Consider the following 60,398-nt stretch of genomic DNA (forward strand, 5'->3'; position numbering starts at 1 on the left):
GCGAGCGGACACTAAGGGCAAGAAAAAGCAAGAATCAGCGGCTATCGCCACAAAAGGGGCTGATGACACGTTCGCTCAACACTCAGGACCGCCCGTCGGGACCATCAACACCATCGCCGGGGGATTTGGCGGCGGTGGCGACACTCATGCGGCGCGTAAGCGCCATGTTCGTGCCGTTAATTCCGTTCATGAGGTCGCTTTTGGATTCGTACACCCTGACATAACAATCTCGATGGCGGACTTTGAGGGGATAAAGCCTCATAAGGACGACCCGATTGTGGTGCAGTTAAGGATGAACAGTTTCAACGTTAGAAGGGTACTCCTGGATCAGGGTAGTTCGGCTGATATTATCTATGGTGATGCATTTGACAAGTTGGGACTAACTGACAATGATCTAACTCCATACGCGGGAACCTTGGTAGGTTTCGCGGGGGAGCAAGTAATGGTGCGGGGATACATTGATCTAGACACAATATTTGGGGAAGACGAGTGTGCTAGGGTTTTGAAGGTAAGGTATCTGGTTCTCCAGGTGGTAGCATCCTACAATGTCATCATTGGGCGAAATACATTGAATCGCCTTTGTGCTGTAATTTCGACAGCCCACTTAGCGGTCAAGTATCCGCTAAGCAGTGGAAAGGTGGGAAAGCTGAAGGTGGACCAGAAGATGGTGAGGGAGTGTTACAATAATTGCCTTAACTTGTACGGCAAGAAGAGTGCGTTGGTTGGTCATAGATGTTATGAAATCGAAGCTTCGGATGAAAATCTTGATCCCCGGGGCGAGGGGCGAGTAAATAGGCCCACGCCAATTGAGGAAACGAAGGCGCTAAAGTTTGGCGATCGCACTTTGAAGATTGGGACCAGACTGACGGAAGAGCAGGAGACGCGCCTGACAAAACTGCTTGGGGAGAACTTAGACTTGTTTGCTTGGAGCTGCAAAGACATGCCTGGAATTGATCCAAACTTCATATGCCATCGATTAGCATTGAATCCAAGTGTCAAGCCAGTTTCACAACTTAGGAGGCGCTTGGGTGGCGACAAAGGGAAGGCGGTGCAACAGAAGGTCGACAAGTTGCTGGCGGCAGAGTTCATCAGGGAAGTGAAGTATCCGACGTGGTTGGCGAACGTCGTAATGGTGAAGAAGGCGAACGGGAAATGGCGAATGTGTGTAGATTACACAGACTTAAACAAAGCATGTCCAAAAGATTCGTATCCCCTTCCCAGCATCGATAGCCTTGTTGATGGTGCCTCGGGCAACGAACTGCTTAGCTTGATGGATGCTTACTCTGGCTATCATCAAATCCGCATGCACCCGGCAGACGAGGACAAAACGGCTTTTATGACTGCCAGAGTCAATTATTGCTATCGCACCATGCCGTTTGGACTAAAGAACGCTGGGGCTACCTACCAAAGATTGATGGATAGGGTTTTTGCTGGGCAGGTGGGAAGAAACATGGAGGTTTACGTTGATGACATGATTGTTAAATCAGTACGAGGTTTAGACCATCATCAAGATCTGGAGGAAGCATTTGGCGAAATAAGGAAGCACAGTATGCGCCTCAATCCGGAGAAGTGCTCTTTTGGTGTTCAGGGGGGCAAGTTTTTGGGATTCATGATCACATCCAGAGGAATCGAGATAAACCCAGAAAAATGCAAGGCGATTCAGCAGATGAAAAGCCCTTCCAATGTGAAAGAGGTCCAACGTTTGACGGGGCGAATAGCAGCTTTATCTCGGTTTCTTCCCAAGTCCGGTGACAGATCTTTTCCTTTTTTCAAGTGTCTTCGTAAGAATGTCGCATTCGAGTGGACGGCGGAGTGTGAGGAAGCTTTTGTTCGCCTCAAGGAACTCCTATCGTCACCACCAATCTTGTCGAAACCAATGCAGGGACACCCGCTGCATTTGTATTTTGCTGTGAGCGATAGTGCTCTGAGTTCTGTGATGTTGCAGGAGATAGATGGCGAGCATCGAATTGTTTATTTTGTTAGTCACACACTCCAGGGCGCGGAGGTCAGATATCAGAAAATTAAGAAGGCGGCGCTGGCGGTCCTCGTCACCGCCCGGCGGTTGAGACCTTATTTTCAGAGTTTTCCCGTAAAGGTGCGGACGGATTTGCCCTTGAGACAAGTATTACAAAAACCGGATTTATCAGGTAGATTGGTCGCCTGGTCGGTTGAATTGTCAGAGTATGGTTTGCAATACGATAAGCGGGGCACGGTTGGTGCGCAGTCACTAGCTGACTTTGTAGTCGAGTTGACTCCAGATCGGTTTGAAAGAGTGGACACTCAGTGGACTCTCTTCATGGATGGATCCTCCAATAGTAGTGGCAGCGGCGCGGGAGTAACGTTAGAAGGGCCGGGGGAACTAGTGTTGGAGCAATCTCTGAAGTTCGAGTTCAAAGCAACGAACAACCAAGCAGAATATGAAGCTCTCATCGCCGGATTGAAGTTGGCGCGGGAAGTGAAGATCAGGAGTTTGTTGATAAGAACGGACTCACAATTGGTGGAGAATCAAGTGAAGGGAACTTTCCAGGTCAAAGATCCTAATCTGATCAAGTACCTTGAGCGGGTACGGTATTTGATGACACTCTTTCAAGAGGTCGTGGTGGAGTACGTTCCTCGGGCAGAAAATCAGCGGGCGGACGCGCTAGCCAAACTGCTAAGCACGCGGAAGCCCGGCAATAACAAAAGTGTGATTCAGGAAACGCTGGCGTACCCAAGCATCGAAGGCGAGCTCATGGCCTGCGTGAACAGAGGGAGAACATGGATGGATCCCATAATATCTATCTTGGCGGGGGACTCGGCAGAAGTGGAGCAATGCACGAAGGAGCAGCAGCGGGAGGCGAGTCACTATACTCTCATTGACGGACACTTGTATCGCCGTGGTTTCTCGACGCCATTGTTGAAATGTGTACCGCCAGAGAAGTACGAAGCGATAATGTCTGAAGTACATGAAGGAGTGTGCGCGAGCCACATCGGGGGAAGGTCTTTGGCTTGCAAAGTGTTGAGGGCGGGTTTTTACTGGCCCACCCTCAGGAAAGATTGTATGGACTTCGTGAAGCAGTGCAAGGAGTGTCAAGTGTTCGCGGATTTGTCTAAGGCACCGCCAAAAGAGTTGGTAACGATGAGCGCACCGTGGCCTTTCGCCATGTGGGGTGTGGACTTAGTAGGACCTTTCCCGACCGCCAGGGCACAAATGAAGTTTATATTGGTGGCGGTGGACTACTTCACTAAATGGATTGAGGCGGAACCCTTGGCCAAGATTACTTCTGCAAAGATAGTCAATTTCTACTGGAAGCGTATTGTTTGCAGGTTCGGGATCCCAAGGGCGATCGTATCTGACAATGGGACCCAGTTTTCAAGCTGTCAAACAAGGGAGTTCTGCAAGGAAATGGGCATACAGATGAGGTTCGCCTCTGTTGAGCATCCGCAGACGAACGGGCAGGTGGAATCTGCAAACAGGGTAATCCTACGAGGACTAAGACGACGACTCGCGGAGGCTAAGGGAGCTTGGTTGGATGAACTTCCGGCGGTGCTGTGGTCGTACAACACCACCGAGCAATCTACTACAAGGGAAACCCCCTTTAGAATGACCTACGGGGTAGATGCAATGTTGCCGGTGGAGATTGACAACTTTACATGGCGGACTCGACCAGGTTTTGAAGAGGAAAATCAGGCCAACATGGCGGTGGAGCTGGACCTTTTGTCGGAAACGCGCGACGAGGCGCACATTCGGGAAACAGCGATGAAGCAGCGCGTGGCGGCAAAGTTCAACAGCAGGGTTCGTGTCCGAGATATGCAGGTTGGCGACCTGGTCCTCAAGTGGCGATCGGGAGCCCCGGGGAACAAGCTTACTCCCAACTGGGAAGGGCCCTACCGCATTATTAAAGTTCTTGGTAATGGGGCCTATCACTTAGAGGAGCTTGATGGGAGGCGGTTACCTCGATCGTTCAATGGTTTGAGCTTGCGCTACTTTTATAGTTGATCGCAGGCGAGAAAGTGAACAAGGCGGAATCGCCGGAGCCAGATATCTTTAAGATTTTCCGAAGTGTTCTCAAATTCTCCAATGTACTGCAACGACAAATCAATAAAATAAAACGAAAATTCACGAAATTCGTGTCCAAAAAATTCCAGGGATTCCCTGACGATCGGAATTGCCGATCGACATAAAGAATTACGGCGATCACTAAGTGGGACAAGCTTGATCCCCAAAGGGGCTTGCTGGAACCCTGAAGGTTGTGGCGATTCCACAAATGGCCTTTGACGCCTGGGAATCACCCTCCGGAAAGTCTGACGTGATCGCCGGTCCCGTAAACGATGTGCTGGGTAAGTCTCGCCAGAATACGACGAGCGCCGTTAACTAGGCAAAAGTCTTGGGACCCCCAAATGGCCATTGGGATCCAAGCATTGTAAGCCCCGAGCGGGCAAAGCCCCGGGCGAAGTCCTCGAGAATGGAGGCCGTTTCTTCCTATTAGGGAAAAAACGTCTAAAGTCTTGGTGGTGGAATACCAAGCAACAAGTCCTAGTTAAAATTAAGGCACGAAATCGTTAGGCGTAATTCAATCATATGACGCGTGAAAAATAGCGCAAGATATAAGGTCGGCGAATGAATAGGAGGGAAGGCGAGTAGTGTACGGCGAAAGCATTCCAATATGACTTACAAAATATCCAACGGCGATATAAAAAGCTATGGCGAAGGGTTCCTTAAACATAGACGAATGGCGGAAAAGTACACTACAAGGTGACAGTAAAAGATAAAAGTAATGTTAAAAATTACATTATTCATTGTTTTCTTTCTCCTGTTCTTCTTCTTCCTCTTCTTCTTCAGTCGCTGTCCAGAGGTTTTGGTCAATCAGGGGAGGATCGTCGGGACCAACCAGTCCTGCGGCGGTTATCTCTTTCATTACTCCCATGGCGCTAAAGTCAAAGTTCGGGTACAAATGTTGGGCCTGATCTTTGGCGAGGTAGAAACCGCGCTCGCGGTTGTCAAGGGCGATGTCAGCGGCTTGTTCCCTCGCCTCAATGGCTTTGGCCTTCTCCGTCGCCAGCTCGTCCTGTAGACTTTTGATCTTTGCTAGTTGGGAAGCAATCTCAGCATCTTTCGTGGCGAGGGCCTCGGCATGAGTTTCGGTCGCTTTCTTGATCTCCTCGGACGTAGCCTGCATCACCGCCTCCATGTCAGATTTCGCCAAGGCCAAGGACTCCGCAGACTTTTTCTCTTGCTCCGCCAACGCCTTTTTCACTAACTCCAGCTCAGCGCACAGTATGGCAAGCTCTGACTCCTTAGCAATCAGCGCCTCGCCTCGGGCGATCAAGTCCTTCTCAGCTTGCTCTTTTTCCTTCTTGCAAGCTTGAAGGCTTGCATCAAGCTCATCTACTTCTTCCTTCATCAGCGCCAGCTGATCCTCCAGCTCGCCGATTTTAATCCCCGCCGTGCCAATCATCTTGTCGGCATAGACTTTGTCTTTTCCTGCCTGCGTCGCCAGTTTGTCGAAACGCTTTTCCCAAGCAGCGGCGGCTTCTTGATGCTTAGCACTTTCGGCATTCAACCGCTCAGCTTCAACGTTGGCGGCATTGAACTTCTCAAACGTGTGAGCAAAGATGCACCCAGCGCGTAGGAGGCAAGCAAGAGTCTCCTCCTTGGTGTCATTCAGGCCCCGACTCAAAACTTCTTTTTCTATAACGTCACGGTTGAGACCAGCAAGAAAGAATTCTGAGGGTTCAATGGCGTTGGGGAGCATATTATAATAGCTTGAAGAACCGACCTCGGGAGCAGGGGCTTGTTCAATTTGAGCTGCTTCAGAGGTAGTGGCAGCGCCAGGACAGGATTTTTCCCCTTGATGAGGCGGGGAAGGCATGGAGCCTGCATCATGTGTTGAGGGCGGGCTAGGAGGCGCATCTTGGCGAGAGGGAGACTTTGGGGTTTCATTTTCTTTTTCCTTATCTCCAATAGGAGTGTCGGAAGACGCAGCAGCTTTTGTGGCGTTAACGCCGGCGGAGGCGGCTGTGGCACCAATAGAGGACTCAGCGGCAACAGCAGCGGTCGCACCGGCGGAGGCAGGAGAAGAAGCTGGTACGGCGGTTGGCTCGGTTGCTGCGGCGACAGAGGCTTCAGCGACATTTTTGCCTTTAGGCGCAGCAGCAGTGGTGGGCTGAGCGCCAGGGTTGGATGTGCCGGCGTCGGAGAAGGCTTTGGTCAATCTTCTCCTCTTGGGAGCTTTGGTGCTCTCGGCTTGGTTCTCAGCACCGCCCCGTTTTTTCGCGTCGCCCTCAGTGTTGAATTTTGGGGAAAAGCGAGCCATTCTCCTCTCGCGGGCCTTCAGGAGCTCGGCGTTCGTGAAATTCATATCTTCTGTAACAATAAAAAAAAACGATCAGTGATAACATAGGAGTCGAGAAAGGAAATGTCAATAATAAAAGTGAGCTATGGGCAACCTAAGTATTTGGGAGTTCTTGAGAGGTCAGCGCCCTCAAGGACTGTTGTGCAGTCAAGGATGGGAAGTGGGGCAAGGAGATTAAGAAAGGCTTTATCGTTGGCGGACAAGGAATCCTCTGAAGGATCGGTGATCCCGTTGGGCTTCTCTGTCCAGTAAAGAGGAAAGAGGGCGGTCCCGTCTCTGAGGGTGAATGCCTCTGGGTAGGCGGGATGAACCGCCACACGGAAGTACTTTCGTGCGAAGGAGGACTTCGCGTTACTTTTGTGGGGATGCAAACACTTCCGGCCGTCTCGGGCCTTCAAAGAAATCCATCCTTTGTTTTTGATGGACTTGGGGTCGACGTCGTAAAGGTAGAAGAAACTGGTGGGGGATGGGGCGATGCCGACAGCGGCGCTTAGAATTTCAAAACATCGAATGAAGGCCCAGGCGTTAGGGTGGAGTTGACAGGGAGCCGCGTTGATGTCGCGGAGGACGGTTTGGACAAAGGGCGAGAAAGGAAGCCTGATTCCAAGCTCGCTAAACATGTATTCGTACGCAAAGAAAAAATGGGATCTCTTTACATCGCCGTCTGGCTTGTGAAGCCAGGGGCGATCCCCGGGACTGCAAACCCAGATCCTGAGTTTGGCGTTAAACTCATCGTCATTGGACAAGCCACCCAGGGAGTTCACGAATTGCACAATGGGATCGCTATCTTGGAAGATGGAAGGTTGATCTATAGCCTCGTGTTTGGGGGCTACTTGGACTGGAAGGGGCAGAGTGGCGTAGGTTTTTAGTCGGTGAGCTGGGATCTCCGGAACCTCTAAACGGAGGCCGCCGGCAGCGGTGGAGTCAGGGTCGCTTTCGGAGGAGGAAGAAGAGTGATTAGGGGAGGTAGGGTTTGAAGCCATTTTTAGAAGACAGTGAAGTGAAAGAAAGGAAAAGATCAGTATGTGTGCGATGTAAAGATAAGGACAGTGGGACTCACCGGAGTAGGATGTGAAGAGTGGGTAGCGGAAAGGGTGATAAGCAACGGCTCCGGAGCGGAAGTGGGCAGAAGGAGTTTGGTAAGCGATTAGGGAAGTGAAGAGGGGTCTCGGAAAGGGATGACAGTGGGGAAGAAGGGTTTTTATAGGAGAAGGGGAGAAGCTGGAAGGGTGACGCGTGTTGGACGCGTGTGGAAGGTTGGAAGTCATGATGGTTTTGGGGAGGTGGGTCGCGTGCAAAGGGGAGTTACTGCGCACGATGGGACGGTTATGAAAGGTGAAGTGACGGTTCCGGAGAAAGAGGGAAATTGATGTAACCAACACATCACGTGGGGCAGCCACGTGAGGCATATAGAAATTTGAAAGGGTTTTAAAATAAGGGAAAGCGCGAAAAGCCTCGCCACTATAAGGATCAAACGCCATCGCCTGACGATTGACACCAACAACGAAGTTCAGTCGCTCGCCGGGGTCACCGCCAGTCAATGATTGAATGATGGGCACATGACCCATGCCTGCCACCTTTCCCGCCGGCGAGCGATCATACACCTGCTCCAACTTATCACCAATACAAAGTAGTCGTTCTCGCCGCTTGCGGACTTGTGGACTTGCCAGCTTGGTTTGCTCGTCAAGTCGGTGGACTGGGTAACTGAAAATGCTAGTTTCCTTTTGCTCACGCCATGTTGGCGATATAGTTAACTTCTCTTTTCTCAAGCCATGTTGGCAGTGTAGATTCCGGTGTACAATAAGACATGTAACAGCATTTAAAAGACACCCTTAGCTCTCGTACCTCGAGCTCGGTGTCTTGTGGACTAGTGGACTGGGCAAGCCCCTAGAGGGGCAACGCCCAGCATGTATCCCGCCCTGAGGCGGGGCCCTGGCCTTCAGATGGGCCTTGATCTCGGAGGCCCAATTGGCCCAATAGGTAGTACCCAAGCTCTATAAATAGGAGGTAGTTATCAATTGTAAGGGACTTTTGGCTCATTTGATGAAGTAACACATAAAATTCAGCATTCTCTCTCTTACTCTCTCTCTCTCTAGCACAATCTCTCTACCCTTAAGTACTATACCTTTCCTCAATGTTCATTCCCAGAACAATGAGAAAACAAGGTGAGGTGAATATGATAGATTCACAATTTGCATGATCTTAATTTGCAATTAGTTTGTCTGGATAAAATGTTGGCATACACGGATACACCCACCTAAGCACATTTTTTTAATCATCTCTTGTCAGTCAGATCCATGGCGCTCTGCAGGAGTTCTCGCATGTTGTCTGGGGTCAAGTTTTTCGTGAGGTCAATTCAGCTACGGATGCTTTGGCCAAGCATGGTTCGGGTTTGAGTCTTGAACTTAGGGAGGGTCTTTGAGTCGCTCCCCAGTTTATGTTATGTCGCCTTTGCATCTGACAGAGCCTCTACTATCTACTATAGGGGCCTGTAGTTATTGGTTTTGTCATTTGGGCTGCTAAGCCCGCCTCCTTCAACCAAAAAAAACTAGTAAGATGGAGTTTAAAAGATTTTCTGTTTGAATTTTTAAAAGATCATACACGGCTTCAATTTAATGAAAAGTTATGTGCAATTTGGTGTCCGTTGTTGATTTAGTTTCTCCTTCTTTGTTGGTCTTTTAGTTAGTGGTTTGAGTCCACTTTGTGTGGCAGTTGTGATGTAAGGCTATTTTACAGCCATATGTTTTCAATTCAATCAAGAGATTATAATCCCAAAATTTCTGTTTTCTCATGCAACAAGAGAACATGTGGAGTAATAACCCATGTCATTCGTCCGTCATTTGGTCCATAACGTTGGATCAAATTCTAGCACCATCACGCTGTTAGTGTGTCACTCCTGTTATTGTCAATAGAGGGATCGCGGGGAGCAAGAGGCGCACCATCAACAGCTAGGGCCATGGGTACACAGCGTCATAGGACCCTCACGCCAAGGAGGAGATGAAAAGGCTGGGCTCACCTATGATGATATCTCAAGAGGTGGGAGTAGAATGTTCTGCTTCAGATAACAAGTGTTGTTCTTGGGAAGGTGGTGCATGACTGAGCTGAGGCTTCACTCCTCATTCTGTGCCTCAATGACAATGTCGAACTAGAACACCCAGCCAACATCGTCTACAGTTTTTATAACACCGGTTCTCTCACTCACCCCAAAGCTGCAGCTTCTTTTTCTCTTCCCTTTCTCTATATAATAACTTGATCAAGTGTGGAAGAAGAATTATATGGAACTTTTCTTGTCCAAAAATCAAATTGCATGCGTATGTTGTAAATTCAGTCTATGTGTTGTGTAATTGTGTCTGAAAATTCTAAGGAGTTCTTTTCAAACAAATAAAAATAAGGAATCCCATGAATATGCCCACAAAGCAAACAGAGAAAATGAATATCCAGTGTGCAGTTTTTACACACAGAGAAAATGAGCTACTAATATCAAACTTCTTAGTCAGTGGCCAATTATGTTATAAGGTACACTTACCCAAGCATCAATTCCATGGTTAACACTTAACAAGCTGCTATGACTATAGTGAATGAACTGCGTAGTAGACATTGACGTCAAAATCCTTTCTAGTTGAAAATATTTTTTTTTAACGTTTATGTTTGGTCAAATTAAGTGGACACATACATTTAAGAGCAAAAATAAACTTTTGGAAGAGAGATAGAGAGACAGAGCACAATACTTCACCAAATAAGAAATAGTACTATCCATTTATAAACCCAAGTTTGGTACCAGAACTGAATTTACCAAACAATAATCAGATAGATATGGGCACTGGACAAGAAAATTACACAAAATCCATCCATGTTCTTCAAACATTAGATTAATTAATAACATATGTAATAATCTAAGAACAATTTGCAGCCACTAATAAACCTACCAGTTATCATATGAATGAAAGTTCACACAAGGCAGATCTCCTTGGACATAAAGCTAATTGTTTAAGCATTTCATGTTTTGCTTCTGTACTCAAGGAACTCCTACTACAAATTTTCATGGTCCTTAAAGATGTTGAATGCTGCATAATGTCTTGTGCAAATAGCCGCTCACATCTTGTGCCTTTGTAATTTTTAAGAGTGCAGTTTCTAAATTGTGAAGTAAGACATTCAGGAATAAATTGAGGGTAAGGCAAAAGAGTCATACTGTCAGGATCTCGACTAAATATAAGTTCAAAATCCTGGAGCTTGGGGCAATTTTTTAGTATCTCAAACACGAAATGCCAGCTCAAAGAGCCCAAAGAGGTGAATACCACATGAACTAAATTAGGGAATTCAAGAACCACCCTATTAAACACCCTAGTGACCCTACCGAAGGTGCGCTGCAAAAGTTATAAAGACAAACTATGATGAGAAATATAGGTGTGAATATGATTTTCTACAAAAATGAAATCAAATACATAATCTTCAGGATATATACAAACCTCTTCAATGCTTAGAAATTCTGCATTACTGATTATTTTCAGGGGAAACCTGAAATTATAATCATTTATAACCACACTGACCAACTTGGGCAAGCTTCTAAATCTAAACTCTTGATCAAAACTTGTATCCAAATAACTAACAGTACCTGCTTCCAAATCCTCAAGTAATGGACACCCACAAATAAGCTTCAAAAAAGATTGAAAATCTACGAAATGAACCTTTTCCAAATGTAGGGATTTGAGTGAGGGAAGCTCAACATGAGAAGAAACGTACACACCTAATGGATACCCTTTCAACTTGAGAACAACAAGGGTTCTGCAGCTGTAAATTTTCAAACCAATACCACGAGAAAGTGGGGGGATGCAGATTTCAAGGTTCTCAATCCGGCGTGGCATTACAGTGTTTAACCAATCATGGACAAGATCAGAACCTTCCAAGCTAACAGTCGACTCATATAAGAGTCAGAATCTTGTGATGGGTTGTCGCTCGTCTCTGGCGAGAATGGTTGCGTTTACGAAGTTCTCAAAGGAAGGGATATCCAGAGATTCCTCCACCCACCCTTTGCGGGTTGCGCGACGGAATTCGAAGTGGTCCAAGTCGAGAGCGGGAACGGAGATCTTTGAAACAAGAGGTGTGGCAACTGCTTCGTGGGTTCGGAGAAAAGAGAGAATGTGACAGAGGATTTCATCGGGTAACCTACTAATCATGTCCATCGTAAATCAACAGAGAAATCTCGTAGAGGTGAATTAGGGTTCACTGGAATGGATGGCGGTGGCTGTGGCGGAAGGTGGCTGTGGCGGAGCCCCGTTCGAGCTTAGGGTTTTGGGTCTGGGTGCGATGTGAGCCACGGTTATATAGTTTATGGTTGAGACTAGTGACTTGCTTCTATGGGCTGAAAAGCCCAAGGAACACTGATATCCGAAGAGGCCCAAAATAATTTGAAAACATAATATTATGGCCCGATCCAAAATGGGCTGAATGTTGCACGCTTTATTCAACTGACATGTATAGCTGTTTATTATGTGGGCAAGGCACCATCAAGGTTAACCTGTCAAGGAAGACATAATCAAGGAAAACCACACACAACAAGCTTCAAGAGCTGCAGACTGGGTTCCCCCTCGCGGGGACATCCTCAAAATAAATGTGGATGCAAGCTAGGTGATCAACCTACCTCGAGCCTCAGTTGGAGCAGTAATCCGAGACAAATTTGCCACCCTCCTTGCCGGTTCAAGTTCTAAGGTGTTTGCCTCTTCCCCTTTGACAACAGAGGCTCAAGCAATCAGGGAGGGACTAATATTGGCCCTTAATCTCAATTTTCAAGATGTGATGCTGGAATCAGATAATAAACAATTAGTGGAGGCATGCAGATCAGAGATTTTAATAGGTGAAGCTAGTGCAATTTTACGAGATATCATATACCTGAAAGGCCAATTTCATGACTGTGAGTTCGCATGGACCAATAGAGAGAGGAACAATTCTGCCCACCAAGTTGCAAAACTTTGCAGGGAAAACAAGTTATTGGATAACTGGTTGTTTAGCCCCCCTCAGGAGCTTCGTTGGGCCTTAGTGGAGGATGCCAAAGCAGCAGCTCTCAGAAATGGCTTCCCAAGTGCCCACAACTCTTGATGGAGTTTAAACAAGGCTCTCTCTGTTCTTGGCTCTGACTTGCATGCCCATGCCTTGCAACCTGCTCTTTTGTCTTCAGGGATGCCTCACTCTCCTCTAGTTACTCCTCCCTGGTCTCATCCTTTGCTCCTATTGCCATCAGAGTGACTGGTTGGGAGCTTCGGAGAGCCTTGTTGAAGATGCTTCAAATAATGGCTTACTGAGTTGGAGATCTTGCTGTTGGATTCTGAACACATGTTCCTTCTCACTGCCTTTAGACCTTCCTTGTCATCCCTGGTTGAAGTCTATCTTGGTAGCAAGCTTTGTCTCTGCCGGTCTTGAAGAAATTGCAGATTTTGCTTGATTGTCCATGGCCTCTTGGAAGAGATAAGACCATTGCACAAGTACTTTCCCATCAGCATTATTGCCGCTTGTTTCTTTGGAAAAGTGGTTGGAGTAATTCAAGCCTCTGTTGCTTCCCATGTGCATTTAGCTTTTCTAAGTCTAGAGGGACCACTTGCTTCCTTTGTTTTTACCAAGTGGAGAATATCTTTCTTGCTGGCTAACGTGTTCCAGCCTCTTGTTTCTTCCCTTTGTGGGCTCGGCCTTGGGCCTTTGCTTAATATAACTATCATTGACAAAAAAAAAAAGGTTAACGTCGATGCCACGGTTCAAGAGGGAGGAGGAGGTGCATATTTTCCTTTGGTTGCACGTAACTACAGAGGTGAAGTTCTTGCTGCAGCCACATCAAATTTGGTGCAATGCTTATCACCAAAATTAGCAGAGACACAAGGATTACGGTGGGCTATGATCATGGCAAGCGAACTTGGTTTTCAGACAGTTTGCTTGGAGACAGATTGTCTTCAGCTTTATAATGGATGGAAGAACTTTGTGGATGTTGCTTCTTATTTTTCTACTGTTTTAGCGGATTGTCACATTTTAGTTTCTCATATTAACTATGTTTCTGTTATCTTTGTCCTTTGTACCGGTAATAAGGTTGCAGACCTCCTGGCTAGGCATGCATCTTCTTTACCAGGGCCTGTCTGGATTGAGGAGGTCTCGCCAGTGTTGGTTCCGCTTGTGTCAGCTAATGTATTGGCGTCTATGCCACCTTCTATTTAGTCAATATGTTTGATTTCTTTAAAAAAAAAAACCCCTCATGTAGTTGTTGTGTCTCACAAGACAAGGCGTTGGACATGAAGAGCCTCCTTTTCTCCCTCTGACACACACACCTTGTATGAGGTGCCTCTATTTTGCAAGGGAGTCTTCAGATTGGAAGTGGTCAAAATTTGTTTTTGTATAGCATGTTCTATCAATATATTTTGCTTGAAATTATCATAATGTGCGATTAAAGATGTGAACTATTTGCCCTCAATTTGTCAAAAAAATAAAATAAATTGGCTCAGAGCTAGCCCACTTGCACATCGACCTCAAGATATTAATCATGTGCAAGTAATAGAAAGATCACTAGGCTTAACCTCAATAATATTTGTAATCTTAATATTCAAGGATGGGTTTGGATAAGGCTTGCACGTAGTTGTAGCTCATTGCTTCAACTGCAAACATCTATCATTGTCTCGTTTTCCACTAAGAAATAATGTCCGTACAAATGTTGTGTGTGCAATTGTGCATTGTATTATGTTTAGCAAATGGCTTATCTATGAATATGATTGCGTTATCTCTCATTTGTGTTCCCGTTCAAGCAACGATTTGTGGTCAAGGTGAAAACAAATTGGAATGTGGTGTTTGGATTTGTGTGGTGGCAATATCTTTTTTTTTATAGGCAAATGTTAGTGGTTAATTGTTAGTAAGTTATAAATTTTTTTAAATTTTTCTTCCAAGATTCGAACCCTAGACCTTCTGTAATTAACAACAGAACTAAATATTAAGCTCAAGACAAAGAACTGCTGATCTGCAAATAAGCCTCTGTTTTGGTGGTATGAAAGGAAGTTTATGTGGGCTTCCTTCTCTTCATGTATAAGGTAATAGGATTAATGTCCTTGTATAGTTAGGTCTGAGTCAAGTAGTCAATCAATTTCATATGTCATGAAAGAAATTACCAAACCCCGAGTCATATTCACTTAGCTTCATTAATAATTTTCTTGGATGGAAATTCATTTATGAACAAGAAAAGGTTCCTTTCTCCCAAGAAAGTACTCCTTCTAAATTATTTACTATGACTTGTAAATTAGTACAAACTTTGCATAGGTAGCTTAATTATATAAGTAATAGTGCAATACCTACCTACCCCATTAACCCTATGTAATAAAGCATTATTATATTGAATGAAACTCTACCTCATTATTTGTACATCTGTCTCTGCTCTGGATTTGGCTACAATAAACTCCCTTCTTTGCCAACATTTAATATTTATATAATTTTATTATCTAATCTGTATTAGTATAAACTATAAAGTATATACCCATATTGTTCATTGTATCGTATCTCTATTATTCTGTCAAAAAAATCTCTATTATCTATTAATTAGGTGACAGGTCACCTGATTTTTTTTTATAGGCAAATGTTAGTTGTTAGAAATGTTGTATTATAATATGCTTTTGATTTTAGGTCTAAAGGCTAGCCACATCACTGTTGGGTAGCTAGTATAGAGTGTAGAGATATTCTTGCTTCCTATCTTGGAGGAATATTTCATAAATTAAAAGATCATAATCTTTGAATTTGTTTGTGTTATATTAATTATTCATTTATTCAGTCCGGATGCAGAGAAGATAGAAGAATTTCACATTTCTGGATACATTTCTAATTTTCTACTACATCCAAAAACTATTCACATTTTATTAGTTACGTTTATGTGGGGAAACGATTTAATTTATTCCTTTATCCTGGACTTTGAAGAAAATGACAGCATTTTAGTACATGGCATTCTTGATTCTTGGTCTTGCTCTGATTTTGAGTATAGTTGGCTATGTGTGTGAATTTGACAGCAAATTTTCACGTTTGAATAGTGTGACAAACTCAGCATTGAGGACCCGTGTTGTGTGTCTATTATTATTTTTAATACTTTTGGTTCACGTGATTTTATTGCCTTTCCTTTGAATAAATCCAAACATTATCAATAGTAGTTATTGATGCCTTTGTGGCTATGGGTAAGGTAGAGGGCCTTAGCGATTTATTAAATATTTAATCAATCAAGTTATAAATGTCACCTACATACTGTATATTGTGTTAATAAAATGAGTAGTTCACTTAATTGGGATTTCCCCATAGTATATCTGATCAATCTAATGAGTGTCGGTTACATTAATGTTACATTAATTGAAAGTGGTTGTTTAAATTTTATGGTTGAAAGTTTGATCATTAGGAGACGCGCTCTTGAGAAGCTCTATAACTTTTAATTGTCACGCCTTAATCATACAAAATTGTCTCAGTAGAAGAGGATGCTTATGGTTAAAAAACAAAAGTATATCAAATCACATGAAAATTTAATGCTATCCAAACAAACAAATTATTGAATGAAAGTGAGAAAACTTAAAAATTAATACTGACAAATTACCTTGTATTCTTAGGGCTCATCATGGTGAAGAACAAAGAATAAAATTTTGGGTGGGGTAAAAAAAAAGAAATGGATGAAGGTGAAAAAAGGAGGAGAAATCAGTGAAAGAGAAGAAAGACGAAGAAATAGGTGAAGTTAAGAAAAGAAGATGACCAAATAATGGTGCTCGGTCGAGACTTATGAACAATAATACTTAAGAAACTAAAAATAGAAGTATTTTAACATTAATAAAAATGAGCTGCTCCGTTGCTCTTTCAAAAATTGAAGAATTTGAAATTCTTCAGTTCATTATTTAGAATATGAAAGAGAAAATTGCAAATTAGAAAAATTTACTAAAGAAGAAAACATGACAAATTAAGCCAGAAAGATATGAAACATCTTCATTTTAAATGACCACTAGAAAAATTGGCTCACAAAAATTGCCACAAGTTTTTGAAAAATGATATATAGACCCCGAAGGGACCTGTTGAAATGAATTATCCCGAAATCTCATACTTGAACAAGAACCCAACGCTAACGAGGTTGGGAAAACAAACCTTGTCCCCGTCAGGTTTCAGGTTTCCCCAACCCGGCTCATTACCCATATACTCATGTACTAAAATAATGTATAAAGTGGTTATCACATCCTCATCAACCTCAACATTTTATCCTCATCAACCTCAACATTTTAGAGGGAGGATCATAAAATCATAGAACTAGATTAAGATGAGAGACATATTCGGAGTAGCAAATCCGAACCCAAACCCAAATTTGAAAATAGGGTTAAACACCGACCTAGACCCAAACGTAGTCATAGCGAGATTCGTTCGTCGAATCGGGTCGGGTTCGGGCATATGCCTAAGAGTACAAGTTAAATTGCCTTATCTAGTCTCACCCATTTGTTAAAGGATAATGGTAGATTTCACTTTGTCTCTTTCCAATTTCCATATCTCTTCCTTCCTGAATTCCAACTTCCAAGTTAAGTTAACAGCTTTACTCTTTGTCTGTTACTCTCCCGCGCTGGAATTTAGGAAGGTGTTATATCTGTGATTACTTGCTTTTCAAATCCAAAACTCCAAAACATTTCTGTCACGAGACCACCTTAAACATGTCTCTGTTTTCTAGTGCCTATATATTCAACACAACACCCATTCACATGCTCATGTTATCATCTTCACTATTCCCCATTCTCCTCTCTCTGTCTCTTTCACGGGCTTCAATTGGAAAAATCCAAAGGAACCCATTTTCTCTTTTCTATTCCTTTGTTTTCTATCCAACTTAGGTTATAGATTTCTGTTGGGTTCCAATTCCAATTCGTTTAGCTTCTACTTAATTTAAGGGTGTTTGTTGCGTCATGGTTGGTGCTTAGTTTAATGGTTTGATTCTGAATTTCTCACCAAAGATGGAGACTTTTGTGTTTTTGCTTGTGACCCTTTTGCTGTGTGGTTGTGCTGCTGGGAAAGAATGCACAAACATTCCTACTCAATCTCACACGTTTCGGTATGAGCTATTGACATCCAAGAACGAGACATGGAAATCAGAGGTGATGTCTCACTTCCATTTGACTCCCACTGATGACTCTGCTTGGGCTGATTTGCTGCCAAGGAGGTTCTTGAGTGAGAAGAACAAGCATGATTGGGGTGTGATGTATAGGAAAGTCAAGAACATGGGAACCTTCAATTCACCTGAAGGGTTTCTAAAAGAAGTGCCTCTTCAGGATGTGAGGTTGCTTGAGGGTTCCATCCATTGGAGGGCACAGCAGACAAATTTGGAGTATCTTTTGATGTTGGATGTGGACAGGTTGCTTTGGAGCTTCAGGAAGAATGCTGGTCTACCAACTCCTGGGACGCCTTATGGAGGATGGGAAGGTGCAGATATTGAGCTCAGGGGTCATTTTGTTGGTTAGTTTATTTCATGAGTTAACCATCTTAAATGTATTTACCTAATCTAACTTGTGTCCCTGTTTGGTGTTCTTCATTTATACTCAGCTCTTTAGCTTTCTCCCTAATGAATCCTTAACTCTATGGGGATAAAGGATAAAGGGTTTGAAATGCAAAAAGTTTAAATGCAAGGTGTGGTTGTAATAGAGGTGAAACTGTATTTGAACTATTAGGCTGAGAGATAGATTTGGGGGGGGGGGATAATTCAGGGTGGGATTTGATGTAGAACATTGAAATGAGAGTGATATGTTGGGAAGAGTGGTGGTGTGTTGGGAATTATGAGGTCTGTATGAAGGGAATATATACTCATAGAAAGGATTCTATGAAGGCAAGAGTCTATTGTAACACTTTTTCCACTTTTTTGTTGGTATTTCATGGTCAGAGCTAAGAGAATGTTAAAAGATTGCAGCTATGTTCAGAGAATATTTCTAGTTTATATTTTGTTACCTACCCACCTAAACAGCAACAACTGTTCTCAAGCTTTAGAAAAGCTTGGCTTTCTATTTATAAGGTTATCTGTGAAGGATTCATTGGACTCCATATATTTCAAGTACGAAATTGAATTTTTTTGGTTTGAGGTTTGTTCATAACTTATGAAATATCTCTCAAACAGATGTGTAGAAACCAAATGCATAGCAAATTCATTCCCCTGGGTTAAACTTTCTGTTTCTGCAATTCACTTTTCAAGGATAATTTATAATTGCTTTTTCTTTTACACTCTGTGAAGGACATTACTTGAGCGCATCAGCACTAATGTGGGCCAGCACAAACAATGATACCCTGAAGCAGAAAATGGACACTCTTGTTGCCGGCCTATCTGCCTGTCAGGAGAAAATTGGATCCGGATATCTCTCTGCATTTCCATCTGAGTTTTTTGATCGAGTCGAAGCTATTCAATCTGTGTGGGCTCCCTATTACACCATTCACAAGGTACAATCAAAAGTGGCTTTTGCTTATGCAAATGTTTTCTTGGCCTTAACATTGTGGGATTTCAAATATTTAACTTTGACAGATCTTAGCTGGCCTGTTGGATCAATATACTGTTGCTGGAACCCCTCAAGCTCTAAAAATGGGGACATGGATGGTTGATTACTTTTACAACCGCGTGCTGAATGTCATAACGATGTACACTATAGAAAGACACTATCAATCACAGAATGAAGAAACTGGAGGAATGAATGATGTCCTTTACAAATTATATAGCTTAACGGTGGGTTTACTAGTTCACATAGTTTCCTTTACTATTGTTGCTTTGTGTGCTTGTATAATGTTCTTGACTTGTAGACTTTGTTGATTTTAGTATTGGAATTAGAAGTTAGGGATTCTAATTCGTACTTGAGATATTATTTTATAAGCAATGGCTTACTTAACGTTCATGATAATTGCCCACGATACCTACTTTTTACGGTAACTTTCAATTGTGAAATAACACTGTCATGTTATTCTCTGCAGGGGGAATCGAAGCATCTATTGTTGGCTCACCTTTTTGACAAACCATGCTTTTTAGGGTTGCTTGCAGTGCAGGTAACTAATAACATTATTTGTTTTGACATATATCTATTTAATCCACATTCTATCATATACTTGGCGATAAATTTCATGAGGTCGCTGTGGTCTTTCAAATTATTTTCAGGATCAGTTGTATTGTAATTATAACTAATGCTAGCTTTCAGATCATAAGATGAGTAAATAAATCGGGAAAAACACATGCCATACAATATATACCAGAAAGCTTAAATGTGAAATTAAATTAATGCTTTATTCAACTTCAATGTTTTGAAAAACAGATCAGGTAAAGAGTAAAATATAGACTATCAAGTTACTCTTTTCTGTACATGGAAAAAACTTCCTGCACTTGAATATTATTCATAATATTATGCTCGTCCCCAAATGAAGCAATTATAAATTGGTTATTGAGTTTGGGCATTATTCTATCTTTTTAACTATATCTAATTTTATAACATGCCAAAGAATTGTTTTAAAACTTCTCTGCTTTCATGTAGGCTGATGACATAGCTGGTTTTCACACTAATACACATATCCCAATTGTTATCGGAGCTCAAATGCGGTATGAAGTCATGGGTGATCCACTTTATAAGGTGAATTATTTCGACACATTGTAGATAACTGATATATATTTCACTTTTAATAAATAATGTTTATTTTCTATTTATTAGTGTAATACTGTTCACTTAGTTTTTCAATTCACACACTGATATTTTTTCAAAAATCGCTCATAACCTTTTTAATCAATGGCTTGTTCAAGTAACCTATTCACTTGATACTTGGTGGTTCAACCTGAATATAACTGTCACTGAAACACCCCTATTTGTACCTATATAGGTCTTCAGTTCATCTGTCATTGTTTGTGAAGTACACTTTCACTCTGAATGATAGAAACAAAATACATATATTGGTATTGATGTCCACCTGATATTTTAATTTTGTATCTATATGGTTCATACTTCAAATGTTTCATGTCTATTTGTATCCTTTGTGACTTTTCATTTGTTACCTATGGTTCTTTTTCATTTAAAAATGTTTCCCCTGTTACATGTTTTATATTGGTGCAGTACATTTGTAGTTGAAATTTCAAATTATATTTCTATTTGTAGAATTTTCTTTTCCCCCTTTAATAACGAGTGTTTACTGTAATATTAGAAGTAACCATTAACCCAATTAAAACTTAACATCTACCATGCCTTTCAACTTTCTAAGACTCTTTCTTGTTTTTTGGTGTGTCAGGAAATTGCAACATTCTTTATGGACACTATAAACTCTTCTCATAGCTATGCAACTGGAGGGACATCAGTGAGCGAGTTCTGGTATTAAGACATCAGCATTTTGTTTCAGTTTTTTCATATGCATATAGAATTACCCATGGAATTTGTTTTCTGGAAGGGCATAAATGATAAATTGTTTTATTTCTTTAGTTATTGATAATTGGTTCTAGATTTCTTTCTTAACTCCTTTACTTCAATTTTTGTATAGGAGTAATCCAAAGAGAATAGCAGACAACCTAAAATCGACAGAGAATGAAGAATCGTGCACTACTTATAATATGTTGAAGGTATATCCAGCCATTCATCATTTTATTAGCTCATATAATGCTTGAGAAGTTAAAATTGAGTATATGAAAAAGGTTCTTTTTTTTTAACTATCAGAAGGGGAAAGACTTATTTTCACATGGTAATTCAGTGGTATTATGTTTATTATTTATGATTGTATATGTGCGTGTGAAAAGACACAATGTTATGAGATAATTGTTAGTTTATTTATATTGTAACTTTGTAAGTATCTCTATTGCCAGACAATGTTTCCATTACCTTGGCACCTAAAAATAAAATGATTTCAGGTTTCACGCCACCTGTTTAGATGGACCAAAGAAGTCTCTTACGCAGATTATTATGAGCGTGCTTTAACAAATGGTGTACTCAGCATTCAAAGAGGAACAGATCCTGGAGTGATGGTTTATATGCTTCCACTCGGTGTTGGGGTTTCCAAAGCTAAAACTGGACATAGTTGGGGAACGCCATTTGGTGCTTTCTGGTGCTGCTATGGAACAGGTTCTCATTTATTTTATTCACGTTTCAAATTACATCAAACTGCACCATATTCTTTGTCAATTCTTTTATACTCCTATCAGTCTCATATTCTCTTTTCCTGTTCATTAGGAATTGAATCATTCTCAAAGCTCGGAGATTCTATCTATTTCGAACAGGAAGGGAAGGATCCTGCTCTTTACATCATTCAGTACATATCAAGCTCATTTAATTGGAAATCTGGGGGCATCTTGCTCAATCAGACAGTGGTTCCAGCTTCTTCATGGGATCCTTATCTTTATGTGACATTTACGTTTTCTCCTCATGAGGTACCTATTACATTGTCTTATGGCATCTCATTAAACATCCTAATAAAGCCTAATCTGGCATTATGTCTCTTTTGTCCGTGAACCCCTTCTTTACTAAGGCTTTCATTTTCAAAATATTAGGTCCTTTTCCTACTTCTTTTGCTGAAATTACTTTAAAGTTTATATAATCTATCATTGTCATCTGAGACATGACAGAGGAAGTTTGAGTATAGTTTGTTGGAATCAAGTAGTAGTCCTTTCACATTTCAACCCTCTTAGTTTGGTAACACAAAGTATGCTGGTATAATGCACAATAGGTTACCTTTTAAAAATGCATTATCAATGTGATTATTAATTGAAGATGGGTTCCTGATAGATAACACCAAAGTTGATTATCTCAGCTTGATTATTCGTCAGGACAATTTATTACTTAGATTTATTTTTAAATTTTTAATTGCTAAGGACAATGGATAAGGTACTCTATCTTCTGATTTGTTGCGTGACTTATAATGTCATTTTTTCAAGCTAATTTAGTAAACAAACAATGTATGATTTATGAAGTGTAAGATCATCTACTTCTTTCTTCCTCAGTCTATATTTCCATACCTTTACTTCTGCAGAAAACTGGTACTTTATCTGCATTGAATTTTCGACTACCATCTTGGACTCTTACAGATGGTGCCAAGGGGATATTAAATGGTGAAACTTTATCTCTTCCAACTCCAGGTGTGAATCTCTCTTTAATTGCCTTCTATTATATAACATTTAAGATTCCCTTAGTTATCTAATCACAGACATAGGTGCACACTAGATTCTCGAATGCTTAACCACCGAAAAAAAGCTGCTAGGCTGTTAAGTTAGGACACATGCACACACAGACTAGAAAACTAAACTATATATTTGTGTAATTTATAACAGAAAAATTTGACACCTGAAACATAAAAGCACTATTTTATTTTTATCAACCTATAGGAAATTTTTTGTCGATCAAACGACAGTGGAGTGCTGGTGACAAGCTAACCCTTCAATTACCAATTACCATCAGAACAGAGGCCATTAAAGGTACTTCACAAGATAATCCATGTGTCTTGATAATCAATATTTTTATAACGAAGAATGGTTTAAGTTCCTAACCTTGCTGACATTGTGTATTTTGATTACATTCAGATGACAGACCTGAATATGCATCTGTTCAAGCAATTCTTTACGGTCCTTACCTTCTTGCTGGCCACACCACTAGTGATTGGGCCATTAAAGCTGTTGCAGACTGGATTACTCCAATTCCTTCCAATTACAATAGTCAACTAGTTTCTCTCTCCCAAGACTTTGCAAACTCAAATTTTGTTTTAACAAACTCAAACCAAACACTTACTATGCAAGAATTACCTGGATCTGGCACTGAGTTTGCTCTGCATGCAACCTTTAGACTCATCCTAAAAGAATCTTCCTCAAAGTTTTCATCATTGACGGATAGTATTGAGAAATCAGTGATGTTAGAACCAATTGATCTTCCTGGAATGAATGTTGTTCACCAAGGAGCAAACCAACCTCTGATCATTTCCAATGGCGGGCCATCTTCGGTTTTTCTTGTGGTACCGGGATTGGATGGACGAAATGGAACCATCTCTTTAGAATCTCAGAGCAATAAGGGTTGTTATGTGCACAGTGGCTTGAGTTCTGGTTCAGAAGTGAAGCTCAGTTGCATCTCTGGTTCTGAAGCTACTTTTAAGCAAGCAACAAGCTTTGTTGTTTGGAAAGGATTAAGGGAATACAATCCTATCAGCTTTGTGGCCAAAGGGACAAGCAGAAATTTTCTTTTGGAGCCATTATTGAGTTTCAGAGATGAGCGTTATACTGTTTATTTCAACATTCAAAATTGATGATACAAGATTTATTTTCAATAAGTAATATTTATCTAACTTTGGTCTGTGAAGGTTCAAATAATCGACATTCAATTATAAAAAGAATGTTGATGAATTTCCTCTTGTGCTTGATGGTCTGTAATTGAAATTTGAAACAGTACACATGATCAACTGGATATGCATACATGACCACTGTTTTTTTTTACATGACCACTGTTGATTACACATCAACCATGAAAAAATAAGTTGCAAAAAGTAATTATTGAAATAAAATTGTAACATTATTTTAAACACTTTGATGTATATCTTTTCCATCAATTTCCTTCTGTTCCCCTTATGATTAGTTATAGGAATTGCTAACTCTGCTCAAGATAATGTTCTGGATTCACACAGCTCTATGAAATGTATAATCTAATTGCTGAGTGTTGTCGATCACCCAAGTTCTTTTGGGACTTTGAGGCTAAAGGGGTAAAGAGGAATTTTTTTTAGAGCCAGGTCAAAAATAGGATGCAGTCACCCAATTTTTAAGGGATAGCGTAGACTTCACATTGTCTCTTTCCATAACAGCTTTACTCTCCCGCCCAGGAATATAGGAATATAATATATCTGTGGCTGCATTACTTGCTTTTCAAATCCAAAATGGCAAAACCTGAGATCATCTTAAACATGTCCCTGTTTTCTAGTACCTATATATATATCCCATTCCATTTTCTCCAATCTCCAAACTTCACTGAAAAAATCCAACCCTTTTTCTCTTTTCAATTTCTTTTTTATATCCAACTTAGGTAACAAATTTCTAACCCGTTTTGCTTAGTTTAATGGTTTTCCCCACCTTTAATTTTGGATTTTTCAACAAAGATGGAGACTTTTGTGTTTTTGCTTGTGACCCTTTTGCTGTGCGGTCATGCTGCTGGGAAAGAATGCACAAACATTCCTACTCAATCGCACACGTTCGCGTACCAGCTAATGACATCCAAGAACGAGACATGGAAATCAGAGGTGATGTCTCAGATTCATTTGACTCCCACTGATGAATCTGCTTGGGCAGATTTGATGCCAAGGAGGTCATTGGATGAGAATGAGAAAAACAAACATGAATGGGGTATGATGTATAGGACAGTTAAGAACTTGGGAACCATGAATTCACCACCTAAAGGGTTTTTAAAAGAAGTGCCTCTTCAGGATGTGAGGTTGAATGAGGGTTCCATCCATTGGAGGGCACAGCAGACAAACTTGGAGTATCTTTTGATGTTGGATGTGGACAGGTTGCTTTGGAGTTTCAGGAAAACTTCTGGTTTACCAACTCCGGGGACGCCTTATGGAGGATGGGAAGCTGCAGATATTGAGCTCAGAGGTCATTTTGTTGGTTAGTTACTTTATTACATCAATCATCTTAAATGTGTTCACCAAATCTAGCTTGTGTCGCAGTTTGATGTTATTCATTTATACTATATGCTCAGAACATTTCTCAGTTGATGTTTTTGAAAAGCTTGGTTTTCTACATAATGAAGTTATGTATGAAGAATTCATTGGACTCCATGTATCTAAATTAGTGAATTGTATTTTTTTTTTGTTTTTTGTTTGTTTGAGGTTTGTTGATAACTTATGAAATATCTCTCACAAACTGATGTGTAGAAAAACAAATGCATATTGAATTCATTCCCCTGGCTGCAACTTTCAGCTTCTACAATTCACTTTTCAAGGATAATTTATAATTGCTTTTTTTAACACTGTGAAGGGCATTACTTGAGCGCATCAGCACTAATGTGGGCCAGCACACACAATGATATTCTGAAGAAGAGAATGGACGCTCTCGTTGCCGGTCTGTCTGCTTGTCAGGAGAAAATTGGATCAGGATATCTCTCTGCATTTCCACCGGAGCTTTTTGATCGAGTTGAAGCTATAAAACCTGTGTGGGCTCCCTATTACACCCTTCACAAGGTACAATCGAAAGTAGCTTTTTCTTATGCAAGTGTTTTCTTGGCCTTAACATTGTGGAATTTCAAATATTCCACTTCGACAGATCTTTGCTGGCCTGTTGGATCAACATACTATTGGTGGAAACCCTCAAGCTCTAAAAATGGTGACATGGATGGCTGATTACTTTTACGACCGCGTGATGAATGTCATAACAAAGTACACTATTGAAAGACACTATGAATCACAGAATACAGAAACAGGAGGAATGAATGATGTCCTTTACAAACTATATAACTTAACGGTGGGTTTACTAGTTCACATAGTTTCCTTTACTATTGTTGCTTTGTGTGCTTCTATAATGTTCTTGACTTGTAGACTTTGTTGATCTTAGTATAGGAATTAGAAGATAACGATTCTAATTCATACTTGAGAGATTATTTTAAAAGCAATGGCTTACTTAGCGTTCATGATTATAGCACAAGATACATAGTTATTATGGTAAACTTCAATTCTGAAGTATAGCTTCCATGCTATTCTCCGCAGGGGGATTCGAAGCATCTAGTGTTGGCTCACCTTTTTGACAAACCATGCTTTTTAGGGTTGCTCGCAGTGCAGGTAACTGAAACATTATTTGTTGAGTTTTGACATTGACATATTGCTATTTAATCCACATTCTGTTGTATATAGCTGGCAATAAATTTCAAGAGGTCTTACCGTTGTCTTTAAAATAATTTTTAGGATGAGTTGTATTATAATCCTTACTAATGTAAGCTTTCAGTTGAATAAATCTGGAAAAGTGCATGGGCGAACAATATATACCAGAAAGCTTAAATGTGAAATTAAATTAACTTAAAGTTACTCTTTTTTACACACGGGAAAATAAACTTCCTGTCCTTGAAACAATTAGATATTGGATGTTGAACTTGGGCATTATTCTAGCTTATGAACTACATCTAATTTTATAACCATTCCACATAATTGTTTTCTGAACTTCTCTGTTTTCATGTAGGCTGATGACATAGCTGGTTTGCATGCTAATACACATATCCCAATTCTTGTCGGAGCTCAACTGCGGTATGAAATCACGGGTGACCCACTTTATAAGGTGAAATATTTAGGAACATTATACATTACTGATATAAATTTCACTAAATTTGAATAAAATCACGTTTATTTTATATTTATTAGTTTAACACCATTTATTTAGTTTTTCAATTTACACTCTGTAAGTTAATAGAGTTTACTTATGATTTTTTTCAACAATCTTGCATAACTTCCGTTGTCAATGGATTGTGGAAGTAACCTATTCAGATAATTGTAACTCAAACACCCCTATTTGTACCTCCAGTCTGTCATTGTTTGTGAAATACACATTCACTCCGAATGGTAGAAACAAAATACATATTAATGTCCCCCTCACACTTTAAATTAGTACCTATATGGTTCATACTTCAATTTAGGCATGTCTATCTGTAGACTGTCTTTATATTTGTTACCTATGGTCCTTTTTCATTTTAAAATGTTTCTCCTATTGCATGTTTTAGATTTCTGCAGTAAATTTGGAGTTCCAACTTCAAATTACATTTCTATGCATTCCATTTGCTTTCCGCCCTTCAAAACTCAACATCTGCCATGCCTTTCAACTTTCTAAGACTTTTCTTGTTCTTTGGTGTGTTAGGAAATTGCAACATTCTTTATGGACACTGTAAACTCTTCACACAGCTATGCAACTGGAGGGACGTCAGTAAGCGAGTTCTGGTATTAAGAAGTCAGCATTTTATGTTTCAGCTTTTTCATATGCATTTGGAATTGTCTTTTGAGTTTGTCTTCTGGAAGGGCATAAAGTATACTATTATGTGTTTCATTCCTTTAGTTATTCACTATCGGTTCTAGATTTCTTTCTTAACTCCTTTACTTCAATTTTTGCATAGGCATGATCCAAAGAGAATAGCAGAAAACCTAAAATCGACAGAAAATGAAGAATCCTGCTCTACATATAACATGTTAAAGGTACATCCAAGCATTTATCATTTTATTAGCTCATGTCATGAGAAGTTAAAATTGAGCATATGAAAAAATTTCAGTTTTTTTTAACTATTAGAAGGGGGAAGACTTATTGTCACATGGTAATTCAGTGGTATTATGTTTATGATTTATGCTTGTATATGTGTTTATGTGTGTGTGTGACAAGACACAATGTTATGAGATTATTGTTAGTTGATTTCTATTGTAAGTATTTGTGTTCCCAGACAATATTTCCATTATCTTAGCACCTAAAAATGAAATGATTTCAGGTTTCACGCAACCTCTTTAGATGGACCAAAGAAGTCTCTTATGCAGATTATTACGAGCGTGCTTTAACAAATGGTGTACTCAGCATTCAAAGAGGAACAGATCCTGGAGTGATGGTTTATATGCTTCCACTAGGTTATGGGGTTTCCAAAGCTAAGACTTATCATAGTTGGGGAACGCCATTTGATTCTTTCTGGTGCTGCTATGGAACAGGTGCTCATTTGTTTCGAATTGCATCAAACTGCACCATATTTTTTGTCAATTCTTTCATACTCTTATCAGTCTTATGTTCTCAATTTATTTTTCCTGTTCATTAGGAATTGAATCATTCTCAAAGCTGGGAGATTCTATCTATTTCGAACAGGAAGGGAATGATCCCACTCTTTACATCATTCAGTACATATCAAGCTCATTTAATTGGAAATCTGGGAACCTCTTGCTCAATCAGACTGTGGTTCCAGCTTCTTCATGGGATCCTAACCTGCAAGTGACATTTACGTTTTCTCCTCTTGAGGTGCCTATTACATTGTCTTATGGCATCTTATTTAGCCCCATACTCATCTTAGATGCCTTTTAAGATCAAACATCCTCATAATGCCTAATCTGTGCAAAATTTTGTCCCTTTTGTCCCCCCAACCCCCTTCTTCACTAAGGCTTTCATTTTCAAAATATTAGGTCCCTCTCCTACTTCTTTTGTTCATAATTACTTTATAATCTACCATTGTCATCTGAGATGTGACGAAGGAAATTGGAGTATAATTTGTTGGAATCTAGTGTATATTGGTATAACAAGCACCATAGGTTACCTTTTGAAAATTGCACCGTCAAGGTGATTATTAATTGAAGATGGGTTCCTGATACTACACCAAAATTGGGCATCTCAACTTGATTATGCATCTGGACATTTCAGTTACTTAGATTTATTTTAAAAAAATTAATTGCTAATAAAGGATAACGGATATATTTTCATACCTTCACTTCTGCAGAAAACTGGAACTTTGTCTGCATTGAACTTTCGACTACCGTCTTGGACAAGTACAGTTGGCGCCAAGGGGATATTAAATAGTGAAACTTTAACTCTGCCAACTCCAGGTGTGAATCTCTCTTTACTTCTCTTTTATTAAGTCAAGATTCCCCTAGTTATCTAATCGCAGACACAGGTTAGAAACACACACACACACAGCGAACTAAATATCTTGTAATTCATAACAGAAAAAAATTGACACTAGAGACATAAAGAAATATTTTATTTTTGCCAATCTCTAGGAAATTTTTTATCAATCAAACGACAGTGGAGTGCTGGCGACAAGCTAACCCTTCAATTGCCAATTACCATCAGAACCGAGGCCATAAAAGGTAGCTTCATAAGATAATCCATGTGTCTTGATGATCAAATTAAATATCCTTCCATCAGATCATACTTTTTGAATGAGGAATGTTTTAATGTCCTAACCTTGCTGATATTGTGTATTTTGATTAAATTCAGATGACAGACCTGAATATGCATCTGTTCAAGCAATTCTTTACGGTCCTTATCTTCTTGCTGGTCATACCACTAATGATTCAGACATTAAAGCTGTTGCAAACGGGACTACTCCAATTCCTTCAAATTACAATAGTCAACTAGTTTCTTTTTCCCAAGACTCTGCAAACTCAACTTTTGTTTTAACAAATACAAACCAATCACTTACAATGCAAAATTTACCTGGACCTGGCACTGAGTATGCTCTGCATGCAACCTTTAGACTTGTCCTAAAAGAATCTTCCTCAAAGTTTTCATCATTGACAGATAGTATTGGTAAATCAGTGATGTTAGAACCAATTGACCTTCCTGGAATGAGTGTTATTCACCAAGGAGCAAACAAACCTCTGATCATTTCCAATGGCGGGCCGTCTTCTTTTTTTCTTGTGGTACCTGGATTGGATGGACAAAATGGAACTATATCTTTAGAATCTGAGAGCAATAAGGGCTGTTATGTGTACAGTGGTTTGAGCTCTGGTTCAGGAGTTAAGCTCAGTTGCATCTCTGGTTCTGAATCTACTTTTAAGCAAGCAACAAGCTTTGTTTTCGGGAAAGGATTAAGGCAATACGATCATATCAGCTTTGTGGCCAAGGGGACAAGCAGGAACTTTCTTTTGGAGCCATTGTTGAGTTTCAGAGATGAGCATTATACGGTTTATTTCAACATTCAACATTGATTCAAGTTTTTATCTTAACTAAAAATATAGATGTAAGTTTGGTCTATGAAGGTTCAAATAATCAGCATTCAATTATTGTTTGTAAATAAGAAATTAGTATTAGAAATTTGCGTTAGGAGATTTTGTACAGATTTGTTTTATTTCCCTATTTAGGTTTAGTCTAGCCTATATAATGTAATCACTTGATGTATTCTCATTAAGAAATAAAATTATATTTTCTCCATACTTTAGGTATTAAAAAGAATTGTTGGTGAATTTCCTCTTTATCTCGGTGTTCTGTAATTGCAGTAGTACACATGATCAACTGGATAATGCATATATGATCACTTCTGATTACACATCAACCATGAAAACTGAAAAGTAAGTTGAAAAACACAAGTTCTTTTTTATATAATTATATACCAACTTTAAATGATGTACATACAAATTTTAAAATGAACAGAAGAAATTATTGAAATATAATTGTAAAACAGAAATTTTTATTACAAATATTTTGGTGTGTAAGCTTGTAGATCTTTTCCATCAATTTCCTTCTATTCCTCTTATGATTAGTTATAGAGATAACAACTATATAGTATGACACAGCTGTTATTGTAGTAGTTAACTATTTACAGGAATTGCTGACTCTGCTCAAGGAAAATGTCCTGCATTCACACAACTCTGAAATGTACAATCTAATTGCTGAGTGTTGCCTGTCACTCAAGCTGAATGACATTGTCCCCTCATGTTTCTGGAGGGGGTGCAGGCCTTTTGCTAAAGAAATTGCTTTTATAATTGGAGAGATGAGGGAGAAGCCAATAAGTAGCACAATTTTGCTATTGATGATGACATTAACCAAGTTAATGTGGTGTTTTTTTTTTTACTTCTGTCAAAATATCTAGCGTTCTGTTACTGACTCAAAATAACCATTCAATTTTCCCACCTTTAGAATGTTACCTTCATTTTTATCCTATTCAGGTTTGTAATCCTTGAAGAAGCATGTGGCAGAGGTATCAATTCCAGGATATTTAGAAAGCTTACATGTTCTATGGCACTCTGTTGAATGTAAATCAAATGTCTAATTATCAGTACTATTTAAAAAACTATGGAGAAAGAATAAGATTTTGTCCCATTTAAAACAAACATATATAGAATATCTGAAGCATGCAGCAAGCTTGTTTAGCATCTTACAAACACATCATTTAGAGTTGAAAGATGCGGAAGGTAGAGGCTGAAAGATGAAACCACAGCCTTTAATTTGTCTTTCAATAAGCATAGGTGAACCACAATTTTTTTATATAGATATTATAATAGTGATAAATTGATATGTGATGTAAATATAATATGTGATCTTCATCATCGGTCACGCACCCAATCTCACGTGTGTGAACTACGATGAACGCATGGTTTAAGCGGCATGCCACAGAGACATTGATTGTGCTGAAATGCTCGTGGCGGAAGATGATCGAAAGAAGGTCCACGTGGAATCTGGCCACACAAACGATTATGACTCAAATCCGCATAGCCAATGTACCATGCAAACGCCATAGATTTCGCAACGAAACCGCTCAAGAAGTTGTGCGACAAATCAAGGTTTAAAAAATAAGTGTTTGTTCCGAACACATCTGGAATGTGTCCACTCAATGCATTCCAGCTCAGATCCAAACGACTCATTCTAGAAGCCAGCAGGGTCCCCGGAATCCTCCCCGTCAAGTTGTTGTACTTCAGGTTCAGCGAGTCTAGGACCGGCATCCGACCTAATGAGGCCGGAATCCAACCGGATAACCGGTTCAGAGAAAGGTCGATGTCCGCCAACGAGTAAATGCTGGCAATCGACCTTGGAATTGAACCGGTTATCCGGTTGTGGCCTAACAAGGCCCGGTTCAGCTTTCTGAGCTGGCCCATGTTCCACGGAATCGGGCCCTTTATTGCGTTGTTCCGAAGATCCAGTTGCATGAGGTTGGAGAGGTTCACCAGCGTCTTTGGGATCCATCCAGAGATGTGATTGTCTGCGAGGTTGAGCACGGTGAGCTGCGTGAGGCTCCCTATGTCCCACGGAATCTTCCCTGTGATGAGGTTCCCGGAGAGGTCTATGGTTTGGAGAGAACGGAGGGTGGTGATGCAGCCAGGGATAGTTCCTGAAATGCCCTTCCAGTCGGAGATTGTAATGCTGGAGAGCTGCGTGAGGTTGCAGATTGATGGGGAGATGTATCCGGTCATGTATCCTGCACTGTTATTGTTGCGGCGGCGGGGGAGGCGGTGGTGGTTGTAGTCGTCGGAGACAGTGAGGCCGCGGAGGGTGATCTCCGCGACGCGGCGGGTGGTGGGGTCGCAGCTGATGCCGTACCAGTGGTAGCAGCAGTTAGTGCCTCTCCATGAATGGAAGATTTCAAAGTTGGGTTGTTGGAGAGCTGCTTTGAAGGCCATGAGTGATGCCCATTCAGAAGGAGGACATGACTCAACAAGTGTGGGATCAAGAGCCACTAGAAGGGTCACTACTAGTGACATGACAAAAACTGCTCTAACACTATCATCCATTGTTAATTTATTAATTGATTTGATGCATGTGCATGCAAATTAAGTACTGCAATTGCTATTTAACAATAGATTGGTTTGTGCATGTATATATATAAATTATTTATGGACTTTATGCTATGCTTGTGATATAAGGATTGATTTTAGTTGATTTTTTGGGGGAAGCTAGCTAGCTGCTAGCATATGAGTGTTGTTTCTGTTAACAAGAAAGGAATTTTGTGAAAGTGATGGATAGCGTGTTCAGTGTTTACATGTGATGAATGCATAAAGATACTATATCCTTACATGGAGTTGTAGAGTAGAATGATATGCCATGAGATCGATGATGATTCAGAAGGAAAGCAATTGGGGTAAGTGTGTTGCTTATTACACCAAAAAGAAACGAGGATTGCACTTTACTGTACTCTGTAGTATCTAATTTTGCCAAAGCACTTGTCTTTTTGAGGTGGTAGTACTAGTAAGTAGTACACATCTATCATTCATCTACACTTACATTTCAATATTCAATTCCTACTTTAATTTTCTATTTGCTCACCATGTAAATCATTCACACTTGTAATTTGTCGAATTTAAACCATTACAAATTAAAAAGTTTAATAAAAACAATATATGCTGTGAATATTCGCCACAAAGTGGTGATCACCTGTAGAAATCTAAAGAAAAATCATGAAAATGTTTGATGAGATGTGAAAGAAAAAGATAAATAGAAAACTTGTTGGAAAAAACCCAATACGATATACAAAAATTAAAATAAGAACACAATTAGAACACAATTCCCATTCTAGTCTATTCTAATTAGGGCCCTATGGACAAATTCATTTCTTGTAGGGTATCGCTCGGCTCCTACTGCCGACACCCCCTTATCCTCGTAGACTGTTGTGGGCCTTATTTTTCCTATTGCTGGATGTTGCAATTGTTTTGGGTATACTGAAAGCCAATTGGACTTAGCCCAGTTCATGAATACCCTACTCCAATGGATCCTTCTTATTGCTTAGAAATTCTGGATTTGTTATGTTGTTATTACTTTATTTCCATTCTAAAATAAAATGTTATCACTAGGCTCACCTTAATTCTAGGAATATAGTTGTTAGTATCCTGTATCTATTTGTACTTAACTTACATAATGAGATATGAAGAAAATGAGGTTGCTCATAGTTTTTCTCTTGTTTAGATTTTTCATTTTTCTTTGTTAGGGTCTAGTATGTTTAGAAGTTCTTATATATGGTAAGATAATCTTCTAACTCTTAAGCTAACTTTTGAGGTAGAGTTAAAAGTTCTAATATGGCATCAGAGTTTATCTCAGATTTGTTAAGTGGAGACTTATATGTGGATCACTCGCAGATGTTCAATCTTATGTGTTGAAAAATTTCACATTAACTTAGAGATATTAATAAGATAACTCTTATATATGAAAAACAATATTTACCTTGAGCTAGCTTGAAATTTAAGAGTCTAACCTTACCACAATAACTAACTTAACATGTGAGGATTATTGTCTCCTTATATATAAAAGTTATTCATATTTTTAAAGTTAATGTGAGACATCTTCACAGTCTTAGTAGATTGAGTTTCACTCTTTACAAAGGACATAACTAAATAAAATAATTCATTCCTTGAACCCTTTGCAGCAGCTAGATCATTTTCTCACTGCTGTTTCACGTGTGCTGTCTACCCGCCATGACGCCATCCCTACTCCATCCATGTTCTTTGTCACTTAATTAGTTAAATTTAAAAACCCAGGCTAATCACTCTCTGCTATCTAAATTTAAATTATAATTATCAGTCATCACATTTGTCAACAAAACAAGTGCTACATAATCTACGTAAATTTGATCAGTATGACAGTATTTCGCCAAAAGTCTCATAAAAACTTTAATGCAGGGGATGTCAGACATCCTAATTTTAATTATGAAGCAAGTGCTTGGTCAACCTTGAGCCACAACCACCGTGTTTTGTGCTTTGGCTTGCACAGAAAATATTATACTGTTAGCTCTACAGATCACATTAATTACAATCAGAACATGCACCGGAGACAAAAAATAAAACCATTAAACTAATTAACTAAAGATTTCAAACTGAGATGATCGAAGAGAAAGATATGGGATATGATGGATAATATTGGAGAAAATTGGATTAAATCTTTTTTTCTTTACCTAAACAAGATTTCTCACGGCTGATAATTGTAAGATTTCTTTAGTTCATACTTGTATTTCAACAGAGACCAATCATTTATCCATATTAAATGGTAAGAGAATTAGTTAAGAAATTTTTTTAATTCATAAAAGTTGAGAATTGATTCCTCATGCATTAGTTTAATATATTTTCAAATTCATATAAAATCATTACATGTTAACGTATCAATACATCACCTGAACATACGGTGGATGCATGCTGGACAAACCTTTGATCACCATATCCTGATTTTAGTTTTCAACTTTGAAGCAAGTGAATGGCTCGGGATTATAGGAAAAAATTCAAATAAATTAAATCATAAACTGACAATGTGCATCAGTGCATGTGCATGAGCATATAAAGGATGGTAGGAACCTTCTATTTTATTTATAAAAAAATGAAATACAGAAAACAAAAAGAGGACAAATATAAAAAATTAACATAACAACAAAAACACATTGAGGATTAAGAAAAAACTGGGTGGGGTTTAGTCATTTGCTGACGTGGCACTAATTTAACAAACTTTGAGTGGCTTTTCACAGAGGCAATCGTTGGAAGCAAATGACGACGCATCAACATGATCCAAGTAATCTCCACTGGGAATTGGGCCGCAGAGATGGTTGTGGCTAAAGTCCAAGTACCCAATGTAGGAAGAAGAAGATATGGATTTGGGTATAGGACCCTTGAGATTATTGTAGGAAAAATCCATTGACGTGAAATAAGTCTTGGCCCCAAAAGCGTTGGGTATCTCACCCTCCAACATGTTATGGCTCAAGTTCAAGTCACTAATCTCCGAGACCAACAAGCTTGCAGGGATCGTACCCGAGAGCTTGTTCATATCGAATTTTAGTGTCGATAAAACTGCCATCCGGCCCAACGGCTCTGGAATTGGACCGGATAGCTGGTTTTGAGACAGATCTAAATCCGCGAGACGGGGAATCTCTGAAATTGAGCTTGGGATGGGCCCGGTTAACTGGTTCCCGCTGAGCCCAACGTGGCTCAACATCCGAAGCCGCCCCAGGCTTTGCGGAATGGGCCCGGAGATCTTATTGTTGCGGAGGTCGATATGCGTGAGCCTGGTGGCGTAGGTTAGCGACGGCGGGATATTTCCAGCAATAAGGTTGTCGGCGATGCTCAGCCGGGTGAGCTGCCGGAGTTTGCCAATGTTGGCGGGGAGCGCGCCGGAGATGCGGTTTCCGGTGAGATCGATGATGCGGAGGAAGGTGAGGGAGGAGACACATCCGGGGATCTCGCCGGAGATTCCCTGCCAGTCGGTGATGGTGAGGCTAGAGAGCTGAGTGAGCTTGCAGATCTCCGGGGAGATGTGGCCGGCCATGTAGGCGGGCTCGTGGGCTTGCTCGAAGGTGGTGTCGACGGAGCCGGCGCGGAGGTTGATTTCAGAGACATGGCGGGTGTTCTTGTCGCAGGCGATGCCGAACCAGTTGGCGCAGCAGTCGGTGCCAGTCCAAGAGTTGAGCACGCCGTTATGAGGCTCACGGAGGGATGACCTGAAGGCATGAAGGGCAGCCAGATCGGACGGCGGGCATGAGTGGACGGTGGAGGTGACGGTGAGGAGTAACACTAACAGCGCCGTTAGTGGCAGGAATGGAACTCGAACTACCCCCATTGAACGAGATGAGATGCTGTGTTGACTAATTTGCGAGTATGAAGGGAGGGAACATGGAAATGCAGAAAGGCACAGTGCAGTACAGTGCATGCATGAAAGTTTGGGTTACTGACATGGTGATTTATACTAGTGTTTATTCAAGTCTTATGACCACTTTGCCCCTTTCTTCTTAGTATTAAGTCAACAAGGCGAGTAGGTTTTTTAAGTATTGTTTCTTTGTTGTAAGATAGTTTACGAAGAGAACATCTACATTTATGTGGGAATTTTAGTGAGTATTTTTTTCATTCACAACACTCAAACTTAAACTTAATTAAGACATTGTTTAAGAAAGAAAACAACGACTTAAACTAAAGACATTGTTTAAGAAAGAAAACAACAAGTATTACTTGAACTAATCAACTATTTGTGCAGGTGGATTTGTTTGATCGAGTCTCATAGTAATCATAAGTTGCTACAAATATCTACCTTCTATTTGTATTCACTGTTCACATTGAAAAATAATTCATACACATTTTATAAGCACTCCTCCTAATGTAATGAGATAAAAGAGTAGATGAGAGAAAGTGTGAGATGTTATAGATGATGTGATAAAAAATATGAATGAAAATAATATGCAAGAGAATAAGAGCATGTAACTATAACATATCAGAACTTATTCACATTTTCCTCCTTGATATTTTGGAACACTAACTTTGTGTATTATTCATTATTTTACAATTAACTATAATTTTTATTACACATTGCAGTCATATTGGGTTGGCTAGCTTTGCTCTTGTAATAAAAAAAATTATTGAGTTGGTTAAAGGTTTCTCCCGCTCGAAAGGCTCAACATTTGTACATATAAAAATTCAAGTGCTGCAAAAGAAAAAGAAAAAAATCCAAAACTTGTGGTTCTCGAATAATTAATAAATTTTTACTCATAGATATGCACTTCTGAATTATTTTTATGCTTTTAGGATTTAAACTACTAAAGCATATTGTAGCAAGGTAGATATGTGTAGCAACTTATGCTTACATAAGCATGAAGTAGTTTTAACATTTCTTGTTTTTTGGTCAAAACATTTTTATGTTTATGATTTCCCAAAAATATATTTTTTCTCTGGTCAAAAATAAATAATGTTTTTTTGTCAATAAAATAGATTATGTTTAAACACTATATAATTTTTAGAACAGGCCCAACGAAAGGAGATCCATTACACGCCGAGCCCAAAAGTAAATAAGCAATTGAGGCCTCTCTCCAAGAGGATGCTTTATCCATTGACCAGGTACATAATATGCATTGACCTTCGACCAAAAACAAAGTAAGCATTGACCCAAAAAAAAAAAGTACAGAGTAAGCACTTAGGAGTTAGGACAAAGTTAGTATTTTTATTAGGTAAATTTGGATCCAAACCTTTGACAAAAAAAAGGGAAAGACCCCTTAGTAGGCACTACAAAAAAACTTGTTTTTAGTGGCACTATATTTGTGGCATTTACCAAAAAATGCCACAAACTGATTTATTTTGACATTTAATTAGAATGCCACTAATTTAAAACCGCTTCCTAGCTAATTAGTAGCTATTTGGCAACAAACTGATATTACTTTGGCATTTAATTAGAATGCCACTAATTTAGGACCGCTTCCTAGCTAATTAGCAGCTATTTGGCAACAAACCGGTATTACTCTGGCATTTAATTAGAATGCCACTACTGCATTCCTAGTGAATTGGCAGCTATTTGGCAGCAAGTTTTCTAAAGTGGTCATTTCACCTAATTACTAGTGTGCTAGAGAGAGACTCTGCAAAGCTCAATTATCAAACATTCATTACTTAAGTTTCTAAAAATCTCTTAAAGAGCACACTCTTTCGATTTCTCTCCCTTGATCATCGTTTTCTCGCCGCTTCTCCGTCTCTGAGCAAGGATTGACGACGATGTTGGTGCCATTCAGGAACTTGTGGTAGAGTTCACCAGCGGCGTTTTTGGCAGAGAAGTTGCTTGATTGAGCGAGGAGGGCGATGATGATGGCGTTGGAGACCGTGAACTCGAAGACAGGGTTGCGGCGAGGCGAGGGTACAGAGGAAATTGGCGGAGACTTTATGAGCGAAGGGGGAGTCATGTTAGGGTTCAGGAAATTTGCAAAACGGTGATGCAGAGATCCAGAATGCGTAGGGTTTTTGAGATGCCTTTGAATGGTGTTGGGCTCTGTCGAGGTTCATCGTCATTGGTGCAGCTTTTTCTTTTGGTATGATTCGATCAACTTTTTTTCATGTTCTGATAGTCCTTATAGTTAGGGTAACTTGGAAATTTATGGAAATTTTGATTAACTTGAAAATTTGTGGAAATTTTGATTAACAATGCTTCTGAACTGTTGATTTATGTTGCTAACCTTGCAAATGGCGATGGATATGTTCTGAGTTATGTTAAGATGATTTGAAAATCATGATTCCGGTTTGAGATTGATTAGAGAGTTGGTCTTGATTATGAAAAGAGGGTGAGAGGATACTCATTTGTTTCCCATAATTACTACTACTGACTGATACCATGATTATTGCACTACTAGGTAATGATTTTAGCTTCAATGTTGAATCTCTTGATTTATCCACTTAATGACAAGGAGGTGGTAGATTGTGCATAAGCTGTTTGATGAAATGACTTAGAGAGAGATTTTAAATGTATATGTATAGTTTCATCTAGGTAGCAATCATAGATGTTTTTATATTATCCGAGTCATGATTTGATGGACTTCCACTTCTAGCGGCACCGTCGCTACTACCATCTTCTTGGAGTCTTTGCTTACCAACTCTGTCCCCTTATCAGCATACTCCAGCATTGTGTATTTTGTTATGGCCCTTGATTCTGCATTACAAATTCTTAGATCAATGATCCATATATTGCCTCTTAACACTGTGCAGTTATATGTGGTTGTTTTGACTTTATAGACATAATTCAATATGATTTGGTTGCTTTTCATTATTTTTAGAGATCTAGTAATGTGAGCTCAGATAATTTCTTTTTAAGTGATAACTTGAACTTAGTGATATGGTATTTGTTAAGGAGCTGCACTAAGAATTAATTTCCTGAGGGGGAAAGTATGATTTGTAGTGATCTTAGGTTACACAAGTTCAGCTTTGATATTTTATGATTGATCCTTTTCCTGTTTCTAAATGACTTATGAGCAGGTGATCCAGTGAATAATCCGACAGTGTTTCTCCTATGTCACTGATATTTTCTTCCACAGGAAAAGAAACTTCTTTTGGAACAGAGTGGGCCTCATGTTACAAGAATTTATGTCTTTGAGGTGAGGTAGCCTATAAGAATTAAGAACCTTATCTTTTCTTTGATTATGCATTTGCCTGGAGTAAGCATTTATTGCAGTGTTGCCCTATTACATGTATTCTTTCGGTGATAACTTGGAAAGAATAATTGATAAAATCATTGCAACTCTTTTATTGCAGACACCCATGGTTAGCTATCTAAATGTGCATGCTGTGTTAGAAGGAAGAAGAAGTCGAGCTAAGGCTTCGTCTTCAGATGATCCGGAGTCTTCTCAGGTAATTTTTTTTGTATCTCACAATTAGCAGATTGGGTGTTTGCTTTTACAAAATTTGTACGGTTTTATATACTGCTGGTAATACATCTATCTGAACTGTAGAGTATTATGCTTTCTTTTAGATAAAGTGTGCTGAAGTGTTTATATGTCTCAAAGGGAGCCTCCACCCTTGGGTTGTATGTCATATGTTTTTAAGTTTATTTAAGTTATGATTATTATTTTATACATGTAGCCATACTAATTTTACTGTATTTTTGTGCTGCTGATTCAAAATAAGTTAAGTTAATGACATGCTATCAACTCACCCAAATGACATGTAGGAGCAGGTGGAACAAGAACTAACTCAAACCAACAATTTTACGATGAATCGATTGAAACTGCTGATCATGCAAAAGGATTTCACTAATGTTAGTGAGGTTAGTCATGTTTGCCACTAGTTTGGAAATTTAGTTTTGAATCCTAAATGTTTTCATTTCTATTTCTCATTGAAGTGATTACTTGATTGGGTCCTTGCATCCACAACTATTTTCTCATTTGTTATCACCTAGCATTGGTTTTTTTTAGGATTTCAGCTACTGATTAGAAATTTGACATATGCCTACTCTTTTCATTGCAGGGTCAATTGATGGCAATATAGATACAATGAAGAAATGTCTAACAATATTTGAGTCTTTATATCTTTATGTAATTGATTAGCTAGTGTTGGTTGTTTACATATATCTTCTTCTAATTGATTTATGTACTTTGGTGTTTCAATCTTTATGTACTCAAATTCAGATGCTGGAACCATATATGTCCTTTCATGTTCATGCCCATTTGTTTATTTCTCTTGTGAAGGTAGAGCTTATATTGATTGTTAAGAATATTTTCCTTTAATTAATCATTTTCTCTCAAAAAGATAACAGGATTTCATTTTCAAAAAAATAAAAATAACAGGATTTCAGCTACAAAGTATAAAAGTATGAATATATAAGTAAATAAAATATTATTGATAAAATGAGACATATATGTAGCTTATGGCATTTAAAAAGATGCCAGTTTCAATTTGTGGCATTTAGAAGATGCCAGGAGCATTTGTGGCATACAAAAACCGGCATTTAAGCAAAAAATGTCACAAAACAGTTGTGGCACCTGTAATAGAGGCACTTAAAGGTGAATGTCACTAATAACACTTGGGGCATTTAATAAATGCCACAACTGAACAATATCAATGCCACTAAAAATACATTTTTTTGTAGTGAGGTCAGATCTGAATTTTTATAAAATCTTGATTTTGATTTTCAAATAAATATAATAGTTATGATAATTGAATTATATTTCAATATTTAAATAAGAGATAGATATAATCATTAATCATTTTGAAAATTTCATTATTTAAAACTGAGAGAAAGAGAAAATCCTTTTGAAAAAATAATTAAAAATTATCCTATTTTTCTATTAAAAAGAATCAACAGAAAATTACCAACCTATATTTAGTGATTTTACACTAATACCTACATTTGTCATATATGTCATGTTTTTTTCCCTCTCCCTGTCACATTATATCATTTATTATACATGCACTTCTTTTATTCATGTTCTATCTCTCATTACATATAGAGTATGTATATGCGTCATAGAGTTGTGATGATATATTTTCTTTTTAATTGAGCATATTCTATTGTTGTTTTATAAAATGGGTGACCCTAAGGTGGACCACTTTCAAAGTGGTCTAATTTTAGACCATTTTTTTAACCTGCTATAACAGGTCAACACATTTTTTTTAAATAAATTTAATATATAATAAATTTTTAATGATATTTTTTATTAAAAAAAATAATGTGTTGACCTGCTATACCCAGTCAAAGTAGGTGGTGTAAAATTACACCACCTAAAAGTGGTGCAGGTTCTCCTTAGAGCATCAGCAACAAAGAAACTTTATGAGTTTCTTTATGACATGTCATCTGAAGTAAAGTTTCTTAACTGTTGCAGAAAATTAAGTTTCTCCACGTGGCAAGCAACTTTGCTCCAAAGTTTCTTTCTAGAGAAACTTTGCTCAAAGTTTCTCTTCTAAATTTAATGATTAAAAAATAAATAAAAAACAAATAAAAAAACAAATAAATAGGTAACTGGATTTACAAGAAAGTAGTGGGGTATATTGTGGGATCCATTTAAGAAACTTTTTAGAATTTCTGAATTGGAGTAAAAAGTGAGTAGAGTTTATTAAAGTGGTTTAAATGACGTGGCATTACCAAAATTTAAATTAGAAACTCTAATGAGTTTCTTGGATAACGATGCTCTTATAAAATGAGTGGTTCAATTATTATAAGAAAATGAAATGATATCATTTTGGATCCATACAAATGATTTTTCAACGCATCTCCGTGCAGGAGTACCACGTGGCACCAGTGGTCCCCAATACACAACATAGAAATATTTCCCTTTCTCTTCCACTGTCACCAACACCCATACTCAACATCACCAATCTATTTTTTTAAATTATTAACATCTGTCTCCTCTCAGATTATTATATATAAATAGCATTGGAATTGCTTGCGGTTCAGATTGATGTAGTTAGTGAGAAAAAAAAAATTGTACGTGGACTTGTATAAGATACTTATTTGTGAAACTTGTAGCAGGTCATCAACTTTAATTTTTTTTGCTCTAATTGTATTTGCCGTTGAACTATCTTTTTTTTATCTACACCATTAGACTAATTTAATTTTTCACCCTTGCGATCAACGCACAATATCTAAGCGGTGAAAGAATTTTTATATTCATAAAAATTGAGATTTGAATCTTAAATCACTTATATAAAACAAAATATATACTAAATCACTACATCAATAAGTTGGTTAAATCTACTGCAGTACTGCGTTTATAGCTTTTATGTCCAATTGTCATTTTGATTGCAAAATAATAAACATGTGAATTCTATATTAATTACTGACAAATTGTTGTTTTCTCTGGACCTTTTCCATCCTCTGTAATAAAGGTTGTCACTGTTTAATTAACTCTGTTGGCTTTATATAAGGTGAGATCCACGTGAATAGATCGGATAATCTAAATTAATGTTATAATATTCTACCCCAATAAATAAGAATATATGTGAATGTGAGTGCCATTAACTTTCTCTAACATTTTCAACACATTATGTTATTGATTGAAACTCATAATTTAATGGATCACATGTATGAACTTTCAATTAACAAGGAAAAGTCGTTTAAAAAAAAAAACAAAGAAAAGTATGTTTAAAGAGGAAATACCGAAATAGAGTGTGGTATTGAGTTAGGAGTTTTACATTATTTAATATGTATATATAATCGTAAAGATTAAAAATAGTTTAATATTCACGTAACAGCTTTTCACTTTTTTTTTTTAATGCAACTTTTTACAAAATTACTTATTTTCTTATGTGGTAAGAGTTTGGGACATGTGAGTTAGGTAGGAGATTCAGATATCAAGCAATTTATCTTTCCGATGTATAATAAAAAATTAAACCTAATAATCAAAATTTATACTCTTACCCTCAAATAAGAAAAGCATTAAATGCAGATGACTTCATTTTCTTTTAAGTTTTAATTATCCAATAAGATATATCTATTGGCTAAAAGCTAAGGTAAAGGGCTTTACTTATTCATGGATTGAATGGAAGATGAACCCAGGTGCTTGCATTTTATCATTGTAATAATTTGATATTAGGACCTGCTGATGGTTAGGGGGTTGGGAGTGTATCTGCGTTAAGCTTACAGGAAAATTGGAACTGATGGTAGTAACAGGGACGGTGATAAGCGCATAATTAATGCACTTTACGTGTGTCTTTCTAAGCTTCATTATATACATTTTTGTGCTTAATTGTTATGACTTAGCCATATTTTGACCATTAGTGCTTATTTGGATTATTCATGGAAAAGTGCTTAATTCTACACTTTTAGTTTCTGTGACTGTTTTGCTGGAACAGGTTGAATCTGGAGCTAGAAATATCGAAGTAAGGCCCATAATATGTCGTTGGAAAGCTAACTCGAAGCCCTACAACTTTCATGTTCAGCACAATTTGAGAATCAGCCTCTAACTTGGTCATAATTTCCTTGCAAAGTTTCTGTCGCTAATCCTGCGAGTCTGGAACAGTCTGCACTAAAATGATCATATCTTGAGCTACAGAACTCCGAATTAGGATCTGATTGAAGGCCCGCGAAGCTGGCTTAAAGACCTACAACTATTATGTTTACCTTAGTTGAAGATTCAGACTTATTGTGGGACCCACGAATGTCTGATTGTTCAGCAGCTTACTCCTTTATTTGGACCCGATTTTGTGAAGATTTAGAAAAGATTTAGATAACAAAGATTGTTACTTGATGAACAAGTTTATTTATTAGTATAAATAAGTGAGTTTAGACTTTTGTTAGACCTCACCACCTCACCACCATCACACCACCTCACCACATTTCACCATCACCTCCTCCACCTTCTCCTAATATCTCTCTCCATCTTTTCTAGAATGAGTTGCTAAACTCCATAGTTAGTCTTAGGATTTTTAATATTCTTGTGTTTGCAAACTTGAGGTTCTATTCTTAATGCAAATTTCTTCTTTATTAATTCTCTTCATCTCTATTTCTGATCTAGGGTTTGCCTAATTCCGTAGTTTTATAAATAAGAGTTGATGCATGTTCGCTTAGTTCATGTTAGTTCGTAACTGTTTCTTAATCGCTTAGTTTAGGACATTGTGAATTGATTTTCGCTTAGTTAATCAACTCTCACGAATTAGGGAAACAATAAGGAAGAATTAATCTTTTGTAACCAATGAAGGTTTGTTCCACTTGAATGTTATAATCCGAGGACTAACACTTTCTTTCTTCTGTTTAATCTATTTAATTATTGCTTGTTACCTTCTACCAAATCAATCAAAAAAACCCTCTTTTTATTTGCTTTTGTTTTACTCTAATATCAATTAATAATCTATCAAGTCCTTGTGAGAACGATCCTGGTGTTCATCACCTTATACTGCATTCAAAGCAAAAATACTTTGACACGCACTCGCAACAGTGTGTTCGTCAGACGGGTTTGCAAATTGCAAATGCAGTTGCAGGGGTGTGGTTTTTACCTTTGTAATTTTGAGCTATTGCTTTTTTTTGAATGAATGAATTTTGAGCTATTGCTAATTTGTTCATTGCTGGTTCTTTAGACATTAACCTTGTATTATGGGATTGGAGTACCCCTTGTACTCCCTATAATACATCTTTGCTTATAAAAAAAAAAAGATATATCTATTGGACCATTGACAATGAACTTTATCGTAAAGCACTTCTGAAAGCATAAAATCAGGGTGCTCTACTCAACTACCTACACGATAATTCTCACATGCTTAGTTATTACAGCATTTATAGATTCAGCATTCTAGTAGTATATATTTTGTTGTCTTATTATTAGTATTATTATTGTCCTTTTGACGGGTAGTAATGTTGTATTATTATTGTCATTTTTTTGTTTTGGTTTTATTATTATTGTCAGTATTTCAATACATTTTGATTTTTGTCAAAAAATCATTTCATTATTCAAAACAAAAAATGCAATGATAGTTAAACTCATTGTCATTGCAACAAAATCATTGATGGTCCTGAATGAAAAGTTGTGTCCTGCTCCTTCCAGCATTGAGCCGTGCGGGAAAGCAGTGCAATAAAGTCATTTCACCTCGTATGCTTCCCAATTTATCAAAACCTACTTTGCTTCTAAATTTAGGATTAACTTGTGTTCTTTCTCACTTTGGGAACCCTCCTTTTGCCACCCACGTTCTCTCTCTATCACTCACTCACATCTATCCTACTTTGAAAAAATATTAATAAACATTCATATAGTGCAGACAATTAAGCTACACAAACGCTTTAAATGAGAATTAAAGAAAATGTAGAAAAAATATTGAAATGAGTACGATAAAAATAAAGAAAAATTAGATGTTTATTGATGAGTAATGAACATACACGCACTTTCTCTTACATCTAATTTCCACACATTTTACTCTCTATATCTTTCTGCATTTTTTGTCACATCGTAAATAATATCACTCACACTCTCATTTCTACCTTATCTTATGGAGGTGAAATTGATTTGTCAACTAAACATTGCTCATACTGAGTGGAAAAAGGAATGTGTACATTGTTTGGAAATTTGTTTGGGACATTAAAATTCGAGATCTCACATTCTAGCGTCTTAATTCCCAAACATGAAACAGACTTTGAACCTCCATTAGGTGAAAACATTTTTAAACTGAAAATCAAGCATACACTTAAATGTCTATTAAATGTCTACATTATTTTGTATGTCCATATATAATTAATTTTCTCAATCACTTTTGTTTTTTTCTTCCAAAAACTGAGGGCATTATGGTAAAACAGGACCACAAAACACACCAAATCTGAAAGCTGGATTTGTGCCTCTGTTCACTCCCTATTGGCTGCACCTCCACAGCAACTAAATGGGATGCTACTATATTTTATAATAACCCCTTTCTCTTGAACCTTCCCTTCCCTTATTAGAAGCACACACCATCTCCACCACCACCACCACCACCACCACCACTCTCACCACCACTGCACGCAACCACAAATCCAACCTCATCTAGTGCAGACACACACCAAAGGTATGAGCTTTTTCCTCTGTTCTTGTAGTTTTCCACTTCATAGTTCACATACTTTGTTTATTTTCACATGTTCCTGTCTTTTTCTAGTGAGCTTAGTGATTCACTTTCACCTAACACACAAACGGGTTTCCGTTAGTTTCAGTGCTGAGTGATTGAAAACTCAACTCATACATCATTTTTTTTGTCTTGTTCTTATACTTTTTCCACTTCCCCTGTTTGTTCTCTGTCTGAAATTTTTTGTGAAACTTCAGTAGCAACCCACTTCACAGTTTTAACTGAAATCACCTTGATTCTAGGGTTTCTTTCTTGCTCTTAGATCTCTAGAGTTTCTATGTTTAAGGCTTACATAAAAATTAAATTTTTACAGGAATTGACTGAAAACAGAGGATTTCAAAGGGTTAGGATAATCTGAGGAGAGGGTTTGGAATTTGGAAGATTAATCTGGAAGATAAGAATAAAGATTGAAACTTTGGTTTGTTTTTTTTTGGAAATTCAGCACGCTTGTGAGTAGAAGAGTGGAAGAGGAGGGAGAAAATGGAGTCAGATCTTCAGCACCATGCTCCTCTGTTTCTGGATCATCCACAGCACCAGCAGCAGCAGATGAATTCTGGGTTGTCACGGTACAAATCAGCTCCGAGTTCGTATTTTTCGAATATCATTGACAGGGATTTCTATGAGGACCTCTTCAAACGCCCCTCGAGCCCTGAAACCGAGCGAATCTTCGCCCGGTTAATGAATAGTCTTGGTGATAGTGATGGTGATGGTGCTCCTGCTGATGCAGAGGATTCACTTGTTGCTCAGAATCTCCCAAGTGTTCAGCAGCAACAGCAGCCGCTGCAGCTGCCTGCTGTGAAGGAAGAAATTGACCAACAATCTCAAGCTATGCCATCCATGAGTACTCAACCTGTAGTTCTTCAACAGCAGCAGCAGCAACAACAACAACAACAGAACCAGAACCCAAGCAACATCAATAGTTTTCAGAATCTTTACCCAAGCTCTGGAAGACCACCTTTGCCGAACCAGATGAAGACAGGTCGTGCCAATCTTATCAGACATGGTAGCTCACCTGCTGGATTGTTTGCAAACATTAACATTGAAACTGGTACATCCAATTTCTTTTTCTTTTTTGGTCTCAATGTTGAAAAGCCGCACGTTGATAAAAGTCTTTATAATTAGTAGAGCAATTCTCAGGCTAACCGAAATTCTAAGATGATATTAGTTTATCCTAGATCCGTTTGTATATGGGTCTCCGGCAGATGTTCATTCATGTCAATTTCATGCTCTAGATGTGCGGTTCTGGGCGTGGGGTGTGGTGAAAGGTCTTACATTGATGATAAATATGACCAAATAAGTCTATCTAAAGGGTAGAGCTCATGTCTAACCTAGTTTTTGGGGCAGAGTTGGGCATAACCCAAATTCTAAGAACTAACTGTATTTATAATTCCCCTTTTTCTTTCCATCAGGAAGAATTGTAACTTTGTTTTAGTTGTTCTTTTCATCCCTATTTTTCCCCTTTTTCTTTTCCCTCTTCACTCTATCATAATTGTCACCTTATCTGGTAGCATAGTCCTCAAGTTTGTTATTCTAGATCCATTTTGTAGATGTAGAAACTTGGGGGTGGGAGATGAAGAAGAGCAGAGAAAAAAATAAACAGAATTGTGGTCCTTTGTTATGGGGTGTCTGAGTCTGATAGAAATCCTGCTACTGTTTTACAAAAAGGAGGTTGCTTGAGCTAATCATGGGTACAGTTTTCAATTTCTTACTCCATGAATAGGTTGTCATATAATGACGCTATGCAAGCTTGATTAACAGGCTATGCTGCTATAAGAGGAATGGGAGCTTTTGGAGCTGGTAGTAACAAGACCGAGGAAGCAGCCTTTTCTCCTTCAGCGCGGCTGCAGAATCCACCAAACTACTCATCAGGGTTACTGTCTCCAAGAGCTGAAATTGGAAGTAAAAGCAACACGCAAAACAATCCAGAAGCTGAAGGTTTTGCTGAGACAAGGGGGAATGAATTCCCAGGTTTTCCATGGGATGATTCTGCAGTCATGTCTGAGAATTTGAGTGGTCAAAAAAGATTTAGAGATGATGATGTAAAACCATTTTCTGGTTTAAATGCAGCTGAAAGTCAGGTATATTATTATTGAACCCTGCTGATTTCTAATAACTGATGTATATTTTGTCACTGTAATGTTTTGTTACATTGATCTGATTTTGTTTCATTGATCAGAATGAAACAGGAGGCCAGGCTCCTGCACCTTTGGCTCATCACATGAGTTTGCCGAATACTTCAGCGGAAATGGCAGCCATTGAGAAGTTTTTGAAGTTCTCAGATTCTGTTCCATGCAAAATTCGTGCTAAGCGGGGATGTGCCACTCACCCAAGAAGCATTGCAGAGAGGGTATGAGATTATTAGTTATTCTAGGCCAGATGACTTTTTAGTTTTTACTCACACAGAAATAGTTGATAAATAGCATGTTTGGATCGGTTTTTCTGTCCCCATAATCAATTATAACATCCAGAAGCTACTCAGAGAAGCTTGATTCGGAATTGATTTTGGTCTTAGAATCAATTCTAGATGAATTTTCAAACATGCACAATATAGTAAAAATCATTGCGACTAGTGCCTTACTAGCTAGTTCATTGATTCTAACATGCACATGGATAAGGTAGGCTTATGTACTAGAAAATGTATAATAAGCTTCAATGAGTGCTCTTTGGTTTGCATCTGAGTGGTACTACCCCATTTTTATCGATCAATTCTTCATGACTTGGATAGCATCAAATTATTATTTTAATTGTTGGATGGAAAGGCATAATTGACAAACCAGTTGGCATAACAATATGATTGGTGTTTTAATGGTTATCTTTGTGTTCAGGTGAGAAGAACTAAAATTAGTGAGCGAATGAGGAAACTTCAAGATCTTGTCCCCAACATGGATAAGGTAAGGTTTTGTTTGACTTGTGTTGCACAATTTCCCACACACGTCACTTGTTATGTCAATTGTGGAGGCCTTAACGCAACAAATGTTGTTTCTCTCCTTTTGCAGCAAACAAATACATCAGACATGTTGGACTTAGCTGTTGATTACATTAAAGACCTTCAAATGCAAGTTCAGGTGTGTTAACAACCGACACGTCTCAATTCCCTTCAGGATCAAGTTCTTCTGTCCCCAAATGTTGTCTCAATATCACGTCTCACCAATGAAATATCGTCATGTCAATTAAAAAAGAAATGAATGGGGCAATTACAAACTCAAATGGTGTTTTTAATTGACATGTTAACATTTTATTGGTGGGATAAATAACGTAACACAGTTTGGGGTCAAAAGATAAGATTTCGGTCATTTTCGATGATGTTATTAGTATGTGCCACAATTAGTTATGATGCACTATTCATTCTGTTGCTTATTTGATTTTCTTTCTGCATATATCTATGTATACTTTTTGCATAGACTCTTTCAGATTGTCGCGCAAAGTGTACGTGTAAACACAAGCAGCAATGATGGAAAAAATGAGAAGAACCTGAGTTATTCTATGTACAGATATCGTAATAATGATATATTAATAATAGTTTGATCTAGAAACTAGAGCAGCTTTCTTATATAATTATTATTATGTAGCCACTTATTCCGCGATAGCATATAAAAGTTGACTTGTAAGATCCAATCAAAATTTGATGCCACATGTGCAAAAGCATGGTGTACAAAATTTTGTGATAATGAAGTTTATGTCGTTAATCTAAGGGCCCTCAATTTAGGGGATGGTGAGGATGGGGAGGAGAAGAGAAATTGTACTTTTGCATATATCTTGAATCATGGAGTGTTGGTTAATTATGCAGGAGACGTGAAAAGGGTTGTGTGTATGGGTTTAGATTCATTCAATGACGTGGAAACATGTGGGACAGAAGCCGACATTGTTTTGTGTTGGTTATCTACTTGTGTTATGAGTAGAGTGTGGTTTACTTTTTGCATTCCTTTTTCATTCGTGTATCTTAAAGTGTGTCTAATAAAGCCAATTTGGTGGTGGTTAACTAGTTATTGACGCTTTGGGATTCATGATCTCAAAGTCCTTATGATGGTACTATTAGTGTATGTTTGGTTTGATTCACAGATGCGATTTCACATATATCTAAGGGTTATTGGAGAAATTAGTATTTGTCACATTAAGTTTTTGTAGTTCAGTGGAAATTCAAAACAGTCAAGTTTTTGAACAAGCAAATTTTTGCAATTTGTTTGAAAGAGTATGATTGGTTCAAATAATACATGTTCCAGTCTAATATATATATGTGGAATAAAAACTCCTCCTAGAAAAACTAGTCCCACTTTGGCTCGTTGCCATTCCTTTTGCATTGCATCTTAGTATGTTTAGATTTCCATTATACTCAGCATTGATACATATTGAAGCTATCATGTCAAAATTATACTTTTCCGATCCACGTTAAATTTAACGTCGTTTATATTAGCTTCTTTAATAGTAGTGTATTGAAATATGTAAAATTATGTAATGTTTGCTCTAACTTCAAACCAATCATGTTCACAGTACAGTACATTGTGAAGAGAATCATGTCCGGGATATGTGGCCTAAGATAGTAAATGGGTTTCGGTCTTTGGGAGCTGATCTGCTTTTGATAGAGAAAGGGCATATGCATATGACATAGCTGGGAGGCAGTGGAAGAGTCACTATCTCTAATGGGCCAACTGTGGGTCCAGATCCATTTAAGTGACGACCATGTCACAAATGATGTCACAATGCAAAGGTTTCCCTAAACGTTAAGTAAATGTGTGGATTTTCCACAGCAAGCAAAGCTCTATATATGGATAATCCCGTTTCGAATTGACACAATCCCGTTCTCTATATCAACTTTTAATATATATCAGGAATGCAAAGTTTTTATTTTTATTTTTCTGAAGAAAAAAAATGTAATATGAAGTTTTTTCACACTTGTAATCAAGTCGGAGACATCACTATCATATCCGAGTCATATTAGTCACGTGGGGTCCATTTCCCCTGTAGAGACCGGTGGTCAAATGACAAAAAAAAATATTGTAAAGATATCATAGAAATTTAATTTCATTAATTGGTGCGACACATTTTGAGAATTTAATTAGCTGATTAGGTAGAAAACTTTGATGAGAAAAATGATGGTGCACCGACGGTGCCGTCAACCAATCAGATTTAAGGATGTGTCACATCAATTAATGAAATTAAATAAAAAAATATATTTTCTCACATTCTTAAAATTTGATTGGTTGATAGAGTAAAAAAGTGCATATAAATTAAACTCATACAGGTACATTATTCTCTTTTTACTTGAATATTATTTACAATTTGTACAGTTCTAGCTTATTTAAGTTGTGCTGACTGCTGAACTTGAATGGAAGTTCAAGGTTTCTAGCTTGCACGTTTATATTATTCTTAAAATGATTAGATTTGTCACTTCATGTCACGAAGAGACGTTCGACTAATTTCAATCCGTACACAAACTTAGGCTATATATGGTTTCATTAATTAAATGTAGTTTGGCACTACGTACATTTAACCCAGGAACCGCGTTGCTAAAAATAGGAAGTAGACAAGAAAAACGATAATGATAGCAAGTGAAGTGAAGCTCACGGAGACACATCATGTACGGTACGGGCATTATTTGTGCTGCTACTGCAGGTGGGGACCTGCTAGCAGTCTGCCACTACTAGGTCTAGGGCTGCCTATCTAGGTACTAGTATGTATACTATCCTATTCCGTCTTTTTCAATTCTTTGGATTCAAAATGGAAAAATTATGCCATAAATATTGTAAAGGAGAAATAGGTTTTTTTTTTGTTTTGTTTTGTTTAATAATGTGGGAAAAAAAGTCGAAATAATACTACTTGAAAAATATTTGTAATCATGGGATGATTTGTGCCAACCGAGATAGTGATGTGGTCATGGTGAATGATCAGATAAGCTAAGTATGAGACGTGTTAATGGAGTTCTACCGGAATTTATGCAACAAGCTAAACAAATCTCAAGTGGGGCTTGTTCAAATACGCATAAGATGATAAGGCTTGTTATGCGGAAGTGAAACACGCCTTAAATGAGGTTTGTTCGGTCAGAGTCGAACGCACCTCACATGAGACTTGTCTTGTTTTGACAGGACGACTAAATGAAAAGGTGTGTTTGATCTCTCCTCAAATGAGACTTGTTTAGTACATACGTAGTACGTGGATGTTCAAGTCCTTCGACAGTGCGCGGTAAGGGACATCCCACATGGCTCATGGCTTGCCCTTTTGTGAAGACCCTATTTTTTAGTGGTTCAGCTAAACTCATTTACAGTGAGCTACATACGGGTCGGGTACGTCAACCAATTTTGCCATCCTAATTGTGGACATTGTGATGGGAACGGATTTTTAGTTAATTAATTGCATATTTACATAAGTGTAAGACTCAACTAAAACATAAATGAACGGATTTTTTTTAAGTGAGCTTCATTAATTAAAAAGAAATTGGCGCAAATACCATTAAATCAATAATAGTATCAAGCCTTTTAAGTTCAAAAAAAAAAGTATCAAGCCTTTCAAAAAAAAATTAGTATCAAGACCTGATCCACACATTATTAGTACAAGAAAATGCTTTCCCAGCTAAAAACTCGCAGTATAACAGGCCCTACGCATGATAGGCCCAGAAAAATCATGACAACCAAAATGCTTTCCCAGCTAAGGTTCACAAAATCAAAACCAAGGAAAAGTGGTAGACCTCTTATTGGGCTTCCCACTTCTACTTATGACAGGCCCAGAAAAACCAATTTCAAACCCAAATATCTGATAGCCTTTTTCTAATTTTATTATATTTTATTTACTTCAGTTATTTTTAAAATTTCATTTATAGAATGTCCCTCTAAATAATTATATGGTGTCATCTCTAGAGATAACTCACTCTTTTAGTTGCCATATATATGTATCTTTTGCTTTTAAAAAGGGTTAACCAGAAAATTAATGAAAATTGTTTTTCTTGTTATTTTATCTTAGCTTTCTTAAATAGGAATTAAAGTTCCTAAGAATCCTAAATAATAGAAAATAAATAAATTTTACCAACATCAGGTTTCCGACTGCAAAGGTTGATAAACATCGAACAATCAATACTTTTCGAACTTAACCATATTGGAATCTCAAGAAACAGTCAACAAACACTCATGAGGTCTCTAACGATTTTTCAAACCACGTACGTTAACTATTTAATATGATTATTTATATGTTTTTTAAAAAATTCATTCTGTTGCGCTACTTATAAGGAAAAAGAACATTTTATAAATACAAGTGAAAATGTGAAATGAGTAAATCATTTTATTATTCCAAAAGTAATGCTAGAACATGCCAAATGGCAAACATTCGAAATGAGAGCAATCTTAGTCAAAGTTCAAAAAATGTTTGGTCATTGCTCCAACTTTGAATTGACTTTCTTAATTAATACTAGCAAGAAGAGCAAAGAAACGTAACATTTGACCGACAAAAGAAGCATGTTTAGAGGAATTTTCTCGGTCCAAACTAAATTTAAAAAGGTAAAACAGTTCCAAGCTAAATAGTCCGCTGCACAGTAACTACTTTTACTTTTACGAATGAATATTAAATCAAAATAATAAAAACCTAAAGTTAGGTCACGACAATCCTAAAGGGTCGAACTAATATATGATGAATTTCTAGTAGTCTTTTTTCATTAACTCAAATAAACTCATTTTGGCTATGAACTTGAATTAAATTATGGCACAAACCCTCCGCAATAACAGACGACAATTGGCTATAAACTTGAATTATATTATGGCTATTTTCAACTTTACAATGTAACTAGAAATTAAACCCGTGCGTTGCACGGGTTCGTTTTTAATTTGTATTTTTTAATTGTAATATTTAAATTTGCAGAAAGGTAAGAAAGCTATTATTTAGAAGAATATTTAGAATATATGTAAATTAAATATAATTAAGTTATGATATTCTCACATTTTCTTTCTCTAATAAGGGAAAAAAGGATCAAACAGGTAGATTTTTTTTTTTTTTTTTGCTTCATCGGAAGAAAAAATAGGTAGATTTCTATTGAGATTGAAATGAGAGTAGTTTTTTTTGATATAAAAGAAATTTAATTACTTAATTATATTAGTATTAAAATGAACGCGGTAGTCTACTATTTTTTTTTATAAGATTGATTTAGTCGTTGCAATGATGTTATCAGTTGTGCTAATTTTATTTTATCAAGATTGATGTGGTTGTTTACCATTACTGGTGGCATAGAAGTTCTTTTAAACTTTCACGAACATAAAAATAGATTCTATCTAACTGCAGGATGGACGTCATTTGTTCCCTTTGAATGATTAAGTTGCTATTTTTTTTCATAATATGTCAATATTGAGGAGTGAAAGATTCCTATTTCTTATCAAGAATATAGTGAGTACTACATTTTACACTTATCTTTCTAGTGCAGTATATAAATTTATGTGGCTCACACTTTGTTACTGATTTGTGTCATATAAATATATAAATGATGATATATTTGTATGATTTCAATTGAATGAGAAGAATTGTTTAGTAAATTACCATATATGTGAAACTCACAGTTTTATTTTCCAATCATCTGCAACGGGCATATATCACTAAGTAATGTGTGTTTCTTCTTGTTGTTGATGATCTTTCTCCTGCAATAAAGAAATAAGAATGAGTAATTTAAAAAAGCAATTTTGAAATTAACTAAAATAATTAAAAATGACATACTTGTTGAAGTAGTTAGAGACAATTGTCATTTTTTTTCACCAGCAACTGAAGTCTAAGAAATATGAATAATTTGAGTTTGTGAGTGATTTCACTGGTTTGTTTATATAGAGATATAATAGATGCATGGTTCAATATAATACATTTCATTTTTTATTTATTTAATGTAGATAGTTGAATAACCTCCTGACATTAACAATTTTATTCAGTTTTTGACACTGGTATTGCCATCATGCTACTATTTTTAATTTAATGTTAGTTTTTCTTCGGAGTTACTATGTTAAGGAATTCTAAGAGTTTGTGAGTTTAAGAAAAATAGACATATATTCGTGTAGAAAATTGGACAGCAAACTAAGACCATTGCATATCAAGATTAATTTTGGCGGAAGTATGCTTTATTGTTAATAGTTTTTTTTCTTGGACTAAATTGATATTAGTTTAAAATTAACATTAAATTTGATTTTAATTTAAGGTACTGTGCTAAAACCATTTGCAGATATAACTTTGTAGTCTGTTACACTTTTGGCATGAATGTTACTCTTTTGCTTATACATTTGATATTTATTAAGTTTAAAACTGAAATCATTAGTGCACAAGTTTCCACTACCCGTTCATTCACTCACTAAGCTATCTCATTAAAACACCATTTTTTTTACTAATGTATGTAGGTTCTCACGTGTATTTGTACTTAATACTTAGCTCAAGTGAGCTTTACTAATATATATATATAGATAGATAGATATTTTTTTTTGGAAAAACCAAATATATATATATATATATATAAATAATTACTTTGCGAAATAAGAGCCCCAAGTACAATATAGATATATATATATATATATATATATATATTGATAGAATTTTTTTTTTATTTTAAAAGTATTTTATCTAAATTATTTATTAATAAATATTATTTTTTTTTATTTTGATTTTTTAAATTTTTCAAATGCAAAGCTCAAGTCAATTTTAAGTCTATGAATGTTGTTATTTAATATAAGTAGTTGAATAGGTTTTTATAATACAAATTTTTTCAGTTTTTAGTTTATTAATTTTTTTATTTTTTAATGTATTTAATATAAAGGTACGTGACCTTTTATGGTTTAATACATATGTGTATTTGTACTTAATACTTAGCTCAAGGGAGCTTTACTAATATATATAGATAGATAGATATTTTTTTTTGGAAAAACCAAATATATATATATATATATATATATATATATTTTATATCTGTCCTCCTCCCTCACCGAGATTTGATAATATCCTGATTTCATGTCAAATTTTGAGAATATTGTTGCCTTATTTAGTCTTTTAATAAGATCTGTCTTATTAGGTAATGGATATCTGATCCATTTTAATACTTTATTTAAGGGTTTATAATTGATGACCAATCTAGGAGCTCCTCTTTCTAATTCAGAGGCATTCATGACATAAAATCCCGTACAACTCCAAGGGGACTTGGAAGGGCGAATTAATCCTTTATTAAGGTATTCTCCTATTTCTTCTCTACAATATTTTAAATATTGTTCATTCATTTGAATGGGTCGGGCTTTTGTAGGTATATCTTTCTCATAAAACCCGTCTATATAGGGTAATCCTATTGTATGTATTTTCCTGTGATGAAAAGCCATTGGATTTAAATCACATAAACCCTTTTCTATTTGGTCTTGAAAATTCTTAATAATTTTTTGAATATTAGATCTTTTGAGTTGTTCTTCTATTTTGTAATATTTAATTTTTTTTGTAAAGAATTGATATGTTTCTTCTTTCTAGAAATTATATTTATTCTAGAAGTAAAGATTTCTTTTAATAAATGTAGTTCTTTCACCTGTGGTGGTTTTATAAAGGGAAAAGTAACAGTCTTTCCTAAGACTTGAGTAACTATCCCTTTTTCATCTATCTTATTTATAGGATATAAAAGACAAATGAATGGGGTTCCTAAAATAATTTGTTCTGTCATATTTTTTGACTAATACAAAAGAAGTTCTAAAACAGATTTGGTTTTTACAAATCTTGGCATTTGATAGCTTATATTGGATATTCATTTTAGTCCCATTTGCACTATTAACTCCTTCCTTAGTTTTTTCGTAAAACTGAGTAGGAATTAATCCTTCTTGAATACAATTAATATCCGCGCCACTGTCTATTAAGGCTACTATATTGATCCGAAAATCTTTAATGACTAAGGTTATCTCAGAATTCCACTTATGAGTTATAACTAAACTAAGGAGATTAAGGTAATTTTCGTCTGGTTCTGGTTCTTCTTTATTATGAATTTGTTTGGTTCCTGAGGTACTAGCTAGATTTTCTTGAGTTTTAATAATTTCTATTCCAGCTAATTCCATTAACCGAAATTCTAAACTAAGATCATTTTGCTTAAGCTGATTGATTTCTTCCTTTAATATTTTTACTTCTTCTTGAAGATCTGACAAAGTTATTGTTGGTTTAGGCCTAAACCTATTAAAAATTTCATTCATGCTATTTATTGGAGGACTAATATCTTTTTTCAAGTTTTCTTCTTTTTTAACTAGAAGGTTTAATTGTTGTAAGAATTCATCTCTTAAGGGAGAGTCTTCCATTTTGTCTATTATAGAGATTAAACTCATAGTTTGATCTTGTGTTAGCATGTTGATATTTTGTCCTAAGCATCCTGCACAATCACAGAATCCTGAACTATCTTTGATACATTCTTTTCTCTCTTCTTCTTCTGAAGAGGAATGAGAGTCTGATGAATATTCGACCAGATTTACATCTTGGTCTTCATCTCCTTCATATTCTGAAGAATACTGAGGATCTTCATTATTAATAAGAACACTAATTAGGCTATCCTTGATTTTTTGATCCAAATCTAACTCATTTATCTTTTGTTGAGTTTTACATTTGTTTGCATAATGACCTGGCTTACCACATTTCCAGCATACATTCTTTTTCTTTGGGTTAGTTTTCTTGATTGGAGGTTTTTGAGTCGAAGGATTTTGTTCATAGGGTTTCTTTTGAAATGGTTTTCTCCTTTTATAGCCTTGAGACTGTTTTGTTTGAGATCTAGAGATTCGTCTAGCTTTTGAACTAGGAGCCTGTAATGGTTCTACTCCGTATTGTTCACAGAAACTACCTACTTCTTTTCTTGAAATTTGCATATCTTTTTGCATTTTATTTTGAAGTTTAAAGTCGGTACATACTTGTATTCCTGTATAAACTACAGTATTATGAAGTTGTCCAAATGATAATGAATTGAAATTTACTGGATTTCCTTGATTAAAAAGAGATAGATTATTAATACTTTTGATTGCATTAATCTAGGTAATCCGGCAATAAAGCGCTCTTTCCAGAAGGCGTTGTTGCCATCTTCTCTTAAGGTTACCTTTGAGAAGAATGTATCCTTATACCATCGGTAATCAGACATGGCAGGACAATAGAGATTAGAGAGCTGGCTTGAAGCTCTTTCTCTAAATATACTAGGATCTCCTATGAAATGAAGTATAATGGTATATATTAATGTTGCTACAGCATCTTCTTCTCCATTTTCTTTTTTCTTATCTAAGATGGTTGATTTATCTTCAGGAGTCATGATATTATCCCACCAGCCACGTAGCTGACCAGTGAAGCCATGAGTAATCATTAATGCTGCATTTCTGTCTGTATTGTTATGAACCCTATAGGCCGTGGCGGCCATAATCATTTGATGAGTAATATCCAATATATTTTGTTCACTAAAGCCATCGATATTCCATTCATCGAGGCTGGTTCCATTAAAAGTATTTTGAATAAATTCTCTTCTTTCTTCAAATCTCATGTCAGAATAGGTGGGTCTTGGATAATAAGCTCTTGTGTTACTTTCTGGCCCAAATTTTCTAATTTTATTAATGTTTAGATCTTTTTCTAAATGATTTAAAGAGAGTTTGTTTAATTTTTCTTTTAATTTTTCTATACTTCCTGAGAGGTTGAAAGAATCAAATTCTTCCTTAGTGTATTGAGGAATTTTGAAGATAGGGGTCTGTAAAGGGTTTCCTAAAGTAAATGTTGAAGAAGGGTCCTTGGTTGTAACTGAGGGTTCAGTTTTTTGAGCTTCTATTCTTCCTAGTTGTTTTGACACAACTGTTAGCATAGTATTGGTGAAATTTAATTGTTGATGGATTTTATTAGCTTTCGCTTTATAAGGAGAAGCTTCAATTTCTTGACCATCCTTTATTGCTAATTTCACTCCAGTCTGTGGAGGATATTCCGAAGTAATAGTATTATTATCAGGAGTTTTCCAAACAGTATCTATTTTTGTAACTGGGTTTATTTCTTTTTTGAAAGGATAGTTAATGGTATTGGTTGTGCAATAATTATTGAACCAGTTAAAGAAATAGATATTTATTTCAGAAACTTCCATTTCCTTATAGTATAAGGTTCTAAAAGTTTCAGTTTCTTGTTTACTAAAATTCTTGAAGTACCATAATCTTTTATCTTTATTATAATCAGCCATAAAATCTTTTCTAATGAAATCTTTGTCTATTTCAAAACTAGACTTTACCCTACTCATCATGTTAATCTGAGATGGGGTTGGAGAATAGTTATTTGAACTAGATTCTTCATCTTGATATATAGGTGTTGCTATGCTAGGGCTAGAAGTTGTATCTATTCCCTTAAGTTTTGATGATACCGAAGATCTTGGAAGGTCTACTCGGTATAATTGTTGAGGGGTTCTAATGCTAAATGAATTTGATCTATTCATTCTTAAAGTAAGATTTGCTCCTTCTTGAAATAATTCCCTAACCTGAGTATTATGAACCTTTGGTTGGGGTAATGAATTCTTAAATACCCATTCCTCAGGAATTTTACTCATAACCTCTTCATGCGTAAGTTTCTTAGGAACTTGTACTGAAGATCTTTTCAAGTTTGCTTCTAACATGACGGTTTCTTGTTTTGGTGATGACCTTAAGGCTTTAAAATTGTAATTGATTTTTGAAACTTTGTAGTATACTCTATATATTATTGAAAAAGGATCGCTTTCTTCTTCGAATATATCACTATTTGCTAATAAATCTAATTGTATAGCATTTCTGGTCCAACTATTTTGAAGATTCATGGCATAATTTGGATAGCAGTTAAAGAAGACAGGGCCATCATGCAGATTTGATTCTAATACTGCTATTAATGAATCTTGAGGCTTTAATAGTCTCATATCTCTTAACATTACAATTATAGGAGAGTTAATTCCTAAACGAAAATTAGGTTTTGCAGCTACTTGTATTAAACCTATGT

The 60,398-nt window shown here is 37.3% G+C and overlaps 6 protein-coding genes across 10 annotated transcripts; 3 read left to right on the top strand and 3 right to left on the bottom strand.

Annotated features, from left to right (window-relative positions):
- Positions 1-10,072: 10,072 nt before the first annotated feature.
- Positions 10,073-12,937, bottom strand: LOC130747330 (FBD-associated F-box protein At4g10400-like). Of its 2 annotated transcripts, XM_057600230.1 has the most exons (4): positions 12,222-12,937; positions 11,974-12,131; positions 10,802-11,850; positions 10,073-10,699 (listed from the first exon to the last, which is right to left on the bottom strand). In XM_057600230.1, the coding sequence occupies exons 3-4, from the start codon at positions 11,195-11,197 to the stop codon at positions 10,268-10,270; spliced, it is 828 nt and encodes a 275-aa protein (XP_057456213.1). In that variant the 5' UTR covers positions 11,198-11,850; positions 11,974-12,131; positions 12,222-12,937; the 3' UTR covers positions 10,073-10,267. The 2 variants fall into 2 exon arrangements, with proteins under 2 accessions (XP_057456213.1, XP_057456212.1); XM_057600229.1 differs by having other exon boundaries at positions 11,974-12,937.
- Positions 12,938-16,912: 3,975 nt separating this feature from the next.
- Positions 16,913-23,757, top strand: LOC130747332 (uncharacterized). Its single transcript, XM_057600232.1, has 12 exons — positions 16,913-17,801; positions 18,568-18,770; positions 18,853-19,050; positions 19,293-19,364; positions 19,844-19,939; positions 20,586-20,665; positions 20,832-20,910; positions 21,196-21,406; positions 21,515-21,711; positions 22,311-22,416; positions 22,663-22,752; positions 22,858-23,757. The coding sequence occupies exons 1-12, from the start codon at positions 17,303-17,305 to the stop codon at positions 23,568-23,570; spliced, it is 2,544 nt and encodes an 847-aa protein (XP_057456215.1). The 5' UTR covers positions 16,913-17,302; the 3' UTR covers positions 23,571-23,757.
- A 376-nt stretch (positions 23,758-24,133) lies between these two features.
- On the top strand, positions 24,134-30,201 carry LOC130747331 (uncharacterized). Its single transcript, XM_057600231.1, has 12 exons — positions 24,134-24,918; positions 25,291-25,493; positions 25,576-25,773; positions 26,016-26,087; positions 26,482-26,577; positions 27,151-27,230; positions 27,404-27,482; positions 27,767-27,977; positions 28,082-28,278; positions 28,751-28,856; positions 29,031-29,120; positions 29,251-30,201. The coding sequence occupies exons 1-12, from the start codon at positions 24,411-24,413 to the stop codon at positions 29,961-29,963; spliced, it is 2,553 nt and encodes an 850-aa protein (XP_057456214.1). The 5' UTR covers positions 24,134-24,410; the 3' UTR covers positions 29,964-30,201.
- An 851-nt stretch (positions 30,202-31,052) lies between these two features.
- On the bottom strand, positions 31,053-32,549 carry LOC130747333 (DNA damage-repair/toleration protein DRT100-like). Its single transcript, XM_057600233.1, has one exon. The coding sequence runs from the start codon at positions 32,478-32,480 to the stop codon at positions 31,320-31,322; it is 1,161 nt and encodes a 386-aa protein (XP_057456216.1). The 5' UTR covers positions 32,481-32,549; the 3' UTR covers positions 31,053-31,319.
- A 2,465-nt stretch (positions 32,550-35,014) lies between these two features.
- On the bottom strand, positions 35,015-36,378 carry LOC130747334 (DNA damage-repair/toleration protein DRT100-like). Its single transcript, XM_057600234.1, has one exon. It carries the CDS (start codon positions 36,364-36,366, stop codon positions 35,164-35,166), a length of 1,203 nt encoding a protein of 400 aa, XP_057456217.1. The 5' UTR covers positions 36,367-36,378; the 3' UTR covers positions 35,015-35,163.
- A 9,859-nt stretch (positions 36,379-46,237) lies between these two features.
- Positions 46,238-51,203, top strand: LOC130747335 (transcription factor bHLH122). Of its 4 annotated transcripts, none has more exons than XM_057600235.1 (7): positions 46,238-46,418; positions 46,786-47,520; positions 48,231-48,550; positions 48,649-48,819; positions 49,298-49,363; positions 49,469-49,537; positions 49,884-50,163. In XM_057600235.1, exons 2-7 carry the CDS (start codon positions 46,953-46,955, stop codon positions 49,995-49,997), a joined length of 1,308 nt encoding a protein of 435 aa, XP_057456218.1. In that variant the 5' UTR covers positions 46,238-46,418; positions 46,786-46,952; the 3' UTR covers positions 49,998-50,163. The 4 variants fall into 4 exon arrangements, with proteins under 4 accessions (XP_057456218.1, XP_057456219.1, XP_057456221.1 ...); XM_057600236.1 differs by having other exon boundaries at positions 46,915-47,520; XM_057600238.1 differs by lacking the exon at positions 49,884-50,163 and adding an exon at positions 50,961-51,203 and having other exon boundaries at positions 46,239-46,418.
- The last annotated feature ends 9,195 nt before the right edge of the window (positions 51,204-60,398 follow it).

Source organism: Lotus japonicus, chromosome 3 (genome assembly GCF_012489685.1).
Source record: "Lotus japonicus ecotype B-129 chromosome 3, LjGifu_v1.2".
NCBI lineage: Eukaryota > Viridiplantae > Streptophyta > Magnoliopsida > Fabales > Fabaceae > Lotus > Lotus japonicus.

Excerpts from the sequence above, each read along its gene's own strand:
- LOC130747331 (XM_057600231.1), top strand. The coding sequence starts at position 24,411 with ATGGAGACTTTTGTGTTTTTGCTTGTGACCCTTTTGCTGTGCGGTCAT. Across the intron at positions 24,919-25,290 it reads GCTCAGAGGTCATTTTGTTG|GGCATTACTTGAGCGCATCA; the intron begins GTTAGTTACTTT and ends AACACTGTGAAG. Across the intron at positions 26,578-27,150 it reads CGGGTGACCCACTTTATAAG|GAAATTGCAACATTCTTTAT; the intron begins GTGAAATATTTA and ends TTGGTGTGTTAG.
- LOC130747332 (XM_057600232.1), top strand. The coding sequence starts at position 17,303 with ATGGAGACTTTTGTGTTTTTGCTTGTGACCCTTTTGCTGTGTGGTTGT. Across the intron at positions 19,051-19,292 it reads ACAAATTATATAGCTTAACG|GGGGAATCGAAGCATCTATT; the intron begins GTGGGTTTACTA and ends TATTCTCTGCAG. Across the intron at positions 20,911-21,195 it reads CTACTTATAATATGTTGAAG|GTTTCACGCCACCTGTTTAG; the intron begins GTATATCCAGCC and ends AAATGATTTCAG.
- LOC130747334 (XM_057600234.1), bottom strand. The coding sequence starts at position 36,366 with ATGCACTGTACTGCACTGTGCCTTTCTGCATTTCCATGTTCCCTCCCT.
- LOC130747330 (XM_057600230.1), bottom strand. The coding sequence starts at position 11,197 with ATGCCACGCCGGATTGAGAACCTTGAAATCTGCATCCCCCCACTTTCT. Across the intron at positions 10,700-10,801 it reads AATTTCTAAGCATTGAAGAG|CGCACCTTCGGTAGGGTCAC; the intron begins GTTTGTATATAT and ends TAACTTTTGCAG.
- LOC130747335 (XM_057600235.1), top strand. The coding sequence starts at position 46,953 with ATGGAGTCAGATCTTCAGCACCATGCTCCTCTGTTTCTGGATCATCCA. Across the intron at positions 47,521-48,230 it reads AAACATTAACATTGAAACTG|GCTATGCTGCTATAAGAGGA; the intron begins GTACATCCAATT and ends CTTGATTAACAG. Across the intron at positions 48,551-48,648 it reads TAAATGCAGCTGAAAGTCAG|AATGAAACAGGAGGCCAGGC; the intron begins GTATATTATTAT and ends TTCATTGATCAG.
- LOC130747333 (XM_057600233.1), bottom strand. The coding sequence starts at position 32,480 with ATGGATGATAGTGTTAGAGCAGTTTTTGTCATGTCACTAGTAGTGACC.